Source organism: Hyperoodon ampullatus (genome assembly GCF_949752795.1).
Source record: "Hyperoodon ampullatus genome assembly, chromosome: 15".
Classification (NCBI taxonomy): Eukaryota; Metazoa; Chordata; class Mammalia; order Artiodactyla; family Ziphiidae; genus Hyperoodon; species Hyperoodon ampullatus.
The window spans coordinates 26,513,763-26,585,404 of record NC_136928.1 but is presented as its reverse complement, the minus strand read 5'-3'; the positions used below and the strand labels follow the sequence as shown (position 1 = coordinate 26,585,404).

General features: G+C 46.4%; 2 protein-coding genes across 2 annotated transcripts; both read left to right on the top strand.

Moving 5' to 3' along the window:
- Positions 1 to 24,222: 24,222 nt before the first annotated feature.
- On the top strand, positions 24,223 to 29,759 carry SPR (sepiapterin reductase; the record flags this gene model as incomplete). Its single annotated transcript, XM_079720781.1, has 3 exons — positions 24,223 to 24,544; positions 25,100 to 25,390; positions 28,901 to 29,759. The coding sequence occupies 3 exons, from the start codon at positions 24,223 to 24,225 to the stop codon at positions 29,089 to 29,091; spliced, it is 804 nt and encodes a 267-aa protein (XP_079576907.1). The 3' UTR covers positions 29,092 to 29,759.
- Positions 29,760 to 55,712: 25,953 nt separating this feature from the next.
- Positions 55,713 to 71,304, top strand: EMX1 (empty spiracles homeobox 1; the record flags this gene model as incomplete). The annotated part of the gene is made up of 3 exons (XM_079720507.1): positions 55,713 to 56,226; positions 62,088 to 62,272; positions 71,137 to 71,304. The coding sequence occupies 3 exons, from the start codon at positions 55,713 to 55,715 to the stop codon at positions 71,302 to 71,304; spliced, it is 867 nt and encodes a 288-aa protein (XP_079576633.1).
- Between the last annotated feature and the right edge of the window lie 338 nt (positions 71,305 to 71,642).

The following is a 71,642-nucleotide window of genomic DNA, read 5'->3' as shown; positions in this document are numbered from 1 at the left end:
CTTAGTATCCTTTTGACAATGACAGTTACTCAGACTTTCTTTGTTTTTGATAACCTTGATATTTTTGAGGAGTATCGGCCAAGTATTTTGTAGAATGTCCTTCTATTTAGGTTTGACTGATATATTTCTCATAATTATACTGGGATTATGGGCTTGGGGGAGGAAGGCCTCAGTGGTAAAGTGACATTCGCATCACATCATATCAAGGGTATATGCTAGCAACATGACTCATCACTGTTGATGTTGACCTTGATCTCCAGGCTGAGATAGTTTTTGTCAGGTTTCGCCACTGTAATGTCTTCTCCCCCCACCCTTTTCTGTACTATATAATTTGGAAGGAATTCACTATGCACAGCCACATTTAAGAAGTGGGGAGTTATGATGCACCTCCTTATGGTGATAGTATCTACATGAATTATTTGGAATTCTTCTGTATGAGAAATTTGTCTATTTGCCTCCATTTGTTTATTTACTTAATCATTTATTTATAGCATGTAGATTCATGGAAAATTATTTTATGCTTTGAGTCACAATCCAGTCTACTTGGGTTTGTTGCTCAATTTGTTCTACTTTGGCCACTGTGAGCACTTTCAGTTGCTTCCTGTGTCTCTTTGACCTACCCCTATCATTGTGAGTGCTTTTATTTTTTTAAGCACTTTTTTTACTTTCTGGCACTACAAGATGCTCCAGACCATTTTCTGCACAAGTTCTAAAATCAGCCATTGCTCTAAGGAGCCCTCGTTCTTTTTACTGGAGAATGGCTTTACAAACCAAGATCTGGACACTGGGTGTACTCGCTGCTACTGCGGTATCTTTGCTTCTTGACCCTCTCAAAAGACAGAGTTTGGAAATACGTATATGTATACCCACATATCTATAATTATTTGTCTATTTATTCTTCTGTGTCTATATTAAGCTAAATATGAGTTCAAACTGATATCGCCAATGCCAATGCATTATCACATGATTCATTCTAGCCTTCCCCCCTGCTTGTGTTTATTGGTAAATTCCCACTCCAACAGCAGGTTTCAGACAGTGAAAGGAACATTGCCTTCACAAGACAATTGAGTTGATTACTTCGGAGGGTTCCAGCAAATGAACTGCTTTATCTTCAAGCTACCATGAATTGCTGCTGTGTTGCTACTGTTATCTGCAAAGAAAATGTCAAGGCTTTCTTTCAGTCCAACAGCCTCTTGATGTGTAATAACTGCTATTTCACCTTGTTTGAACATCTTGCTTAAATACATAACAAAGCAATTCCAAGTATTTGCGTATCACATTGTTTGCTTTAGCTGGAGAAGAGTATGGAAAAGGTCTACTCTGTTTATTTCCAATCCATAGTGTTATCTTATATTTTTTAAAGACTTCTGGCTGTTTCTGCATTTTCAAGTGTCTGATGTACAGGATACAGAAATAGCACATTTAATAATATCATTAACTTTTTTATACACAGCAGACTTTAATTCTAAAAAATGTTTTTAGTAACATATTTTATAGAAGGAATTTTCTATCTTCATCAATTGTCAAAAATTCTTCATCTTCTAGCACTAAAAATAGTTGGCAGTCTATAGCAATATTTTTGTCAATCTTTCTGTTTAAAGTTTTGCATAGACTCAAAAGTAGAAGGACCTATGTTCTTGAAATGTTTTTATAAAGTCTGTTGTTTTGAAATTTGATTAGTTAAGAACAGAGTGGGCTTGGGATATCACATTTTTCTCTGAAACTTTCTCCTTTTATTCATAGTCTATATTCTTTGTTATATCTGGGTCAAAGTTGTTTCAGCATGTATGTTGCTTTACAGGATTTTAGGATTTTAGAGTTTTCCTTCTTATAAAGTTTTGTGGTGGCAAAGCTGATGTTCTTCTTGTAAGTCATTCTCACATGATGCGAAGAATTCCCAAATAGACCTTTTTCTTGAAAGACTCATAGCTAAATAAAATTGAATAACTAAGAATTAAATTTAGTTCTTAAAGATTATTTTGTTTAATGCTATGAATGCTAAAGTGCCAATCAAGTCTATAAAAATTCAAATTATGATATAATCTGTCTTTATTCTTTTTTTCTTGTACAGTTTGTTTTCATTCAAGAATCTATTTAATTAATTTAATTCTGAATAGAGAATACATTTACATGGCTTAAAAAATCAAAATAATTCAAAAAAGTGCACTCTGAGTATATTCACTTCCACCCCAAGTCTCCTCTCCCTCTTCTATAGTTAACCAATTTTATAATTTATTGGGGATCTTTCTAGTATTTAATATGTGAGTGTAAGAAAATCTAAGCATATACTTTTATCCTCCCTTTTTATTGCACAAAAGATAGCATAATAAATACTTTTTTTCTGTTCCTCACTTTGCCTTTTTCACTCATTGTATTCTGGAGATCCTCTCATATCAGTACATAGAGAAAGTTTCATTCATTTTTACACCTGCATATTATTCCATTTTGCAGACGCACCATAGTGTATCTAACCAAGTCTCTCTTTATAACATTTAGATCTTTTCCAATCTTTTGTTGTTATAAACAATGCTACCATGCAAAACCTTTAACCTAAGTTATTTAATACATGGGAAGTCTATCTGAGGTAAAATTCCATAAGTGAGATTACTGGTCAAAGAGTAAAAACATTTGTAATTTTTTTTTTTTTTTTTTTTTTGGCTGCGTTGAGTCTTCCCTGCTGTGCGCAGGATCTCTCCAGTTGCAGTGAGCGAGGGCCACTCTTAGATGCAGTGAGCGGGCCTCTCATTGTGGTGGCCCCCTCCGCTGCAGAGCACGGGTTCCAGGCGTGTAGGCTTCCGTAGTTGTGACGCGTGGGCGCAGTAGTTGTGGCGCACGGGCCCAGCCACTCCACAGCATGCGGGATCTTCCCAGACCAGGGATCGAACCTGCGTCCCCTGCACTGGCAGGCAGACTCCCAATCACTGTGCCACCAGGGAAGACCCTAACATTTGTAATTTTGAAAGATATTTCCGAATTGCCTTTCATAGGGTTGTAATATTTTGGGCCCCAATCAGCAATGCATAAGGGTTCCTTGCCAAAAGTATGTGTTATCAAAATTTGGATTTTTTTTGCTAATCTTATACATGAGAAATGGTATGTCAACTTTGTTTTAATTTCCAGTTCTCATATTATAAGTGAAATTGAGTATCTTTCATGTGTTTAAAGTCATTTATAATTCTTTTCTGATAATCATCTGTTCATATGCTTTGCCTATTTTCATATTGCATTTTTTTATGTCTTGATATCAAGGAACTCTTCATATATTGAGGAGATTAGCCCTTTGTCAGTTTTCTGAGTTGCAAATATTTCCTATTTCTCTGCCTTGTAGCTTTGTCTATGCTTTTTGCCATCTGATTTTTTTTGGTAATAAAATATATCAATCCCTTCTTATTTGGCTTCTGGACTTTGAATCATAGAAAGGCCTTTCTCACACCAATGTAGAAATTTGTTCATATTTTTTCTACTGCTTTAATAGCTTTATGTTTTTCCACATAAATCTTTGCTTTATTTGGAGCTTGTCTTGATGTATATAGTGTGAGGTATGGAACCAAATTTATCTTTTCCAGAAAGATATCTGGTTGTCCTAACATAACATATTAACATTGAGGTATCTTCTTTATTATAGACTAAATTCTCCTATGCTTTTTGTCTTTTTCTGGATTGTTCTATTCTACTTCCTCTTCTGTGTCTATTTGGGTGCCCAATGCACACAATTTCAGTAGTGTGTTTGTGGTAGGACCAAGTTCCTTCTATTGATCTTTTTTTCAGAATCTTTCTGTTCATTCTTTTCCTTAAAACAAACAAACAAATAAAACAAAAAAACCCCTCTATTTGGAAATAATTTCAAATTTACAAATAATTACAGAAATAAAAATAGTACAAAGAATGAACATATATCCTTTACCCAGAATCTCCTACTGTTAACATTTGCTTTATTATTTCACCTTTTTTCCCTCACACATCTTTTTTGCTGAGCCATTTGAGGGCAAGTTTCACACACCATGGCTCTTTAGCCCTAGATGTCCTTAACTGTGCATTTCCCAAGAATAGGGATAATCTCTGAAATAGACACAGTACCATTATCAACTTCATAAATGTACATTGATATAACACTTTTACCTGTTCTACCATTCATATTTCAATTTTGCCATTTGACCTAATAATGCCCTTTCCCCCATTTCTCCCACTTCCAGTACAAGATCCAGTCTAGCATCAGGCACACATTTAGTTTCTAACTAGTATTGCTTGTTTCATTCAAAAACATTTTTTCTTTGTATTCTTATCGAGATTCTATTAAAATATGTTATTAGCTTAGGGAGAATTAACATCTTTGTGATGCCGAGTCTTCCTGTTCAAGAACAATTTATACTTTTCTATTCTGGTCTATTTTTGTGTTTGGGGGGAAAGTTTTAGCTTTCTTTATGTATACTTTCCATATTTCTTGTTCAAGTTTATACCTGTGTATTCTCTTTTTTATGCACCAATCATATATGGCCTCCTATTTATGTCTTCTAACTAATTATCATTTAACTATGAAAACCATTGATTTCAGAAAATTTATTTTGTACTACTAACCTTACAAAATTTTCTTATTCTTTTAGCAGTTTTCAATTGTAATCTCTATTGTTTTGCCTGTATATTCTTACATTTTAAATAAACATTTATTGGACCAAAAAGGATACAATTTTATACCTAAATTGTTTATCTTACACACTTTCTTAATGTTGTATCAACTCAATCTATTCCCCCTTTTACTTGAAATCTCGTAACAATTGTTTTGATATTTAAAATTAACAGCTTTTACAGTCACCGTTAAATACCTCAGAACTTTACTCCTGCAATAATACTTTAAAGTGTAACAGAATATTAACATATAAGGCATATAATGAATGATATTTCGACTCTAAGTTAAATTTTGCAATAGTTCTAAATGATGTGCTCCATTTGTATTATTGATGTTGTCAAGCTGATTATGTTGACAGTAACCTACATTTTTCAGGGAGGTTAACACTGGCGTCTTCTAATCTGGGATGTGGAATCCCTGCAGAAATTGTTGTAAGTAAGGACAGAGACTCCATAGATTCATAGAATCAGACAGTGGAATCATCCAATCAAACAGATCCGTAAGGAGAAAGCCTGCTACAAACAGGGAAACCCTGGATGATCCTGGGGGCTAAGGACTTTATGTTGCATTTCAGCTATAAATGGAAGATGAAGATTCAACAGTAGCAGAACTGGATGATGAGTAGGTCTTAGACAATCTACATTCTGTCCTCAGCATTTTTCAATTCCTCTCATTTGTTCTCTCTTGAACCTACTTCAATTAAGCCTGTGTACCCATCATTCCACTGAAACTTCTCATGTGAAGGCCGCCAATGACTTCCATGTTGTTAAATCCAGTCACCAATTCTCTATCTACTTGACCTATCAGGAGCTTGTGACATGTCGATCACACATTCCTCCTTGAAGTACTTTTTAAACCAGGCTACTAAAACATCACACTCTGATTTCCCTCCTACCTTGCATGGTCTAGAAATGTCAGATTTAGCAAACAAAATACAAGATCCCCAGTTAAAGATGAATTTCAGATAAACAACAAATAATTTTTATATAAATATTTGCCAAATATTACATGAGATAATAATATACTAAAATTATATGTTCTTTATCTGAAATTAAAATTTAACTGGGTGTCCTTTATTTCATCTGGCATCCCCATCTCTGTTTCCTTTTGCTGTTCCTCCTTATCTCCCCAACTTCTTCTCTTCTCCATCAATACTCACTCTCTATGCGAACTCATCCTGCCTTGAGGCTTTAAAATTATCTGCTGAATACTCTCAAATTTATATCACCAGTGCAGACCTCTCCACTTTAATCCAAACATTATCCACTATTTAATATCTACCTCTTGGATGTCTAGTAGGCATCTAGACTTAGCATATGCAAAACCAAACTCTTGATCTCCCTGCAAAGAATCCTGTTCGTCTTGCAGCCTTTGCCATCTCCTGAGATTTTATCCTCCCAGTTGCTCAGGCCCCAAACCTTGGGGTCACTGTTGATTATCCCCTTTTTCATATGCCCCAAATCTACTTCCTCAGCAAATACTTTTTGCCTTTATCTTCAAGATATATCCCCAAATAGATCATATCTCACCACCGTCCTGCTAAATCACCCTGGTCCAAAACTCCACAATCACTCATCTGTATTACAGAAATAATCTCCTAAATGGTCTTCCTGCTTCTCCCTGGAATCTATAGTTTATTCTAAAAATTGAAGCAAGAATGATCCTGAGTCCAGTCAGGTGCCTTCTGCTCAGATCCCTCCAGTGCTTTTCCAATGCTCTCTTAATAAAAGGAAAAGTCTACAAAGCCTACAAGTCCTATACAAATCTGGCCTTCCATGATTCCTCTGATCTCCCCTCCAGATTCTATCTGCCTTTCTAACACTAATAAAACTACCCTGACCTTTTTCTGTTCTTCATACAAGCCAGGCACACTCCCATTTCAAAGCCTTTGCACTTACGTGAAGGAATATATATGCCTGAAATACTCCTCCTCTGGATGTCTGCACAGATCACTCTATCACCTCCTACAGTTCTCTTCTCAAGTATTGTGCTTTCCGTGTGGCATTCTGGGGTCACTCTATATTAAATTGCAAGCTCCTTCCAGCCTAGCACTGATGTTTACCATCCTTGTTTTATTTTCCTTTGAAGCTTATCACCATCCAACATACTACAGGTTTTATTTTGCGTGAGTGAGTAAGTGTGTGTGTGTGTGTGTGTGTGTGTGTGTGTGTTTCTCCCTACCAGCCTACAGGAAGCTTTGGGAAGACAGGAATTTTTGCCTTTTTTAAAAAAAATTGAAGTATAGTTGATGTACAGTTGATTTACAATGTCATATTAGTTTCAGCCTTTTTTTTTTTTTTTTTTTTTTGCGGTACACGGGCCTCTCATTGTTGTGGCCTCTCCCGTTGCAGAGCACAGGCTCCGGACGCGCAGGCTCAGCGGCCATGGCTCATGGGCCCAGCTGCTCCGCGGCATGTGGGATCTTCCCGGACCGGGGCACAAACCCGTGTCCCCTGCATCGGCAGGTGGACTCTCAACCACTACGCCACCAGGGAAGCCCTTCAGCCTATTTTTTAAACTGATGTATCCCCAGCACCTAAATGCAGTGTGGATGTGGTGTCTTGGAAGTCTGGTGCTTCATAGGCACTCAATAATAGTTGCTGAATGAATGAAGCCAAAGAATACACATAGAGCAGCTGTCACCAGGTGGCAAACTATTGAGGAATCTCAGGTCAAAGAAAGCAATAAAGAAAAGGGGAGTTTTAAAAATTTTTTTATTTTATATTGGAGTATAGTTGATTTACAACATTGTGTTAGTTTCAGGTGTACAGCAAAGTGATTCGGTTATATGTATACATATATCTATTGTTTTTCAGATTCTTTTCCCATTTAGATTATTACAGAATATTGAGTAGAGTTCCCTGTGCTATACATCAGGTCCTTGTTGATTATATATTTTATATATAGTAATGTATATATGTTAATCCCAAACTCCTAATTTATCCCTCTCCCTCACCTTTCCGGTTTGGTAACCATAAGTTTGTTTTCTATGCCTGTGAGTCTGTTTCTGTTTTGTAAATAAGTTCACTTGTATCATTTTTTTTAGATTCCACATATAAGTAATATCATATGATATTTGTCTAGAAAAGGTGAATTTTGAGGAGTAATGACAAGTATATTTTGGCAGAGAGGAGGGCAGAGAGACTGGCTCTGATTTCTTCACCTTTTTCTCAAGCCACTAAAGAGAGGTAGGACCTGTCTGGCAATGACAGCAATGAAGTTGGAATGTTGCTATAGGGAAAGAAAGTCCACTTCCATAACCCAGCTCAAGAGCATGTGACTTCCATTCTTCCTAGCACATATATCATGTAATCAATTCTGGCTAATGGGATATGAGTGAGAGCTGTTTTCCCTCTTCTTCCTGAAGGCTGGAATGTATACGAAGTGCTGGTGAGCCAGACTGGACCAAGTAGATGAGGACAACATCCTATCTTATTGCCCAAGCAACAGGATAGAAGGATTTGGGCCCCTGGACAATCTTATGGAAGAGAGAGCAACCTACCTTCCCAGGAGAACACACCTACTTCTGACAGAGAGAAATACATTTCCATCTGCCGTCAGGTAATTCAACCATTATCACGGGGGATCCTATTGCCTCTCTCCTGTGTTTTATCTCTTCTTTTCTATATCCTATGCCTTTTTTTGTTGTTGCTGTTTATCTTATTTTAGTGTCATAATCCTCAGGGAACTTCTTGATAAAGAGTATGTAAGAGAAATATTTTGAGACCTGTGTATCTGGAAAGGCATTTTATTCTACCCTCATGCACAATTAATGGTTTGTGTCGGTATAGAATTCATGTTAGAAATCATTTTCCTTCAGAATTTCTGGTGTGGCTGTCTGGAAGTCCAAAGACTTTCGGATTACCATCCTTTATTTCTATATGATATATTCTTTTGCTTTTACCTCTCTCTCTAGAAGCTTGTAGGATCTTTCCTTTACCTTCATTGTTCAAAATTTATAATGATAAGCCTTGCTGTAGCCTATTTTCATCCCTTGTGCTGGTTACTCAGTGAAAATTCATGTCCTTTTTTTTTTTTTTTTTTTGCGGTAGGCGGGCCTCTCACTGTTGTGGCCTCTCCCCTTGCGGAGCACAGGCTCCGGAGCACAGGCTCAGTGGCCATGGCTCACGGGCCCAGCCGCTCCACGGCATGTGGGATCTTCCCAGACCGGGGCACGAACCCGTGTCCCCTGCATCGGCAGGCGGACTCTCAACCACTGCGCCACCAGGGAAGCCCTCATGTCCTTTTTGATCCGGAAATTCATGTGCTTTAATTCTGGACATTTTTCTTGAATTATTTCATTAATGATTTCCTTTTCTCTTTTCCTTTCTTTCTGTCTCTCTTTATAAAATATCATTCAGATTTTGGATCTCCTGGATTGGTCCACTAACATTCTTGCTTTCTTTTTGCCTTATTTTATCTTTTTTTGCTCTACTATCTGGAAAAATATTATCAAATTTATCTTCCTATCAGTCTGTTAATTTTTTTAATAGAACTTTTTTTAAATTTAATTTAATTTTTTATACAGCAGGTTATTAGTTATCCATTTTATACATTTTAGTGTATATATGTCAATCCCAATCTTCCAATTTATCACACAGTCTGTTAAACACAGTCTGTTAATTTTTATAACAATTCTCCTATCATATTTTTAATTTCCAACAACTTCTTTGTTCTCTGAATATTCTTTTTTAGTATCTTCTTCTTGTTTCATTCATAGGATATTTTATATTTGGGGCAAGGAAACTAAAAATTTATTTGAAAGCCCTGAGTAAGTGAATGGGGCTTGTTGACTTTGAACTTCATTATAAGGTGATCTGGCTAGGCCATCTGATGGTGAACTCCTGACATTAGGTCTTTCCTCTTGGGGTGGTCAGATTTTTCTAACCTGCAGTGTGAAGTATCAAGGTCTGGCTGCCATCATTCTCAGGGCTCAGTGGGGAAAGAAGCCTGGGGGTCCCAGCCTTCAGTCTCATTTGTCCACTTAATCCTTCCTCCTCATTCCCTCCTCCCCATTTATTAGGGTGTTCGTGCCCTCAGCTGTACTTGGTATTCTCTAGCCCAGAGATCTTATGTTTTTCCCTTTTCCAGAAAATAAACCTTTAGTCTTTGTCTTTGAGAGTTCAGGCTGCTATATCAAATTATCATAGCCTGGGTGGCTTAAACAACAAATATTCATTTTTCACAGTTCAGGAGGCTGGGAAATCCAAGATCAAGGTGCTGGCAGATCCAGTGTCTGGTGAGGGTTTGCAAACAGCCATCTTCTCATTGTATCTCACATGGCAGAGAGCAAGAACAAGCTCTGGAGTTTCTTCTTATAAGGGCACTAATCCCATTCATAACAGCTCCACCCTCATGACTTAATTAGCTTCCCACGGCACACTGGTGTCTAGGATTTCCACATATGAATTTTAGGGGGAAAAAACATTCAGTCCATAAGTCTTCATCTGGGGCAAGGGAGGATTAATCAGTTATAGGTGTGGAGTGAGGGAGGGGATTTAGGATCTCACTGGGTTTTACATAGCTTTTACCCACTTGTTATTGTAGCCTGCCTCCTTACCTTTAATCTAGAGATAGTTGGTGTTGCCAATTCCTGATCCTTTTTAGAATTCTGCCAGTAGACTAAGTTGGATCTCAGCTCTCCCCACTGCTACCAACAATTTGGTTTCCTTGAGTCTCCTAAGTCGTCCATATTATTTCTAGCCTCCAAAATTTTGTAATTACCTCCTTTCCCATCTCCCAATCCAAGCATGTTTGTATCTTTAAAAAAAACAGCAAAAGATTATTATAGTTTTAGTGATGTTTCAGGAGGAAGCAAGAGTAAATGTGTATGTTTTTCTGTTTGTTTGTTTTTTAACATCTTTATTGGAGTATAATTGCTTTACAAGGGTGTGATAGTTTCTGCTTTATAACAAAGTGAATCAGTTATACATATACATATGTTCCCATATCTCTTCCCTCTTGCGTCTCCCTCCCTCCCACCTTCTGTATCCCACCCCTCTAGGTGGTCACAAAGCACCGAGCTGATCTCCCTGTGCTATTCAGCTGCTTCCCACTAGCTATCTATTTTACATTTGGTAGTGTATGTATGTCCATGCCACTCTCTCACTTTGTCCCAGCTTACCCTTCCCCCTCCCCGTGTCCTCAAGTCCACTAAGAGGTCTACGTCTTTATTCCCATCTTGCCCCGAGGTTCTTCATGACCATTTCTTTTTTTTTTAGATTCCATATATATATGGAATCCGTGTTACCATACGGTATTTGTTTTTCTCTCTCTTTTTTTTTTTTTTTTTTTTGTGGTACGCGGGCCTCTCACTGTTGTGGCCTCTCCCGTTGCGGAGCACAGGCTCCGGATGCGCAGGCTCAGCGGCCATGGCTCACGGGCCCAGCTGCTCCGCGGCATGTGGGATCTTCTCGTACCGGGGCACGAACCTGTGTCCCCTGCATCGGCAGGTGGACTCTCAACGACTGCGCCACCAGGGAAGCCGTTTTTCTCTTTCCGACTTACTTCACTCTGTATGACAGTCTCTAGGTCCATCCACCTCACTACAAATAACTCAATTCGTTTCTTTTTATGGCTAATATTCCATTGTATATATGTGCCACATCTTCTTTATCCATTCATCTGTTGATGGTCACTTAGGTTGCTTCCATGTCCTGGCTCTTCTAAATAGAGCTGAAATGAACATTGTGGTACATTACTCTTTTTGAATTATGGTTTTCTCACGGTATATGCCCAGTTAGTGGGATTGCTGGGTCATATGGTAATTCTATTTTTAGATTTTTAAAGAACCTCCATAGTGTTCTCCATAGTGGCTGTATCAATTTACATTCCCACCAGCAGTGCAAGAGGGTTTCCTTTTCTCCACACCCTCTCCAGCATTTATTGTTTGTAGATCATTTGATGATGGCCATTCTGACCAGTGTGAGGTGCTACCTAATTGTAGTTTTGATTTTCATTTCTCTAATAATTAGTGATGTTGAGCATCCTTTCATGTGCCCCTTGGCCATCTGTATATCCTCCTTGGAGAAATGTCTACTTAGGTCTTCTGCCCATTTTTGGATTGGGTTGTTTGTTTTTTTAATATTGAGCTCCATGAGCTGTTTGTATATTTTGGAGATTAATCCATTGTCTGTTGCTTCATTTGCAAATATTTTCTCCCATTCTGAGGGTTGTCTTTTTGTCTTGTTTATGGTTTCCTTTGCTGTGCAAAAGCCTTTAAGTTGCATTAGATCCCATTTGTTTATTTTTGTTTTTATTTCCATTTCTCTAGGAGGTGGGTCAAAAAGGATCTTGCTGTGATTTATGTCATAGAGTGTTCTGCCTATGTTTTCCTCTAAGAGTTTCATAGTGTCTGGCCTTACATTTAGATCTCTAATCCATTTTGAGTTTATTTTTGTGTGGTGTTAGGAAGTGTTCTAATTTCATCCTTTTACATGAAAGCTGTCCAGTTTTCCCAGCACCACTTATTGAAGAGGCTGTGTTTTCTCCACTGTATATTCATGCCTCTTTTATCAAAGATAAGCTGACCATATGTGCATGGGTTTATCTCTGTGCTTTCTATCCTGTTCCATTGATCTATATTTCTGTTTTTGTGCCAGTACCATACTGTCTTGATTACTGTAGCTTTGTAGTATAGTCCAAAGTCAGGGAGCCTGATTCCTCCAGCTCTGTTTTTCTTTCTCAAGATTGCTTTGGCTATTCGGGGTCTTTTGTGCTTCCATACAAATTGTGAAATTTTTTGTTCTAGTTCTGTGAAAAATGCCAGTGGTTGTTTGATAGGGATTGCATTGAATCTGTACATTGCTTTGAGTAGTAAAGTCTTTTTCACAATGTTCATTCTTCCAATCCAAGAACATGGTATATCGCTCCATCCGTTTGTGTCATATTTAATTTCTTTCATCAGTATCTTATAATTTTCTGCATACAAGTCTTTTGTCTCCGTAGGTAGGTTTATACCTAGATATTTTATTCTTTTTGTTGCAGTGGTAAATGGGAGTGTTTTCTTAATTTCACTTTCAGATTTTTCATCATTAGTGTATAGGAATGCAAGAAATTTCTGTGCATTAATTTTGTATCCTGCTACTTTACCAAATTCATTGATTAGCTCTAGTAGTTTTCTGCTAGCATCTTTAGGATTCTCTATGTATAGTATCATGTCATCTGAAAACAGTGACAGCTTTACTTCTTTTCCAATTTAGATTCCTTTTATTTCTTTTTCTTCTCTAATTGCTGTGGCTTAAACTTCCAAAACTATGTTGAATAAGAGTGGTGAGAGTGGGCAACCTTGTCTTGTTCCTGATCTTAGTGGAAATGGTTTCAGTTTTTCACCATTGAGGACAATGTTGGCTGTGGGTTTGTCATATATGGCCTTTATTATGTTGAGGAAAGTTACCTCTATGCCTACTTTCTGGAAGGTTCTTATCATAAATGGGTGTTGAATTTTGTCGAAAACTTTCTCTGCATCTATTGAGATGATCATATGGTTTTTGTCCTTCAATTTGTTAATATGGTGTATCACATTGATTTATTTGCGTATATTGAAGAATCCTTGCATTCCTGGAATAAACCCCACTTGATCATGGTGTATGATCCTTTTAATGTGCTGTTGGATTCTGTTTGCTAGTATTTTGTTGAGGATTTTTGCATCTATGTTCATCAGTGATATTGGCCTGTAGTTTTCTTTCTTTGTGACATCCTTGCCTGGTTTTGGTATCAGAGTGTTGGTGGCCTCGTAGAATGAGTTTGGGAGTGTTCCTCCCTCTGCTGTAGTTTGGAAAAGTTTGAGAAGGATAGGTTTTAGCTCTTCTCTAAATGTTTGATAGAATTCACCTGTGAAGCCATCTGGTCCTGGGCTTTTGTTTGTTGGAAGATATTTAATCACAGTTTCAATTCCAGTGCTTGTGATTGGTCTGTTCATATTTTCTGTTTCTTCCTGGTTCAGTCTCGGAAGGTTGTGCATTTCTAAGAATTTGTCCATTTTTTCCAGGTTGTCTATTTTATTGGCATATAGTTGCTTGTAGTAATCTCTCATGATCCTTTGTATTTCTGCATTGTCAGTTGTTACTTCTCCTTTTTCATTTCTAATTCTATTGATTTGAGTCTTCTCCCTTTTTTTCTTGATGAGTCTGGCTAATGGTTTATCAATTTTATTTATCTTCTCAAAGAACCAGCTTTTAGTATTATTGATCTTTGCTATTGTTTCCTTCATTTCTTTTCCATTTATTTCTGATCTGATCTTTATGATTTCTTTCCTTCTGCTAACTTTCAGGGGTTTTTGTTCTTCTTTCTCTAATTGCTTTAGCTGTAAGGTTAGGTGGTTTATTTGAGATGTTTCTCATTTCTTTTTAAAATTTATTTATTTATTCATTTATTTAATTTTTGGCTCCATTGGGTCTTTGTTGCTGTGCGCAGGTTTTCTCTAGTTGCTGAGAGTGGGAGCTACTCTCTGCTGCGGTGCGCGGGTTTCTCATTGAGGTGGCTTCTCTTGCTGTGGAGCAAGGGCTCTAGGCGCGTTGGCTTCAGTACTTGTGGTTTGCGGGATCTAGAGCACAGGCTCAGTATTTGTGGTGCACAAGCTTAGTTGCTCTGCGGCATGTAGCATCTTCCTGGACCAGGGCTCGAACCCATGTCCCCTGCATTGCCAGGCAGATTTTTAACCACTGCGCCACCAAGGAAGCCCCCCTCTCATTTCTTAAGGTAGGGTTGTATTGCTATAAACTTCCCTCTTAGAACTGCTTTTGCTGCATCTCATTGGTTTTGGGTCGTCGTGTTTTCATTGTCATTTGTTTCTAGGTATTTTTTGATTTCCTCTTTGATTTCTTCAATGATCTATTGGTTATTAAGTAGTGTGTTGGGGAGAGAAGCTTCAAGATGGTGGAAGAGTAAGATGCGGAGATCACCTTCCTCCCCACAAACACATCAGAAATACATCTACATGTGGAACAACTCCTACAGAACACCTCTGAACGCTGGCAGAAGACCTCAGCCTTCCCCAAAGGCAAGAAACTCCCCCACGTACCTGGATAGGTCAAAAGAAAAAAGAAAAAACAGAGACAAAAGAATAGGGACGGGATCTGCACTAGTGGGAGGGAGCTGTGAAGGAGGAAACGTTTCCACACACTAGGAAGGCTCTTCATGGGGGAGACTGCAGGTGGCGGAGGGGGGAAGCTTCGGAGCCACGGAGGAGAGCACAGCAACAGGGGTGTGGAGGGCAAAGCAGAGAGATTCTTGCACAGAGGATCAGTGCCGACCAGCACTCACCAGACCGAGAGGCTTGTCTGCTCACCCACCGGGACTGGTGGGGGCTGGGAGATGAGGCTAGGGCTTCAGGCAGATCCGATGGAGAGAACTGGGGTTGCCGGCGTGAACACAGCCTGAAAGGGTTAGTGCACCACGGCTAGCCGGGAGGGAGTCCGGGAAAGTCTGCAACAGCCAAAGAGGCAAGAAACTTTTTATTGCCTCTTTGTTTCCTGGTGAGCGAGGAGAGGGTATTAAGAGCACCGCTTAAAGGAGCTCCAGAGACGGGCACGAGCTGCGGCTAACAGGGCGGACCCCAGAGATTAGAATGGGATGCTAAGGCTGCTGCTGCAGCCACCAAGAAGCCTGTGTGCAAGCATAGGTCACTCTCCTCACCTCCCCTCCCAGGAGCCTGTGCAGCCTGCCACTGCCAGGGTCCCGTGATCCAGGGACAACTTCCCCGGGAGAACACACTGCGGGCCTCGGGCTGTTGCAACGTCACGCTGGCCTCTGCCGCAGCAGGCTCTCCCCACGTCACATCCGTAGCCCTCCCTACCCCCGGCCTGAGTGAACCAGAGCTCCCGAATCAGCTGCTCCTTTAACCCCGTCCTATCTGAGCGAAGAACAGATGCCCTCAGGCGACCTACACTCAGAGGCGGGTCCAAATCCAAAGCTGAACCCCGGGAGCTGTGCGAACAAAGAAGAGAAAGGGAAATTTCTCCCAGCAGCCTCAGGAGCAGTGGATTAAATCTCCACAATCAACTAGATGTACCCTGCATCTGTGAAATACCTGAAGAGGCAACCAATCATCCCAAATTGAGGTATTTAATTTTTGATAGTTTGATTAATATGTGTCTTGGTGTGTTTCTCCTTGGATTCATCCGGTATGGGACTCTCTGTGCTTCCTGGACTTGATTAACTATTTCCTTTCCCATATTGGGGAAGTTTTCAAGTATAATCTCTTCAAATATTTTCTCTGTCCCTTTCTTTTGCTCTTCTTCTGGGACCCCTATAATTCGAATGTTGGTGCGTTTAATGTTGTCCCAGAGCTCTCCCATTTGTTTATTTTTCTTTTTATTTTCATTACTCTAGGAGGTGGATCAAAAAAGATCTCGCTGTAGTTTATATCAAAGTGTGTTTTTCCTCTGTTTTTCTCTAAGAGTTTTATAGTGTCTGGTCTTACATTTAGGTCTTTAATCCATTTTGAGTTTATTTTTGTGTATGGTGTTAGATGGTGTTCTAATTTCATTCTTTTACATGTAGCTGTCCAGTTTTCCCACCACAGGAGCTCAGGCCCAACCCCTGGCCCATGAACCATGATCCTGCAAGCCTGGGGTGGGGGGTGGCAAAAAAGAAAAATGAGAAAAGAAAAAATGAGCAGAACAATAACAAAAAGTAAAAATAAAATAAGGTTAGAAAACTAACAGATATGTCAAAAAAAATTAAAATACAGGTGAAACACCAACTGGGAGGTAAAACAGAGCCACAAAAGCAAAAAAGAAGGAAAAATAAAAGGCCAGAAAAGGCCTTGGCTGTGGGTGGGAGGGACTTGGGTGGGTGGGTGGTTTAAGCAGCGGGTGGGGTCTAGGCTTAGGACTCTTGTGGCCACCAAGGGCCCTGGGGGTTGGGGGTGGGGCTTAGTCTTAGTGTGGGCAGAGGGGCCCTGGAGTGCCTCCAGCCTCTGAGTGCAGATGTCAGGCCAGGACCTCAGCATGCTCCCTGGGGGCCGAGTGGGTAGGGGAAATGTTCCCCCCCCCAATCCTCTGGTCCTGGAGGGTCCTTCCCCTGTTTGCCTCTACTCTTCTTCCCCACCCTCCCTCCCACGCCCCTAGGACCCATGCAGCCGGAGGGGGCCTCAGAGGGCGGAGGACCAGGCCTGGGACCCCAGCAGGCTTTCTGGGGCCTCCGTGGGCAGGGAAACACTAGCTGCAGTTCCCCTGATCCTCTGATTCCAGAGGGTCCCCCCGTCCACCTTTCCTCTTCTTCCCACCCCTCCCACAACCCTAGGACCCACACAGCCAGACGGGGCCCCGGAAGGCAGAGGACCAGGCCCGGGAGCCCAGTAGGCTTCCCCGGGCCTGCATGGGTGGGGGAAACAGCTGCGTTCCCTGCCTGATCCTCCAATCCCCAAGGATCCTGCCTGGCGCAGGAACCCCTCCCCTCCCCCAGCCACCCCTCAGGGGCACTGGTCCCATCTGGCCTCCTCTTCTCCTCCCCCGTCGCTTCCCCCCCGATATCCTACCTGGTCATTCGGGGTTCCTCCCATCCCCTTGGGTGTCAAGGTCCCCCGCCAGCATCTCCTAGGTGCCCTAGTTGTGGGGAGATGGGAACTTTGCATCCTCCTACTCCGCCATCTTGACTCAGCCAGAGTTAGTGTTTAAATACTTTTTTTTTCCATGCTGATAAAACAGTAAATATATCAAAAATAATTCCCGAAGAAGACATAATGTATGAAATAAAATATTATTAAGTTGAATCTAAAGGCCATATAAATTGTTTTCAAAAAGCTGGTGCTGGGGCTTCCCTGGTGGCGCAGTGGTTGAGAGTCCGCCTGCCGATGCAGGGGACGCGGGTTTGTGCCCCAGTCCAGGAGGATCCCACGTGCCGTGGAGTGGCTGGGCCCGTGGGCCATGGCCGCTGGGCCTGCGCGTCCGGAGCCTGTGCTCCGCAGCGGGAGAGGCCACAACAGTGAGAGGCCCGCATACCGCAAAAAAAAAAAAAAAAAAAAAAAAGCTGGTGCTGGGTTTCCCTGGTGGCTCAGTGGTTGGGGGTCTGCCTGCCAATGCAGGGGACGCAGGTTCGTGCCCCGGTCCGGGGCACATGCCACGGAGTGGCTGGGCCCGTGGGCCATGGCCGCTGAGCCTGCGCGTCCGGAGCCTGTGCTCCGCGGCGGGAGAGGTCACAACAGTGAGAGGCCCGCATACCGCAAAAAAAAAACAAAAAAAAAACTGGTGCATGGGAAGGTGTGGAGGAATTAAAATGTTAAATCTCTCATAATATGGAGATGTAATAACAATAATATCTACTATGTATTGTATTATAAAGCAATAGACTAAGTGCTTTATATTTTGCTGCCTTATTCTACCCACTATGAACACTGAGATTGTCTGAGTTGCTCATCATTACGTCTCCAGAGCCTAGCCCATTTCCTGGTTCATGTTAGGCACTTAACAAATATTTGTGCAATGTTGAGTAAACAAGCCTATAAAGTAATCGACCTTTAAACATGTCATGTGACCTGGCCAAGTTTGCACAGTAAGAGATAGAGCCAGGATTCCAACCAGATCTGTTTGCCTCCAAAATTCAGTCACATTGTTTTCCCCAAAGTATAATGTTTTGGTTTTAATACTGATAGAAAAATAAAAGTTCACACTTTTATAATTTTATTTCAAAAGTAACTATTGGTAGACTAAAAACAGAATCTGTAACTTCCAAATCAATAGGGGAAAAAATGGAACAAAGAAAACTTGAGTAAAGAAAAATAAATAAATAAAACAAAACCACAAAGAAGCCCAGAAGTAGAAAGCCTAATAGAAAAATGGGCAAAGAGCATGAGTAATCAACTCACAGAGGAAATAAAAATAAATTTCATCATTTTCTTCATTTTCCAAAAAAGTCATCATTTTCTTATGTAACCACATGCCATTATTACACCTAAAAAAATAACAATAAATCATTGACATCATCTAATACCAAGTATATTGAAATGTCCTCAATTATGTAAAATATATATTTTACATTGGTTTGCTTGAATCAGAATCCAAACAAGATCCATATTTTTAATTGCGTTGTCACGCCTTTTTAATAAAAAGCTGTCCCTCCCACCTTTTTTTCATGCCATTGACTCAAAGAAACTGACTGATGTTCTGCAGAAAGTCTCACATTCTGGATTTTCCTGCTTTGTTAATTTATTCTTCAATTTTATTTGTCTTTTTAACATTGAGTTGTAAGTATGGTTAATTTTTTTTTAAGTTTCTATTTAGAAATAATTTCAGACCTTTAAAAATTGCAAAAATAGTATTAAGAACCATATACCTTTAACCCAGGTTTCCCAAATGTTAATGGTTTACTACGTTTGCTTTATTCATTCTATTTTTGTTCTGAAACATTTGAGACTAAGTTACAGATAAAGGGCCTTTACCTCTAAATACTTTAGTATATTTCCAAAAAGAAGGACATTCTCTTACATAACAATAGTTCAATGGTCAAAATCAGGAAATGATACAATATCAGTAACTAACCTACAGATCTTATTCAAATTTCACTAATTTTTCTTCTAAAGGCCTTTATCAGGTTTAGGCTTTTAAATTTATTTTAACATATTTCTTACCTTTCAGGAATTTGTACCCTTAAAAAAAAATGTTACTGCCAATTGCTATTGCAGTAGTTCCGAAACTTGTTTGCACATTAGAATCACGTGGAGAGCTTTTAAAATTTTCTAGAGAAAATTCTTGAGAAGAAACAACAAAGCTGAAGTCATCATGCTCCCTGATTTCAAACTATATCACAAAGCTATCATCATTGAAACAGTATAGTATTGGCATAAAAACAGACCCACAGATCAATGGAACAGAACAGAGACCCCAGGTATAAACCCATAAATTTGGTTAATTAATTTATGACAAAGGGGCCAAAAATACACAACAGGGAAAGGACAGTCTCTTCAATAACTGGTGTTGGGGAAAGTTGGACAGCCATATGCAAAAGAGTGAAACTGAACCATTATCTTACACCATACACAAAAACCGAACTTAAAATGGATTAAAGACTTGAATGTAAGGCCTGAAACCATAAGATCTCTAAAAGAAAACATAAGCTGTATGCTCCTTGCCATTGGTCTTGGCAATGATTGTTTGAATCTGACACCAAAAGCAAAAGCAACAAAAGCAAAAATAAACAAGTGAGATGGTATCAAACAAAAAAGATTCTGCCCAGCAAAGGAAACCATCAACAAAACAAAAACACAAACCCACTGAATGAGAGAAATAATTGCAAGTCATATATCTGATAAGGGGCTAAAACAAACTATCACACAACTCAGAAGCAAAAAACCAAACAATCCAATTTAAAAATGCACAGAAGATCTGAATAGACATTTTTCCAAAGAAGACATACAAGTGGACAACAGACACATGAAAAGATGCTCAACATCACTAATCATCAGGAAAATGCAAATCAAAACCACAATGAGATATCACTTCATACCTGTTAGAATTGTTATTATCATAAAGATAAGAAACACGTGTTGGTGATGATGTGGCGAAAAGGGAACACTTGTGCACTGTTGGTGGGAATACAAAATTGGTGCAACCACTACAGAAAACAGTATAGAGGTTCCTCAAAAAAATTAAAAATAGAACTACCATATGATCCAGCAATTCCACTTCTGGGTATCTATCCAATGAAAACAAAAATACTAATTTGAAAAGATATATGCACCCCTGTGTTCATTGCAGCATTATTTACAATAGTCAAGATATGGAAACAACCTAAGTGTCCAAGGATGGATTCAAAAATTATGGCATATATATACAGTGGAATATCATTCAGCTATTAAAAAAAAGAATGAAATCTTGCCATTTTCAACAACATGGACTGACCTCGAGGGCATTATACTAAGTGAAATTAGTCAGACAAAGACAAATACAATATGATCTCTTTTATATGTGGACTCTAATAACAAAACAAAACAAAACCCAAAAACCAAGCTGAGAGATACAGAGAACAGATTGGTGGTTGCAAGAGGCAGGGGGTGGAGGTGGGAGAAATGGGTGAACTGGGGTTTTTTTTTTTTCTTTGTTTTTTTAGTTTAAATAAATTGAATAAAAAATTCCCAAATCCAGGTCTGTGGGACAGAAGCATCAGTGTTTTGAAGTTCCCCAGTGACTCCAATGTGTAGACAAATCTGGAAACCACTGTGCTACTGTTAAATGAATTCTATGGGCTGTGTTGCCCCTGAAATATTATTCACAAATTACTAAAATATTACTTGAAATAAGACTGACAGTGGGAGGAGGTGTATGGCAGGTAATCATCTTTCTCAGAAAAGAAAAATTTTCCAGGCTCTCTCCCAGTCAAGGCAAACCACACTCTCTTCGGGTGCTATTTCCAAATGGTTCCTCCTAGAAGCAGCTAGGTTTAGAAGAGGCTAGGTTTGACTTTTAGCCATCCCTTCATTGTTCCCTCCTTTCTTCAAAGTCTGGCACAAGGTAGAAATTCAATAAATGCCAAATAAATGAATGGATGGGATTGTGCTTTCACCAATCTATTTTCTGAGGCCTGAGAGCAGGGAAAAGCTATTAAAATTTATTTAAAGAGTAGGCCATTGGGCCAGTACCGGAGAGTTTAGCTTTGGAGCAATCAAATTTAAAATCTGTATCTTCCATCCTTAATAGATAAGTGAAAAGCAGGAAAGCTTCAAATGATATACAGGTATACATAGTCCTACTTGTGTTAAAACATCAAAAGCCTCCTCACCTCTCCTGAGACCCACCTCTCCACATTCCAGCACAATGCCCTGGCTGTTAAATGTTTTGACCATCACCACTGGGTAAGAATTCAGCTATGCATCATTAGTGGGAAACAAAAATGCCTACACCCATGAGTGATGAAAATCTTGGCAAACTGGAGCACAGTCTCCTTTCCAAGAGGCGCTATTGCTTACCTCAATCAGAACCCAGTTTGCCAGACATTCCTATTACTCAAAAGAAGCTGGAAATTCTGATACTATGTAAAATCTTCCACTTTAGAAATGTCACCTCAAATTTTAAAAGAAAAAAGAAAGTCCTAATTGGCCAAACAAAACACAACTGTAGACTTAATCCGGCACCACTTTAATCTCTACCACTGTTGCAGGGAGAACTTTTTTTTTTTTTTTTTTTTGCGGTACGCGGGCCTCTCACTGTTGTGGCCTCTCCCGTTGGCGGAGCACAGGCTCCGGACGCTCAGGCTCAGCGGCCATGGCTCACGGGCCCAGCCGCTCTGCGGCATGTGGGATCCTCCCGGACCGGGGCACGAACCCGCGTCCCCTGCATTGGCAGGCGGACTCGCAACCACTGCGCCACCAGGGAAGCCCAGGAGAACTCTTAAAAAGGATTGTCATAGTGTTACCGAGTCCAAGCACACACTGCTCGCTGCGCCAAAGGCCAATGAATTGAGAGTAGAGGTGTTGGAGCAAGGAATAGTGACTTTATTCAGAAAGCCAGCACAGGGCGCTTTCCTGGTTGCGCAGTGGTTAAGAATCCACCTGCCAATGCAGGGGACATGGGTTCAAGCCTTGGTCCAGGAAGATTCCCCCATGCTGCGGAGCAACTAAGCCCGTGCTCCACAACTACTGAGCCTGCGCTCTAGAGCTGCGAGCCACAACAACTGAACCTGCATGCCACAACTACTGAAGGCTGCATTCTGCAACTACTGAAGCCCATATGCCTAGAGCCCATGCTCCGCAACAAGAGAAGCCACCGCAATGAGAAGCCCACGCACCTCAACAAAGAGTAGCCCCCACTCGCCACAACTAGAGAAAGCCCATGTGCAGCAATGAAGACCCAATACGGCCAAAAATAATAAATAAAAATAAATTTAAAAGAAAAAAGGCAGCAGACTGAGAAGATGGTGGACTAGTGTCCCCAAGAACCATCTTACCAGAGCTAGAATTCAGGTTTCATTTATACTAAAAGGGGTGGGGGGTGTGGCTGGTTGTTGCAAACTTCTTGGTGCTGGAATCCTTTATCCTTGTAGGTGTCCAGTAGGTCTGGTCTAAATGTTTCTATAAACCTCCAAGACAAATGTTATTCTCTGTTCTGCAACTTTTTATTTCTCTGTGAATAAGAGTGATATACCTTTAAAGGTCAGAGTCTTGAGAATGGGCAATCCTGTATATTTCAGGCTATAGGCAACATTCTTTTACAAAAGGTGCAGAGCCAGCATGAAAAAAGCACAGGCAACAAACAGAAGAAAAAAGTTAGAGCTAAAGGAAGATTCAATATGGAGTTAGGTTTGTTTTTCTCTGTTACAGTCGGTATTGGAGAACCAACACATCAGAAGAGAAAATGGTAAAAGTAACTTCAGTAAATTCTACAATTTTCTGGCTTCCAATTCAAACAACTTAGAGATTGTTCCCTTAACTTCCTTGAATTCATTCTTGGTCTCTTTTCTCTAACAATGAAAATCTTGGCTCCTAACATCAGTTAGCATAATTACTTGTTTTCTCTGTCGTATTTTACATAAAATAGTTTCAAAATAATGCTATGCTATTTTAACAAATAATCTACCAAATTTTGCAGTTTCATTTGTTCTTAGAATATGTTCCACAGTGATGTACAGTCTGGGCTGTACATTTTACAAAAAGTTTGTGGTAAAGGCACCTAAGTGGAAAGTGAAAAGCTTCCCCCAAATTGTTCTGGTGTTTATAATGACAGCCCAAAGAACAAGGGCGCAAAATGCATTTTGCTAGGAGCCTTGACAGGCAATTTTGCTGTCTGTCCCCAGGACAGGGAACAGCACTGTGAGGACTTGGGCTGCGCTATGGAGGTTGCTTGCTAATCTCTTAAGAGACTCCTTTTTTAAGGAGATCTGGGGCTGTCTGACAACTTTTCCATCTTCCCTCTCTCCTTGAAAAAAGCTGGAAATGTGCGTTTTCTGAAGCACAGGCCTGGACGTACAGACTTAGATGATCATTTGCGAAAACTTGAACGTGGGAGTAGATGGAATTGCCTACTAGGAAGAGGGTAGCATGAGTGGGTGCAGGATCCCTGGGAACACAGACCTTTAGGGACAGAAGGAGTGAGAAATCTCAGAGGCAGGGGAATCAGTGCGAGCACAGAGCCAAGTAGGGAGAAGAGGTTCTTACATCTGACGGAGGGGAGACTGTGTTCTCCCAAAGGTCGCTCCCGGGGCGGTGAGTTCCCCCAGCTCAGTAGGGACCCCAGTCCCTAAGCTGGCATGTGCCACGTGCAGGGATGCCCAACAAGGAGCAAGATGGCCTGACCTGGAGGAAGTCACTTATGCAAGGAAGTTGGGTCTGGACTTCGGAGGAGAATGCATCCCAGCGTGGTACTGAACGGTCTAGCAGGGTAAAGGATGAGGCCCGCGCTCCGCACTGGGCTAGGATTTCCGGTGAGGCCCGCGTCTCCCGCCCTTCCGGTTTAGTGCCTTCGCGCTCTCTCGGAGATTGCAGACCCCTCCACTTCCACCGCCAACTGCAAAGAAAAGTAGGGGCAGCCGGTCTCTGCCCGAAGCCTTAGGTTCCCGCCCGCACCGGGCGGGGCCTCCTCCTACTCCCACCGCGGCCCCTCCCACCGCGGCCGCCCCGCCCCCTTCCGGGTTTTGGGAAGCGGTTCCAGTTTGCCGAGGTAGGAGGTATGGAGGACCGTGTCGGCAAGGTGGGCGGCCTGGGGCGCGCCTTGTGCGTGCTGACCGGGGCTTCCCGCGGCTTCGGAAGGACGCTGGCCCATCTCCTGGCCCCGCTGCTGTCGCCCGGCTCCGTGCTGGTCCTAAGCGCCCGCAGTGACGAGGCGCTGCGGCAGCTGGAGGCCGAGCTGGGCGCCGAGCGGCCCGGCCTGCGCCTCGTGCGGGTGACCGCCGACCTGAGCGCCGAGGCCGGCTTGCAGCAGCTGCTCGGTGCCCTGCGCGAGCTCCCCAGGCCCGAAGGCCTGCAGCGAGTGCTGCTCATCAACAATGCCGGTAAGACGCCCGCCGGCGTGTGAGCGCTTGGAATACTGCTTAGCGTCCAGTTCTGTTTTCCCTCCCTTTCACCTCCCCCGCCTCTTAGAACTTTAAAGGTGTCTCCTAGACACCTTTAAAGCCCTGGTTTCAGCGGGGTGTGGAGGAAGACCTGGGGCTCTCTGGGGCTCGTTCTCTCCCCCTTCTTCCCCCCTTCCCGTTTCAACGCCAAGAACTTTTCTGATCTTGCTCAGCGCTCTCTGGCGGAGGCGTGAGTTAGGGCATGGGGTCTCCCAGCAGAAGTAAATTCCCCCACTTCTCCAAATGGCCCCCAGAGTTCCCCGAACCCCAGCCCCAGAGAAGGGCACGCGCTTTCTCACTTTGAAGCTTCAGGTGAGTGGGTTCCTCAGGTATGCGTGTCTGCAGAGCTGGGAAGAGGGAGGCGTCTTCAGAAGCACTAGAGAGACTCCTCCTTTAGGTCTGGATGGGAAGGAGGTGTCTGGAAGAGTTTGAAGAGGGCTGGGAGAAGAGAAAACCCCGCCTGCACTGGGTGATTCCTAAGGTCTGTTTTTTCAGGCAGTCTTGGAGATGTGTCCAAACGCTTCGTAGACCTGGCTGACCCAGCTGAAGTGAACAACTACTGGGCTCTGAACTTGACCTCCATGCTCTGCCTGACTTCCAGCATCCTGAAGGCCTTCCCGGACAGTCCTGGCCTCAGTAGGACTGTGGTTAATATCTCGTCCGTCTGTGCCCTGCAGCCCTTCAAGGGCTGGGCACAGTACTGTGCGGGGAAGGCTGCCCGTAACATGATGTTCCAGGTTCTGGCTGCAGAGGAACCTAGTGTGAGGGTGCTGAGCTATGCCCCAGGTAGGTGAAGCATTACTGCCATCGCTGTCCCCAGAACCAGCTGGTTACCCTTTGGAGACTGGGCAAGGAGCCTTCTCTGTCTCCTCCAGGAAAGGACCCATAGAATATTTTGTCCTTGAATCATCACTCCTTAAGGGAAATATAGGCTGCAAGAAAGTTAGTGCTGGCAGGGGCAGGGAGCTGTAGTTATCAGGTATGGATTGAGAGTGGGCAGCTGCCTGGACTTGAGGGTGGGGCCAGAAAGTCTGAGATGTTAGAGTTTGAGAGATGATTAGGGTTTGAATTCCAGGCCTCTACCTCATTTCTTCATTTGAAACAGGGAAGATGCTACCTGTCTCACAGGGCAGTTTGTAGGACTGAATGAGGTAAAACATGTAAAAGTGATCCCAAACTGTGAAGGGCTATCTAATTGTTAGCATTTGTAATTGTTAGATAGGACTTATCACACTGTATTATCTTTATATCTATATATACTTCTCTACTTCTCTCTCTGCATAGGAAAGCCTTGAAAGCAGGCATTATGCACTATTCATCTTTATATCCCCAGCACCTAGTAAAGCACCCCACTGAGCCAGTCTGCAGTGAATGTTAGCTGAATGAAGAGCAGACAGACATTGTTGAATGCTGACCATCCCATGCTGAACTGTGCTGGAACACTGGGGAATGCTGAGATAAATAAGATAGAGCCCTGTCCTCATGAAAGTTAAAGGGTAGGGGGCCTTGTCGTACTTGGTCTGGTTTCTCATCATCCTACCATGATGCCACTGTACACCTTTCTTAAGAGTGAGGCTTCTATTTTCAGCTTGAGGTTGCTGGAATTAGAAGGTGGTGACATAGCTGTTGCATGATGTCTGAGCAACTTAGATAGAGATCCAGTAGTCTATTCCCCTTGGAACCCTAGCAGCAAAGAGGTAGATTAACCTGACCAAAGTCCAGATGCAGCATAGCCAGGATCAAACCTTGCCACCTAGGTCATGATCAGTGCAGTTTCTACTTCCTCATGCTCTCTAGTACCCAATCCTCCTTCTGTCCCTCCCTAATGTAATACAGTTACTCTTGCAGCTAATATTCAACTCAGCACCCACCCTGAGCTCAGCCTAGGACTCACTCAGTCAACAGAGAGCAAATGGAAACCATAGTCAGGAGCAGAGCAAACTCTAGAGTGCCATGTGACTGGGTTACATTTCAGGGGGCTGCCCTGGACATTGTGAGGAAGTTGACAAGCCCACAACTAATATATTCAATGGTGAAAAGCTAAAAGCTTTTCCTCTAAGATCAGGAACAGGACAAGGAAGCCATTCTTCCCACTTCTATTCAACATAGTATTGGAAGTCCCAGTCAGAGCAATTAGACAAGAAAAATAAAAGGCATCCAGATTGGAAAGGAAGAGGTAAAACTCTCTCTGTTTGCAGATGACATATTATATATAGGAAACCCTAGAGACTTCACCAAAAAATTGTTAGAACTAATAAACAAATTCAGTAAAGTTGCAGGATACAAAACAATGTAAAAAATCAGTTGCATTTCTATACACTAATAATGAAGTATCAGAAAGAAAAATTAATAGTCCCGTTTACAGTTGCATCAAACAGAATAAAATACCTAGGAATAAATTTAACCAAGGAGGTAAAAGACCTGTAAACTGAAAACTATAAGACATTGATGAAAGAATTTGAAGAAGGTACAAAATGGAAAGATGCCATGCTCATGGATTGGAAGAATTAATATTGTTAAAATGTCCATACTATCCAACCCAATCTACAGATTTAATGCAACCCCTATAAAATTTCCAATGGCATTTTTCACAGAAATAGAACAAACAATTCTAAAATTTGTATGGAACCTCATGAGCCAAAGCAGTCTTGAGAAAGAAGAACAAAGCTCTCCAGCATCACTCTCCTTGATTTCAAACTATATTACAAAGCTACAGTAATCAAAATATTATGGTACTGGCATAAAAAACAGACACAATTTACCAGTGAAACTATCTAGTCCTGGTGTCTTGGAGAAGATAATTTGCGGTTGAAATATTAGCTTCATAAACTTGGATGTGCAAATCTCTTCTCAGAGATTTGGGAAGTTCTCAACTATTATTTCTTTAAGCTTTCTGTTCCTTTTTTCTCTCTGGGACTCCATAATACATAGATTGTTTCTTTTAATGGTAATCCTTAGTTCATGTAGTCTTTCTTCACTCTTTTACATTCTCTTTCCTTTTTGCTCCTCTGACTAGGTAATTTCAAATGCCCTGTTTTCTAGTTCACTAATTTTTCCTGCTTGGTTGAGTCTGCTGTTGATCTCTATCAAATTCTTCAGTTCAGTCATTGTATTCTTCAACTCTAGATTTTGGTTTGTTTTTTTTCAAATGGTTTCTGTTTCTTTGTTGAACTTCTCTTTTTGTTCATGCATTGTTTTCCTAATTTCATTTAGGTGTCTGTCCGTGTTTTCTTAGAGTTCACAGAATTTCTTTAGGAGGATTATTCTGAATTCTTTGTCAGGCAGTTCATACATCTCATTTCTTTAGGGTCCGTCATCAGAGTTGTATTAGTTTCCTTCAGTGGTGCCATGTTTCCTTGATTATTCATGATCCTTGTGGCCTGGTGTTGGTGTTTGTACATTTGAGGAAGTAGACACCTCTTCCAGTCTTTATAGACTGAGTTCAGTAGGCAGAGCCCTTCACCAGTCAACTCTTTTAGTGATTCTGGGTGAGCCATCTGGTGATGTCCATGGCAGTTTTGCCACTAGAGTCCTAAGGCAGCCTGTTGCTGGGGTGGGTACAAAGCCTGGGTCCACAGTAGTCATCCTGGCACTAGACCAGCTGGGAGTCTGGTTTGAGAGTGCCCACCTAAAGCCTAGGTTCACAGACACTGTGACCTACAGGAGCCATGTAGGGCCACGGGAGTTGGCTAGTGCTGGGGTGTGCCAGAAGCCTGGGTTCATGGGAGCCTGGTGCCATGGGAACCACCTGAGGCCATGGGAGCCAGCTGGTGCTGGAGTGGATCAGGGGCCTGGCTTCTCAGGGGCCCTCTAGGAGCCTGGAGTTCCAGGAGCTGCCTGGGGCTTTGGGAACTGCCTGGGGCTGCTGGGACCACTGGAGCTGGGTGTCAGGATGAGCTGGAGGCCTGGGTTCATGGGAACCCACAGGGAGCCACGTAGGGCCATGGGAGTTGGCCTGGTGCTGGAGCAGGCTGACTCGGGAGCCCCCAAGGAAGTTGGGTGCTCACTTCACTCTTCTTCTCCCACGGGGACGGTGTCTCTCTCTGCATGTGGCTGCTGGGGCTTGGGGAAGGGGTGATAGGGTAGTGTGAATCTGTAGATTTGGTGGTCTAGAGGGACCATGTTCAGTGGACATTGGAATTTGAGTCTGGAGCTCAGTGCTGACAGTGTGGAGCCTTGGTGATCCTGACCATGTGTCAGCCAAGATGAGGTGTTGCCTCTGGCCACACCTGACTCCACCCAACTCCACACATACATCAGGGGCCCCTGCCTCATCTTCTTCTCTTCATCCCCTAGGTCCCCTGGACACAGACATGCAGCAGTTAGCCCGGGAGACTTCTGTGGACCCAGACTTGCGAAAAAGGCTGCAGGAGCTGAAGACAAAAGGGGAACTTGTGGATTGCAGGATATCAGCCCAGAAACTTCTGAATTTGCTGCAAAAGGACAAGTTCAAGTCTGGAGCCCATGTTGATTTCTATGATGAATAAGCCCATGTCCTTGGTTCTTAGGGCTTTCTTTCCCCTCTCAGGCATGCCCAGGAGTCCCGTGCCTCCCCACATCCTGCCACAGTGGTACTGCCAACCCTGCCTTATGCAGATAAGCACTCATGCTTACTGTCCTGCCCTCAGATCCAGCCAGCTATGAGGGCGCCAGGTGGCTGGGGTTCCCAGTTCTCAGGAGTCTGTATTGACCACCTTGAGTTAGGAGTAGGCTTAGGAGAGACAAGTTATGGCTGTTGGTGTTCTCTCTCCCCAGGAATAGAATTTTAGTACAAGAAGCTAAAAAACAGTAAAACAGGAAAAACAGTACAAGAAGCTAAAACACTGAAAAAAGGAGGATGGGTCTCCTGCCCATGGCAGGAGGGAAGAGTCCATGGGGAAGAGGGGATGAGCTAGGGCCAAATAGGAGGGCCTATGTAGATTCACAGATGGCCTGGAGGGAAGGGAGGACAACGCAAGTCTCAGCCCACAGGGAAGCTCCTTGCTCAGGGTAGCAGGACCTTCAGGTGAACTCTGTCCTAATTCTGATGCTTCCTCCCTCCAGAACCTACCGTGTATCCACCAGATGGGGGAAAGGGCCCCGAGAGTTTACGTACATGTTAAAGTCAGATACAAATAAAACATGGATTGTCCTTTATTTATTTTATTTTATTTTATTTTTTTTGGATTGTCCTTTATTAATGCCTGCTTTCTATTCTGATACAGGTCCCATGACTAAGTTCCTGTTTTGCTGGACCCAAGGGGTGTTCCTGAAGCAGTTAATCCAAACTTGGGGTGCTTCCCTTATGTCCTGCAGCGTTGTCTTGGGGCTATCTGCCTGTTCTCACTGAGCCCCACTCAGTAGCAAGCCCAAGTTCAAACAAAGTTGGCCTAGGTGACTTGCCCAGACACCTGTTCCTCCTTTATGCTTTTGCCTATTCTTACCCCAGTCTTTATTACCCTTTCCTTACCCTTGACCTATTCAAAGAGTATCCAGCATTCAGGGCTTGACTCACAACTACCCCAGCCCTTGGGGAAGGGTACTTTCCCTGGCTCGCTTGGATCCCCAATTCTGCCCTTTATCCACATGGCAATGCTCTGAGTGGATTCCAGCTCTTAAGGGGGCCTGTCGTGTGCCCTCCTGGTAACGTCCATCTGGCCCACGGTCCTGGTCCTCAGGGGGGTGGGCTTAGGACCAACATGCCTTTGGGGTAGGTGGACAAGATTCTAAGAGGGAGAAGCCCTGAGAAACCAGGGGTGCGACCAAACCCATCCTTCTGCAGATCAGTAGATGTAGGCCAGGCTGGGAGCTCCGCAGTGGTGGTGGTCTACAGCCAGCCAGCCCATTGTGCCTGTTCCTTATTTGGGGGGAGAGACCATGGTCCTTGCCAGCCATCTCAGGACTCAGCCCTGTATCTGATAGCAGGACAGAGCTCTCTGTTCCTCCTCACGCACGGCAGAGGGCGCACCAAGGCCATGCCTCCTGGAGAACCAGTGGCAGGGCCTATCTCTGGAGGCAGGCCCTGGGCCAGAGCTGGCAGTGCCCTGTTAGGTTCCCTAGGAGTGAGCAACTCATGCTCTTTCTTCATCCAGCAGAGCCTTTGCCCTCAGTGGAGTCAAAATCACTGTTCTCAGGTCCCCGCTTTGCCACCCTGGGCAAGTTGTTCCCCTTGCTTCAGTTTCCTTATCTGAAAAAAGTGGATTATATTGGTGCCTCTCTCAAAGAGGCATTGTGAGTATTAAATGACCTCATGTTTGTAAATGTTTAGCACAGTGCTGGCATTGCAGTAAGTGCCTGTAAATGCTAATTTATTTCTTCTTAGTATCAAGATCCAGATCATCCTGGAGCCCCATTTGTATAGCCTCATCTCCACATGGCCAAGATGCCCTCCCCTTTGCTGACCTGTGGCAAGAACTCTCACTGCGCCCCCTCTAATCCGGGCCTCAGTGGGACTGGGGTTCACTGTGGACAGCTGGTCCTGGATTCACCAGACCCTCAGGAAAACGCTTGAGCCTTGGAGTCGAACCCTTAGCCCCACTTCCCTCTGTGTCGGAGATACTGTGGGTCTTGGGCAGGGCCTTATCTCTGGGCTTCAGTTTCCCTAGAACAGATGAGCTCTAAGATTCTTTCCTACAAACCTTTCTCTAAGGTGCTTCAAGTGTGGTCAGGCTGCATCTGCTGGCATCAGATTTGCCTCTGCAGGTGAGGCTGTGCAGCCTGGGCTACCCCTTCTATCGGGTGGGTGTGGGACAGATTTCCTCGCCTGGCCCTTGCTCCCATGGGAGTGTAAGGGCGGTGTAAGTAAGCGCAACCCTACTTGATGTCCCGTGGGGTTGACTCCCTCTCCAGAGGGCTGGTTGGCCAGGACTTCAGAGGAGGTAAGGCAGGGACTTCATGAGGAGTACCACATGTCCCCACAAGGTGGCGAGGCCCTCCCACACCTGACATATCCTCTCTGAGCTCAGAGATTTAAGAGCCTTGGAAAAGACCCTGGACCTGTCTCTCTTCTGGACTCTCAGGGGCCCCCAGGGAGCTGAGGAGGCAGAAAGAGCTGGGATCACTCCCCGGCAGGCTTCCCAGGCCTCCTAAGTGATCCATGGGCTCTGGCCACATGGGCTCTGGTCCAGGTCTTGCTCCTTAGCCTGGACTCAGCCTCCCCAAGTCCTGCACCACTGGGGCAGGGAGACTTTCTTGCCAGCCTCCAGGGACTAGCCATGAGTGTTCTCAGAGTGCAAAGCCTGGCCTTGGCCACCACACACAGGAGTGCACACGAACACACACACAATACATGCCTGCACGTGCCCAGAGCTCAGCTGCTTGCCGTGCAGGGCCTTGGATTAGCTGAAAGACAAACAAGGTTTCTTTGTCTGTGGCGTGAACGAGCTGGTAGTTTTTCGGTTTTGTGTTTAATATCCCTGAGCTGGAGGCCAGCAGCTGGCCTGTGGGAGCAGGAGAGTGAGGGGAATATTCCAGGCCCACCCCAGGGAGCTCCAGCACCTCTGTCTGTGAGCATGACCAGCTGGGACTGGGCTGGTCAGAAGCTCCCTCCCCACCCCCAATTCCTGTCCTTTGTCCCCTGAATAAAATGCAGGCTGGTGCTTGAGTTCACTTAGCTGAGGCTGGAGGTGCAGGGATGCTCCTACCTCACCACTCAGGAAAACCCCCTGGGGCGGTGCTGACCCTGCTCTCTCTGTGTCTCACCTCAGAGCTGGGCTCTGGGATACTGCCTTCCGGCCTCCCCTCCCCCAGCCTCTCCCCACGGAACGCGGCCCCCCTGTGCTGATGTGTGTGCAGTAATTCCCACTCACAGTGCCCAGCCCTCACCACTGGGGTCCTATGTGGTGACAGGGAGGTGGGCGGAGGGCACTGCCAGTCGCCGGGGTGGGGCCCCCAGAGCAACTCACAGTGATCTGGGGTAGAGGAGCTAAGGGGAGTGGGCCTGAAGCCACTAGGCAGCTTGCAGGGACGTTAGCTGAGGATTCACTCTGAGCCTCTGGGACCAGCATGGGGAGGGTCAGAGCGTGGCTGGAGAGAGGAGGGAATGAGCCGTCCGTGCGCCTCTGCCCCGATCCCAAGGTCTTCTGCCTGCAGTGCTGGGAGACGGGGCTAATGCTGGACGTTCTCTGGGACTTTTGAAGTAAAGCCCACCTCCCCAGCCCCACCCAAATTATTGTTATTCACAGCAAGACTCCCCTAGCACCCCCTTTGTCTCCCATTTCACCCATCCCCTCAGCCCTAACTGTCCTTAGTGTGAGCTGGGAGAGCCCTGACCTTTGATTTTCAGGAAGGGGTCAGGAAAAGAAGGGAGATGGAAGTTTCCTTTTTCCTTTGGGGGGTCCACCTCTCAGGCCCACCCCCAGCTGACTCCATGGGCTCAGATGATTCCTCAGCTGACTGACCTGCAAGCTGTCTAGTGGTCTCTTAGCCCAAGGCCTATGTCCCCCGTCCCCACCCCCAGGGCAAGGGAAGAGAGGGGCCTAGCTCCCACTTTCCAGACCTGGTGCCTCCTCTTGGGGCACAGGAGTCTGTCTGGCCCATACTCTGGTTCAGGTCTTGGTCCAGCTGCTGCAGAGGTCTTTCTGGCCAGGCCCTGGGCTTCCAAGGCCCAGCTTGACCCTGGGGATCCAAGGTCTCAGGCTCAAGGGGCTGTGTGTATCCCATGGACCTTACCCAGACTTAATCCACTGGGACCTTGTTGAGTGTTTGATGAAAAATGAATGAGAGAGTGAGCAAGTCAGTGCTCTAGTGGCCCACTGCCAGGTGTATAATAAAGCATTTGAAAGGGCTTGGGTGTAATGACCGGTGCCTGGGAGTCAGGTCCCTGCAGACAAGCCCCCATCCAGCCCAGGCATCCCATGTGGGGGTTCAAGCCCCCCTTGGATTGCCCCTTGGAATTCCTAAAGGAAAGCCTGCATGTATGTATTGTGGACATAGGTAGGACTGGCCTGTGTCAGAATCACCCAGCGAGTTAAAAAAAAATCGCTCTCCCATTGTTTCTCCTTTACCGCAGACTCCAATTCAGTGGATCTAGGTATGTCCCCACTTGCACTACAGCATTACAAAGTGAGCTGTGAAAAGTCATGAATTAATTTAAAAAGTGAGCCGTGAACCTTGGAAACCCAGGTAGTATTGGCAGAGATCAAAGGAGCCAGCCCCTCAAAGAAGGGGAAGTTCAAGGGACAGAGTCAGGCTTAAGGGTTGGGGTTAGTCTGAGGTCAGAACTAGTGAGCAACGTATGGCCAAGGTCAGGGTCATTGTGAGTCCAGATCTGGGATCAGCACAGGGCCATGGCTAGGCTTAGCTTGTGCTGGGAGTTGGGAATAACAAGGGAGATAGACAACTTTGGGAAGCAAAAGAGGCCTGCACATAAATGATGAATGGCAGGGTAAGCTGGCTCAGTAGGAGAAGAAGGCCAAGCCTGAAGACCGTGACCAAGGCAGGGAGGGAGGAGCTGCTCTCTCAGCCTCGGGATGGCTCCAGATTCCACCACTCCATCCCCCTGGGCAGGAGCCGTGAGCCCAGGGCAGGGACAGCTGCATCGTCCTCTGAAACAAAGTGGGCTTTCTCTAAGGGTCTGTCCTTGAGGCCTGCCGGGTGTGACAGGAAAGGGACCGGGCTAAGTGAGGGAGCGGAGAGGAGGCAGGTCTCCTCTCTGGAGCATCCAGGACACACAGAGAGGGTGAAAGACGGAGGCAGAGTGAACAGGACAGTGAGAGAAAGACGCAGAAACACGGGGAGGAAAACAGACAGAGACAGAGAGATTTGAAACATAGTGAGACAGATTTAGATAGAGGGAGAGAGAGCAAGAGAAGCCACACACACTCACACACACCCGGGCGTGCGCTCACACAGCCGCCCTGAGCCTCGCTGGAAATAATCCCACTCCGACACAGGGCCTCAGCTGCACAGGCGGTGCCGAGCTGTTACCTTGCACATCTGTCAGCTCCAAATGTAGAAGCTGTCATAGGGTTGTGTGTGTGAGTGTGAGAGAGTGTGCATGTGTGTGCGCTTGTTCCTCCCAGAGGATGCTGAGGCCTTCGGAGATCCCGAGGGCCCGGAGGCTCTCCAGGAAGTCCACACCCAGGGAAGCAGGCCCACTCCCTCCCGGCCTGCACGGGCAGAGGCCCAGCACCAGACTTGGCGTCTGTGGCCTGATTTGGCCTCTTACAGCCACGTAGCCCTGGGCAGTCGGAGCAGCTGGGTGTCCTCACTTTTCAGGTGGGGATGTAAAGTAGCCAAGCTCCCTGGATCCCACAGGGGTGGTGATGAGTGCTGGCCTCCCGTGTGTCTGTTACTCCTGGGATCTCAGGGATCCTTGGCAGCCTCTTATTATAGCTGGGGATTCCTTCTGTGGCTGACTCCTGACCTCCGGGGACGCATCCAGCATGCAGCTCCCTCTGCGAGCACCGAGGCCATTGCCCTGCTCTGGCTGGCTCTTCTCGCAGCTGATTTCCCTGCTGGGCCCAGGGATGTGCTTGGACACTGACTCTGGGCTACAGAGGTCTGAGAACCTCAGATCCTGAGCAGGGAGAGTGGGCATAAGGCCCAGGGATGCTTACCCCTGTCTGGTAAGGAGCCCCGGGTGGAGCTCTGTCTCCCTTCTCTTTGCTGAGCCTTTCCAGGTTTTCATCCTCGGCCCGCTATGTCAGGAAGTTCTTTTTTGTGTTTGCACGCCCTCCTGCTTTCATCTAAACTTATCGTAAGGAGATTTTACAGCAATGAGGAAGAGGCCTCAGAAACTATTCAGAAAGGGGAGCAACCTTTTCAGCCTAAGAAAACAGGAACCCTGGTCAAAGGGACCCAGCCCCTGGGTCAAAGCTCTTCCCACAGTTCCAGGCCCACTAGTGGAAGCCTCCCCAGACCCACAGAACTGACCCTGTCAAGATATGGGGAGTCCAAAGGCCCTGCCACCCATCCCACCCGCTGGCAGCCTCACCCGTGACCTGCCTCATCAAAGCCCATCATGACCTCCAGGTCATCTCTCCCTCTTTCCCCAGATCCACCATCCTTTCTGCCCAAAGGTTGGATGGGACATTCTAGGCAGGCCTGTGTTGCTCAGAGCAGGGCGTTCCAAGAGAGGACATGAGGCCTAAGCCCTTGCGTCTGTGGCTCCAGCCCTGTGTTCTCAGGAGGGTTAGTGGTCGTCATGCAGGGTGTGTTCTTTCCTGGGGTCAGGGTCTCTGTATGCACATATGGATACATATGAAGCACACATGGGCCTGCCCTGGCCCCCAGCCAAATGCGTGTGTGTCCCTGTTTGCCACCTTAGTATTAATATTGGTTATATTGATGCTTGAATATTTGGCTCTGCTTATGCAAGGAGGGGGAATTTGTGTAACTGTGTGTATACCTGTGTATAAAAGTTTAGATGTAAAACTTGCCAGATAACAGTGTTTGCATGCAAATGTTGGTCTGGGTGTCTGTCTACACATACCTAGAAGGCAATTGTGTGAATTTGAGTATAAGTGTAAACTACTGTGAGTGCACACCTGCATTTATATTTGCATAACAGTTGGTTTGTATGTTTAAACCACGTATGCATACAGCAGTGTGCAGACGAGATTACGTGTGATTGTGTGTAACCACATGTCCCTGGTTGCTCTCAGCTTATAACTGGGTGTGCATGTGTATACATGAGACAGGGTATGACCTTGCAAGCCTGAACCTGTGCAAAGCTGTGCATGAGATTTAACCAGCATGTGTGTGTGTGATTTTGACAAATGCAGATGTACTTGAATAAAGGGGTGTGTTCGGGCCTGTGACTGAGGGACAACTGTGTGCTGACAAACTCCAGCCACCCCTTAAGCCACGTCCAGCGAGAAGGAAATGTATAAATGTGTTTGTTAAATACAAAACAGAAAGCAACAAAATGCCAGGTCCTGCAGTGGTAAGAATAAATCAAATAAGTTTCTCTCTCTCTCTCTCTCTCTCTCCCTTTCTTTCTCTCCCTCCTCTCTCTCTCTCTCCAGCATCTCAGCCCCTCTCTGGCGTTGTTCCCTCACACCTAAGCCCAATGGTGTTTTGCAGTCTTTCAGCTGTTACCTCAGTCCCTCCTCGCCTCATTCCCGATTCACTCCGTTGCTATAGGTATGTTTGAAACCCCAGCGTGGTAGATTTTAATTAGTCTTCCTACAGATGGCCAATTAACATTCATTACTTTTGCCTTGAGCGATTAATTATGAGTTTGGATAGAAAAGGAGAGAAGAGGAGAGGAAGATGGGCAGGTGAATGAAAGAAGAAAAGAGATGGGGGTTTGATTGGGAGTTTGGAATTTTTACACAGAGCAGGCTGGTGGGGGAGAGGGTGGGAAAGAGCCGTTTGAATCCCCTCACTCCCAGCAGCCTCCCTCTGCCCACAGCTGCTCCGGGCCCCTAATCGGCTCGGCTGGCCCAGCCCTCCAGGAAAATAGAGCTCACACCCTCCTTCGGGCATCCTTAAGCCTTTGGTGTTCCCTGACCCCAGCTTCTTTCATAATACTGGCCCTCTTCTCTTTCGTGCCAGAGCTGGGTGGGAACTATGTCAGGAATCGTCCAAAACGCAGCAGATAACCCAGAAATGAAACTCTGCTGACATTCACTCATTCCTCGAAACGTAGCAGCTCATTGTACAGATGAGGAAACTGAGGCTCAGACAGGAAATGACTTCTCCTGCTCGTGCATCTCTGGAGGAGAGTCCAGCTCTATTGACCCCTGGCCCAGCTCCCTCTCCGCTGCCACCAGGGTGTTTATAAAGACTTTGTGCAGCGTTTAACCTTACGGTCTGTAACATACTCATCTGCATCAGACAGAAGTGTTCTTCAGGGTTTCCAACATAATTCACATCCTCCAGTGTGTGCCCGACTGCCGAATGCTCACGTGGCCTCCCAGCTCATTAAAAGGCTCCCTGGGTGATGTTGCCTGGTTTAGGCTGCAGCTATGTTCCTAATCCTAACTTCATTCCAGGAATGGAGGATAGATCCTAAATGTAAACAGTAGTCTTTCGGGTGGGAGGATCATGAATGATTTTTGTTTTCCTTGTTACAATCATCTGTATTTTTTACTTTCTCCAACACAAATATATGACTTGATCTATATAAAGTATATTAAGTATGACTATATGTCACTTGAAATTTCTTCAAAGTATATTTGTAAAAAGAAACAGAAAAGGAGTCCATATTTGATTATGATCTTTTTTAAAAGACTATAAATATGTACAACAAAAATTTAACACAGCTTATCATTCAAGTTGCTTATCAACTGCCTGGATTCATGTCGCAGTTTTGTCTCCTACTTAGACTATCTCTCAGTTTCCTCATCTATCTGCTAGGTTGAGATACAAAGAGTACTCATTTACTAGTGTCGTGAGGATAATGCATGGAAACTCTTACGATAGGGCCTTGTATCTAGAAAGAGCTCAATAAATATTAGCTATTAATAACAGTAAGATTTTTACAATAATGATATCTGAGTGGTGGAATTTTGAAGAATTTTTATGTAGCACTTTTTGCTTTACAATATATTAAAAATATTCCACAGTGAAAATTCATTTCCTTGGCAATATGAATTAAATGTAATGAGAGAATAAACAGAGAAAGAGAGAGAAAGAAAGAAGGAAGACGGGAAGGAAGGATTTATACTGTTCAAAGCAAATGCAGCTCTGCTGTTTTTTCTATCAAATGTCTACTGTTTTGCTCATGCTGCGGTGAGTGCAGTTGTAAGGCCCCTGGAGGTCTTACACCGTGACAAACACTCTTACCTCCAGGAAACTCCCTCCCTCTCCTCTCCTGGGTGACTAAGTCTTCCTGATTCTTCACATCCCCGGCGGCCTCCCTTGGCCTATCCCACTCCTTGCTTAAGCTTGGCCTAGGGGCCTGTTTTGTTGCGTCTCCGTCATTTTGGGGTTGTATGGCTCACACAGTGCAGACTATGATTGTTTGGACCAAAGTTTCCTCAGATCGGGGTTTGGGTGGAACAAGAAATGGTTGGCATCTTTGATATTGTACTACTGCCATGTTGTTCCCAAAACACCTCCCACCACCCACTCAACACGGCTCACACTGTACCATCAGTGTCTGGTTGCTTGTTCTGTTTCACCCAACATGCTATGAGTTAAGCTCCATAACAGGGCAACTGTGCTTTGTTTCACTCACTGCTTTGTCCTCAGCACCAAGTACAATGCTTGGCACATAGTGGGTGATCAGTAAATATCTGTCGAATATTGGGAAAGTGCATAATCACACCGTTCTATACATTTATAAAGGTCTTACAGAGATGCAAAAGGTGAACACGTGTTACAGAATCATTTGTGAGGTTCAGACTTCTCTGGAGAGAACTGGTAGATCCAGGCTGAGTTAGGTTTAGAGTAGTCAGGGAGGCTTCCTGGAGGATGAGCACATTGCACTGAAAGCAGTGAGATAGGGCTTCCACTGCAGCAAGAGAAAGCTTGGCTTAGCATGTCCTGGCCTTTTTCGTGGTTCATGTCTAAGCAACCAGAAATTCCACCAACCACAGTGTCAGCACTGAGCACATCAGACAGGTCAAGGTCTGGAATCACCCTCCCAGACCACGGGGAATGGGAGCAGCAATGTTGAGACCTGAGCTGCAGGTGGCAGCAGGGTGGGAAGGGCAATGCAGACCCAGTGGTGTAACTGAGATGACAAAGTCTGTGATCCCTTGAGAAAGAGAGGGGGTCTCCAGAAGAGCTGCCAGCCAGCTCATTAGGATAACGAGAGGCTCGCCCCAGCTTACTGAGAGTTGTGGGCTCGCCACACCTGAGCACTAATGTGCTCGTTAAAGTGTGGTTGGCTACCGGGTGCTGGGGGTGGACCCAGGCTGATGCTGCAGCATCAGGGAGAGACGGGGTGTCCCTAGGGCTGGGTGGAGGTGAGTGGATGCGCTGCAGCCTGGGAGAAGCATCCTGTGCCTTTGCAGAGGCAGAAGGAAAGAGAACAGCTGAAACCGCAGGCCCCCTGGACGTGGGAGGTGGAGGACCGGAAACCCAGACGTGGATGTGGGAGAAAAGAACGTCTTCTGGCTCTCCTCTCTCGTTGGGGGACGGGTCATGGGATGAAGCAAAAAGGGGGTGGAGGAGGGCCTAAATGGCTGGTGTGGGAATCAAGGGCAGTGGCTGCCTTGTTCTTTTCATGCTATGGCCCCGGGGAGTCCTGGGTTTGTGCCACATGCCTTTCCTGAGTTAACAAATTCAAGCGTGAGTGGAGGCCTGAAGACGCCAAAGGGCACCATTTAGGGGAAGGAAGGTGGGGAAGGCTGCCTGGGAGGAGTGAGGTTAGAAGAGGCCTTGAAAGTTGAGCAGGGTTCGCATTGATGGGAGGTGGAAGGCAGAAGCACTGAGGGGTATGGTGTGTGAGGACAGGGACACCAGCTAGCTGGGTGGCCCATGGTCTACTAAGAGTGGACGAGGCCACATGGCTGATGTCTTTGAAGCACTGGGGCTGAGGCACTGGGCTCATATGGGGCTGCTCTCCTGGGGATGAGTGTCTATATTAACAAGCCCCTGTCCTCAGCCCCAGGCTCCTGAGACTTCTCAAGTCTGTCTCAAGGTCTTCTTCTAGGCCCCTCCCTGCCACTGATGCCACCAATACTCAAGGCCACCTGCCAGGGGATCCAGTACGAGGTCGAGAGTCCTCTCCTGAAGTATCTATCACGAGATAACAAAACATAATGAGTGCTCTCAAAGACTAAAGGAGACAGACACAGGTGGAGCAGTCCCACAATACGGCTGTGCTCCTGACCTTAAGTACAACAGGCCCTCGGCCTGAAGCCAGGATGGCCTTTCTGCATGGGCTGCTACCCTGGGCTCACTCGGAGGCCCAGCCCTCAGGGGCTCCAGGCACTGTCCCCACCTTCTGGATTGCTGTACTCTCTGCCCCTCTGCCCACTACCAGGTGTCACTTCCCTCTGAGTCACTTAACTCAAATGCCTGAGAGACAATCTCATTGTTTGAGCCCAGCTCCAAATCAAGGTCACGAGCAAGCTTATGGTGACCACCTGAGTCCAACCAGCTGTGGCCAGCAGGAGGGCCTGTGGTTCACCCAGGACAGTAGGGGTGTATGGAAGGGCGGGCATGGCAGGCACACTGAAAATTCTTGCACATTTTTAGCTTCATTTAATATACTGTTCCACAAGATAGTGTTTCTGAAATTTCTTTCATTTTATTAACCAGCTATTACTGGTTTTTAAAAACACAAATTTAGCAATATGACTACTATTTATTAGAAATAAACATTTATTATACTTTTTTATGTAGTAGCAGAAACGTCTTACCTGAATTACCATGAACTTTTTTTTCTTAAAACAATTTTTCCCACTTTGAAATCCTTGGGGATTACTTTTTGGCATAATTTCTCCATTCTATCCCAAATGGTTTTGAAATATTTATCACTTCTCTCAGATGATAAACCATAAAATTTTGCTTCTAACTTTGATGGCAAAGAGAAAAATGTCTATAGCTTCGTTGGAAGCTCTTTAGGAAAAAAAAAAAAAAAGCCTGCAGTGCTTATCCCTTTGTTTAAAATTTGTTAAAATTTGTAAACAAAGGTGAATTCAAATTTGGAAACCAAAGTCAGCCTCACCGCACCAGCCACCTGCACATTTCAAGAATAGCGTGATACAACTTCCCATGTTTGAATAATCTGCAGAAGTCCCTCAATCATAACCAACAATCCAACATGTTTTCAACAACCTTGGAGCTTCCTGTATTTTATGCCTTCACTCCACTTACAAATGTTTTGAAAATTTGCCAGCTTTTCCGAGATGCATGACTACTGTCATGCAAAGAATTGACAGTACTGAGATCACTGTGGACTTCTTTCATATCCCAACAAAGCTCAACACCATTAAATCCCCAAGACGTGCATGACAACGTGTGCATAAAGCTCTTGGCTCATCCTCCGTAAACGTTGTGGCAACAACATTAAATCTTTCACTGGTGTCAGCAGCTCCCATGTAGATAGAGCCACGCATTTTATTAAAATCAGCTTCCATAATAATCCCATATAAGAGATCTCATCCCCGTGATCCCATCCATAGCCATGGCACCCAGGAACATCTGCTTAATTAAGATGGCCTGGGACATTTTCTGCAGGAAGCTTGCACAGGTTGAGAGTTTAGTGTTATTATACCATCAGTTGTCTTATTGTATCTCATGAGTAATTTAAGGAAACAATGTCTATATTATTTTATTAATAATTCTAAATACTTGCTATGTGCTAGACACTATTTTATGTACTTTGCATTTATATACTCAAGGCAGGTTCTATGATTTATTCCCATTTTTCAAAAACAGAAGCTGGCACTGAAAGATTAAGCAACTTGCCTAAGTTTCATATTAAGTGTGCACAGTTTGTAGAAACCAACTTAAATTAGTTGATATTTCTCTTTGATTTCCAATTCAAAACAATTCCTTTTGTTCACAGATTAGATTTCCTCTCCCCTTGATACACACAGTTTTCATTTTCAACTGTAGATACATTCTACTTTCCTCGTTATGCTTCAGTTAATCAAATAAAAGTTTATAAGAGACAGTGTCACCAAAAAGTAGATGTTTACTAAAAAACTATAGCACATTGTTTCTGGTTGTCTGAAATTTCCAGTAATTTTTTCAAGTTTTTTCATTCCTGAATTCTTGTTAGCAGAATAACAAAAATACCCATTCCATAGAATGGGTAAAAATTAGCACATCTTTTACAATGCTCTGTCCCATCTATCAGCAATCTGGATACGAAGGTTTTAAAAGAATATTTTAATTCTCCTTGAAGTTTTTGTACTTTGAAGGTAGTTTCAGATTGAAAAGGCCTATTACTTTCTTTCATAAATTTCAAACCATGTACAGAACCTTAGCTTGAAATGTGTTACTCTCTATACCAATCCTCACGTCAACCCTGATTAACTCTTTTTTTTTTTTTGTGGTACACGGGCCTCTTACTGTTGTGGCCTCTCCCGTTGCAGAGCACAGGCTCCGGATGCGCAGGCTCAGCGGCCATGGCTCACGGGCCCAGCCGCTCCGCGGCATGTGGGATCTTCCCGGACCGGGATGCGAACCCGTGTCCCCTGCATCGGCAGGCAGACTCTCAACCACTGCGCCACCAGGGAAGCCTCTGATTAACTCTTGATGGTGAAATACGTGATTACTCCTCACAGTACTATTGGCATCATAATTTGATGGTAAACTCTTAGAAATTTTTGTGAAATATAGAAACTCAAACTTTTGTTTTGACATCACGTTTTAATTTCCTGTGATTTAAGTATTTATTTAGAATTGCTCAGTGATTGTGTTCCATCTCCAAGAAGAGAATGCCAATGACAGATTCTCTAACACTTCTTGTTATGACACTTTCCATGTTTTCTCAGTTATTTTCTAACCAGATTAATGTCCCAAAGCAGGGCTCTTTCAGCCTAGTGGCATTCTACTGCAATAGCCTAGAAACCATGGATTTCAGATTTTCCCACTGACTACAGTTTTTATTAAGAAGATGTTTTATTGTTCTTTAATTATCTTTCATCCTAGATTTTGAAAATTCTATTTTTTCCTCTCTTACTAATTTGGAAATAATACCCTCTTTCTGTTCTTTTGGTGGTTACCCTAGACAGCTTATCAGGCATATGTAACTTCCAAATATCTAAAGTTAATCACTCTCTTTACCTTTCTTCAGAAAAATAAGTGATCCAAATATGCTTTAATTGGTTACCACTCCACCACAACTAATGTGCTATTGTTCAATATTTAGGGTTTTTTTAGACCTACAAATTATACAGGAACATTAAGGTTTTATAGTCATTTATATTTTAGATTGGTATGTTGCCAGAAAGACATATTTTAGGATATACACACACTACTTGCTATGCCATCATTTGTTTATTTATTATTTATTTATGTATTTATTTTAAAAATTATTTTTATTATGGTAGAATACACATAACATAACATTTACCACCTTAACCATTTTTAAGTGTACAGGTCAGTGGTATTAAGTACATTCATACTGTTGTTCAACCACCACCACCATCCATCTCCAAAACTCTTTTCATCTTGTAAAACTAAAATTTTCTACCCATTAAAAAATAACTCCCCGTTTTCCCTTCTCCCCAGTCCCTGGCAATCACCATTCTATTTTCTGTCTCTATGATTTTGACTATTCTAAGTACCCTATATAAGTGGAATCATGCAGTATTTAATTTTTGTGATTGGTTTATTTCATTTAGCATATTGTCCTCAAGGTTCATACATGTCCTAGCATTTGCAAAATTTCCTTCATTTTTAAGGCTTAATAATATTCCATTGTATGTATATACCACATTTTGCTTATTCATTCATCTGTTGATGGATACTTGAATTGCTTCTACGTATTAGCTATTGTGAATAATGCTGCAATGAATATGGATGTACAAATATCTCTTCACAACTCTGCTTTCAATCCTTTTGGGTATATACCCAGAAGTAGACTTGCTGGATCGTATAATACTTCTATTTTTAAGTTTTTGAGGAACTGCTATGCTGTCTTCCACAGAGGCTACCCCATGTTACATTCTTACCAGCAGTGCACAAGCCTTCCAATTTCTTCACATCTTTGCCAACACTTGTTATTTTCTGTCTTATTGATAGTAGCCATCTTAATGGGTGTGAGGTACTGTCTCATTGTAGTTTTTGTTTGCATTTTCCTAATGATTAGTGAAGTTAAGCATTTTTTCATGTGCTCGTTGGCCATTTGTATATCTTCTTTGGAGAAATGTCTGTTTAAATCTTTGCCCATTTTTGAATCAGTCAATATTTGTTATATTAACTTTACTCACCATTCATCCTTTCATCTCAGACTTTCCTTCTGCAATAATTTTCCTTCTGCCTGAAATTCCTTCAGTGAAAGTTGGTTGGTAGAAATTTTCATTTTTGATTTGCCCCAATATGTCTTTATTTCACTCCTTTTCTTGAAAGACCAATTTTGCTAGCAATACAATTCTGGATTGTAAGTTAATTTCTCTCAGTACTTTGAAGATATATTCCACTCTCTCCTGGCACCCGTTGTTGACAGTCGCTTGTCAGACCTATTGTCATCGCTTTGTAATAATCTGTTTTTTCCCTCTGGCTACTTTTAAGATGTCTTTTCCTTATGTATTCTGCAATTACATTGTCTATGGGTGGATTTCTTTTATTTATCTTGTAGAAATTTGATGGACTTCCCTAATCCAAGTATTGGTGTCACTCAACAATTTTGAAAAGTTCTTAGCCATTAACTCTTCAAATGATGCCTCTGCCCCATGACCTCTATCTTCTACTTCTAGAATCCTGATTAGATATAATATTCATGGACCACCCTGAATATTTCTTAACCTCTCAACAATTTTTACATCTTTGCCTCTCTTTGTAGTGTATTTCTTCAACTCTTTAGGTCTTTCAGTTCATGATTTCTCTCTTCTGCTATGTCTAATCTACTTATTTCCTATAAATTGAGTTTCTAATTTCAGTGATTTTAGTTTATATTTCTCCCTTATACTTTTCCAAATTGACTAGGTCCCTTTTGTTTATACCGAGGTATAATTTACATATTGTAAAATGCATAAATCTTAAGTGTACTTCATGATGAATTTTTACATATGTGTGTATCCATGTAAACACCACCAAATTTATTTACTTATTTATTTATTTTTAAATATTTAGTTTTGGCTGCATTGGGTCTTCGCTGCTGCACGTGGGCTTTACTCTTCGTTGTGGTGCTCAGGCTTCTCATTGCGGTGGCATCTCTTGTTATGGAGCACAGGCTCTAGGCGTGCAGGCTTAAGTAGTTATGGCTCATGGGCTTAGTTGCTCCACAGCATGTGGAATCTTTCTGGAACAGGGCTCGAACCCGTGTCCCCTGCATTGGCAGGTGGCTTCTTAACCACTGCGCCACCAGGGAAGTCCCCAAATTTAAATACAGAACATTTCTAGGACTTCAGAATGTTCCACTCTGCTACTTTCCAGGCACGAATCCCTCAGAGGTAACCATTATTCTGACTTCTATCAACCCAATAATATATCTGAGATCTATCCATGTTGTTACATGATCCATTGTTCATTTTTATTGCATTCAATTGTATGAATCTAATAATTTATTTGTTCACCCTACTGTTGATGGGCATGTAGATTGTTTCAAGGTTTTGATGATTATGAATAATGTCTTTTTGTAGACATATGCACTCCTTTCTCTTGGGTATATACCCAGGAGTAGAATGGCTGAATAGGTACATTTTAATTTAATTTAAAATTGCCAAGGGAATCCCCTGCTGTCCAGTGGTTAGAACTCAGCACTCTCATTGCCGGGGCCTGGGTTCACTCCCTGGTCAGTAAACTAAGATTCTGCAAGCCACATGGCATGACCAAAAAAGCCAAAAAAACCAACAAAGAAAACCTGCCAAATAATTTTCCAAAGCTGTACCATTTTCCACACCCATGCTAGGTATTTTTAGTTTCTTTTTAATACTCTCTTTTATTTAAAAAACATATTAAACATAATTTTTTATATTCTATATCTGATAGTTCTAACATATGCTGTCTCTGCAGGTCCGATTTGTAGTTTGTAGTATCTGCTAACTCTCATGGTAGTTTATTTCCCTGTGTATTTTGTGATTTTTGACTGTGAGTTTAGCTTCCTTGGAACTTTGTCTGGGGAAGTTATTTAAAGTTTGGTTTTCAAACAGAAACAGACTCACAGACTTAGAGAATGAACTTGTGGTTACTGGGGGGAAGGGGAATGGGGAGGGATAGATTGGGAGTTTGGGATTGACGTGTATACACTGCTGTATTTAAAATAGATAACCAACAAGGACCTACTGTATAGCACAGGGAACTCTGCTCAATACTCTGCAATAGCCTAAATGGGAAAAGAATTTGAAAAAGAATGGATACATATAAATGTATAACTGAATCACTTTGCTGTACACCTGAAATTAACACAACATTGTTAACCAACTATATTCCAATGTAAAATAAAAATAAAAAAATAAAGTTTGGCTTTCAAGTATATTCCTCCAAAGAAGCTTGTTTACCTTGCCAGTGGATACTAAATTTCAGCTTGGAATCTTTTAGAGCCTCCTAAAATTTCTGGCCCCAAATCCAAGTATACCAGGGCTGTGGTTAGGACCTCTCCAGAAAACATATTTTCTTTTTTTCCCTTCCACACAGAGCCAAAGCTAAGCCAGATACATATGTCTACCACCTCCTTTTGCAGCAGGTGAAATATTTTCTCATTCACTCAGTAAAGATGTCACCTTTCAAAGGTCTCTGATCTGACTTCCTATCCCATTCTTTGTCCCCCTCTCACTTGTGGCCCTTTAAAGCCCAAGTTCTGGACCATCAGTGAACTGGGATTTGTTTCAACAGAAACTCCAGCTTCAGAACTCACTTCCTTGTCTCAGTTCAGGTTTCTATAATTTCTGGGCAATTGAGGATTTTTCCTTATTTTTGTGCCAACTCAGCCATCATTCAGAAAGATGTTTTTAAGTCTGGCAAAAGATTGATAATTGAAGTTGAGTGATAAACATGTGGAGATTCATCATACCATTCTCTCTACAAAGTATGTTTGAAATTTCACGTAATAAAATGTCTTGGTTTTTCAAAAAGAATTCCCCATAGAGATTCATAGTGAGATATTTAGAGGTGAAACATCATGATACCTGTAATCTACTCAAAAATACTTCAGAGGAAAAAGGATGAAGCAAAATGGAAAAATGTTGGTAATTGTAAAATCGAAGTGACAGGGAATATGGGTGGGCTATACTATTTCATCTACTTTGGGGTATGTTTGCAAGTTTTTATAATAAAAAGTCAAAATATTCCTTCTGGATTGATATTCTGAGTGGGTATTCAGCAGAATCAATAGCTCAGTGTGGGCTTTGGCACTTCTGGTCAAGACCCCTTTATCAGTGGGAGGTGAAGATAGAGGTCTCCCTGCCCTTCATTTTCCACTTCTATGGAACAACTGTTTGAATAAGAACACATCCACACTCCCAAGAAAGAGCTCTAATTTTCAGGGACAGAGCAGCCTAGACCCATATGTTGAAAAGAAACATTTCCCTGAAGTAATAATAATCTGCAAAGATACCATCCTATTAGAGAGAAGACGTTTATATCATTATGCAAAACACTGAGTCATGGGATCTCTAATTGCTCCATTTAAGAATTAAGTCTTGGGGCTTCCCTGGTGGTACAGTGGTTGAGAATCTGCCTGCTAATGCAGGGGACATGGGTTCGAGCCCTGGTCTGGGAAGATCCCACATGCCGTGGAGCAACTGAGCCCGTGAGCCACAGCTACTGAGCCTGCGCCTCTGGAGCCTGTGTTCCGCAACAAGAGAGGCCGCGATAGTGAGAGGCCCGCGCACCGCGATGAAGAGTGGTGCCCGCTTGCCACAACTAGAGAAAGCCCTTGCACAGAAATGAAGACCCAACATAGCAAAAATAAATTAATTAATTAATAAACTCCTACCCCCAACATCTTCTTAAAAAAAAAAAAAAGAATTAAGTCTTTTGTTTGTCTTTGCAAAAGTAAGGCAGCCATCAAAGTGGTCTTCCCAGAAGATAGAGATATTTGCTACAAGTTCACACATTTTACAATATAGAGACACACTGGAAAATTTATAGTCCTCCCCACTCAAGAGTTTAGGCAATTACTGGGCAGGGTTCAAGTTCAAAGTGTCTGGGATTCCTTTCCCATCAGCTGGAAGCTCTGAAGAAGAAATCTTCCAAGAAGAGGCCTAGGTCCAACTCTCCTTTCATCACAGGCCTCACAGAGCATGGATCATTTCTTCATTATGTTCTACGGTGATGAAAATTTACATTTTTCAACTGTCTCAGAACAAACATAATCTTAAATTATGCTTTTCAAATTGATATGTTCAGTCAACAGTTTTGAATGAGCATCTATTATATGCCCGGCAATTATGCTGGGTATTGGGAACACAGCAGTGAACACAATAAATGAAGTTCTCATGAAGTTGGCGTTCTATACAGTTGACTTCATGCACTTTTGACAATTTTCCTCCTCTCGGAAGATGGACTGACATATGCTCTAGAGTAACATTTTTGAGCAAGGCTAGCAGGGGAAATGTGTAGGGAGTGCACAGAGAGCAAGAGGTCTCTGGATAAAGGCCTTGGGTGGCAGCAGTATTGCTACAGTGCGGCTACCCATAGGTGAGCAGAGGACATGATCTAGTAGGGACTTGCTCATGAAGGGCCTTGAAGGCCCAGCTAAGGAGTTTGAACTTTATTGGAGATAGTGACATTAATAGTTGATGCTTGGGCTTCCCTGGTGGCGCAGTGGTTGAGAGTCCGCCTGCCGATGCAGGGGACACGGGTTCGTGCCCCGGTCTGGGAGGATCCCACATGCCGCGGAGCGGCTTGGCCCATGAGCCATGGCCATTGAGCCTGCGTGTCCGGAGCCTGTGCTCCGCAACGGGAGAGGCCACAACAGTGAGAGGCCCACATACCGCAAAAAAAAAAAAAAAAAAAAAAAAAAAAAAAAAAAAAAAAGTTGATGCTTATTGAGTGCTTACTCTATGTGTTAAAAGCTATACATGAATCACCTCATTTTAATTCTGTAAACAACTCTCTAGGTACTATTATTATCTGCAGATTGCAGATGAAAAACTGAGTCACAGAGAGGTAAAGAAACTGGCCTGGGTCCCACAGTTGTGTGCAAACACTTTAACGGGATAGAATTGTGTTGTAGAAATCTGGCAGCCACGTGTAAAATGAATCGTAGAGAGGAGAGACCACAAATGGTTATCATAAGGGGATCACCGGGGACAGGTAACAAGAGCCAGAAGTAGGCCAGTGGCAGGGGGAACAGTGAGGAAGGAATGGATGCAAAGCCTGGATGTACAGGGTGCTGACCGAGAGGAAGATATCACAGATGCCTCCTAGCTGCTGGGTGTCTTGGAGAAAGGTGGGGTCGATTCAGAAGAGGCTAAGCCAGAACCGCAAATTTGGTGGGGAAGATGTTGAGCTCAGTTCGAGGGTATTGTGAGTGTCTAAGGAGCCTGTGGGGAGGCATCTCACAAACATTTGAAAAATTAGTGACTTGATCTGGGGAAAAATAAAGAGTTGGTGTTACAAACACATAAAGGGGTCTGTATCAGGTACTGATTGAAGCTGTGGGAGTAAATAGTGTTAGGGAGATAGATGATAGATAGATAGATAGATAGATAGATGATAGACAGATTGAGAGATAGATGAGAGATAGGTAGGTACATAGATGATAGATAGGTAGATTATACATAGATGATAGAAAAAGATAGATTATAGATAGTAGATAGATAGATGATAGATAGATAAATGATAGATACGTAGGTGATAGATAGATAGATGATAGATAGGTAGATGATAGATAGATACATACATAGTAGATAGATAGATGATAGACAGATAGTAGATAGATGATAGATGAGAGAGAGATGATAGGTAGATAGATAGATGAGAGATAGATGATAGATAGGTAGATGATAGATAGATAGATAGATAAATGAGAGATAGATGAGAGATAGAGAGATGATATATAGATAGGTAGATGATAGATAGATGATAGATAGGTAGATGATAGATAGATAATAGATAGGTAGATGATAGATAGATGACAGATAGATAGATAGATAGATAGATAGGATGGCTGGAATAGACAAGGGAGCCTAATGGACACCCACAGTTAGGAGAAGAAAGGGAAGCCCATGAAGGAGCTAGTCCCAGAGGCTGCAGATCTAGGCAGGTACCTTGTTAAGAAAGTGAAGGGAAGAGAGAGTTTCCAAAAGAAAAGGGAGTTGAAGTTAGTTAAATGTGAAGAGCCCACGGACAATTATAACTAGAAAGACTGGGATTTGGAAAAAGGAGTCCTGATGAGCATTTCAGAGGATGAAGAGAAACCTTTAAGCTCTCTCATAGGAGAATAAATGGGTACAACATTTCCAGAGCCAAACTGGCAATGTGGATCAAAAGAACTAAAATATTGCATATCTGGAAATTACTTTTCTAGAAATTACTTCTAGAAATTTGTATAGAAAAGTAATACTCAGGGACATATAGTGAGATACAGCCATGGAGCTGTTGGTCAAAATTTTGTTTAAAATAGTGAAAATTTGTAAACAGCATAAATGTCAACAATAGAGAATATTTAATGGATACAAAGATGCTTGTGATGGTTATAAAGAAGCAGATTACAAAACTGTGTACAGTATGACTCCCCCCGCCCCGCTTTTAAGGGAGGTACATATAGACAGAACTGGAAGGATATACTATAAGAATTCCATGATGCTGTTTCTGGGTAGGAGGATTTGACAATTATAAGACCTCTGTTTTCCCTTCCTCGACATCCACTTACCATCCCTCTCTCTTTTGGATTACTTGTATTTTCTATAGCAACTCTGTCCAATAGAAATATAATGTGAGACACATAAGTAATTTTAAATGTTCTAGTAGCTGCATTTAAAAAGTAAAAATAAACTGATAAAATATATTTTATTTAACTCCTAAATATTATTATTGTAACATGTAATCAACATAGAAAATATTAATGATAAAAATATTGATAACAATGATAATACTTTTCAACACTCAGCCTTCCAAATCTGGTGTATATTTTACATTTATAGAATATCTCAAAAAAAAAAGAATATCTCAATTTGGGCCATCCACATTTCAAGCACTCAACAGCCACATGGCTTCCATATTGGACAGAACAGCTCTATAAAATAATAGCTAACATTTATCAAGTGCTTACTACACGTTAGGCATTGCTCTAAGGCCACTGGGTGGGGATTATAACTCATTCAGTCTGACAATAATGCCACAGGGTTGTGCTTATTATCGTCTCCATAAGCTCATGTTTCTGTTGTAATAGCACCATAATAAAAGTTTTGGAGATTTTGCAAGCCATTTTCCTAATACGATGGGATGGAAGCCAGGTTGCAAAGGCTTACTGAGTCAAGGGGGAAATAAGGGATCTGGAGAGAGACGAAAGTTATTCAAGAAACTTGGTGGTGAAGAAGAAAAGTTAACAGAGTGAGGGAAACATGAGGACAGGGAGACATGAAGATGAAGTAGGCTGAAGAGGAAAGAGAGAGATGGAAGGTAAAAGGGAGATGGCTGGGGATGTTTTGGACCAATGTCTCCACAAGATGCAGGCACAGACAGCTCCACCCTGCAGGTGAAAGCTATGACAGAGTGGTGAGAGGTGGTGAGGGTTTGGGTGGTGGCTCTGGGAGGAGCTGAACTGAGTTGTGAAGAATGAAGTTAGCCAGCAAAGAAGCAAAAAGGGAGAGGCTACAGATTTGAGAACTGCTTGACCTCAAGACTTGGTGACCTGAAGAATGAGGAGGATGAGAGAGAATGAGGATTTGAGGATGATTCCCAGGTTTCCTACATGGGCAAAGGCAGAGAGTGTAATATTTACTGAGTGCCTCTCTGGAGTCAGGCACTGGTCCTGCACATCACAAACTTAGATCTCATTTAATCCCCAGAGAGGTCCCATACAAGGCTTGCCATTTCACAAATGTGCAAGCTGAGGCAAGACTGTTGGCCCCAGGTCTCACCCCTAGTAAATGGATGAGTCAGGATTTGAGCTCAGGCTATTCCAGAGATGGAGGGAGGAGAAAAGTTGATGTGGGGCTAGAACCAGGACAGATGGTCCAGGTCTTATTCTCTGAGTAAGCATCAGGCTCCTCTGCAGAGGGCCAAAGTGCTGGCTTTGGGGAGATGGGAACCCAGGGAAGGGGCTGGGCTTCAGGCAGATGCAGAGTGAAAGGTAAGCAGCCTGCAGATGTGTGGGACTTCAGGGCGCTCCAGCATGAGGGAGGCACGATCAACCTGGGGGCTCCGGCGGAACTCAGCAGCCTGAAAGGGAGGACAGGGAGGTGGAGAGGAAGGGCTGGGGAACAGAGGTGGGGGAGGGGCCGCAGGTGTTTGGTTAAGATGGGCGGCTGTCCCCTGGTGAGGAGAGGAGGCATGTACACGGTCAGCTGCTTGGGGGAGAGATCGAAATGGGAAACGTCTGAGAGCTTGGCAGGGACTGAGCAGGGGATCTGGCAAAAGAAAAGATTGGGGTGTGGTGGGGGTCATTGAGGCTAGATCCAGAACACAGTGGGAGACTTAGAGACCTCCTGAGGCTGACAGATTCTTCTCTTAACCTACTGCAAGGGGAGGGACAACGGGGAAAGAGGCCCTAAGAGGAGCAGAAATAGAGGAAATCAGGTAAAGGATGAATATCTGCAGAGGAAGGGAAGGGGAGGAGAGACATTATGGAATTACAGGAAAGGAACGTGAGAGAAAGGGGCGTTGGGAGAGGGTAAGGAGAGGAAAAATGGCAGTAGAACTCCCGTCACCCAGGGCACCGGGGTACCCCATCACTAATCCTGTGAGAGTACGCTGCAGTGGTGGGCTTGGGGGTAGAATGGGGGCGGAACCTGAGCCAGGGCAGGACCATTGAGCTGTCCCACCTCAACCCAGACCATGACCAGCTTCAGTCTTTGGTCCTGTGCAGTCTGTTTCTTCATCTGTAAACAGGGTTAACGACAGACAGCTGACGTCAAAGTATTTGGAAAGCACCACAACAAGGAAAGGAGTTGTTATTATAAAGGTCCATGGATTTACATAGGGAGTTGTATACCCAGAGCCAGACGATGAAAGTAGATGTGCAGTGTACATATGTCTAGAAATGGCCCAGGAGATTCCAAGCTCCTCTACCTGCCCAATTTAGTGAGTCAATGTCCAGCCTCGAGGTGGGGTAGGAGGTGGGGGCCAGCAGCTAGAGAGGTGGGGTTCACCTCCTGCTAGGGGCACAAGGCCCTGGGGCCGAGTTTAACTAGATCCGGCTCCTGTCTTCTCGGTCACAGGCCCAAGCACTCGGTCTGTCGCCACCAGAGCACAGGCCCAGGCAATGCTTATCCAACTAAACCCGCGCCCCTGTGGGGACCTTTCTCCAACAAAATCCCTGTTGTCTCCTTCCATATAGAACGAAAATCTCGCTCTATGTCTTTGCCCAGCTCCGCACCCTCGCCACCCCAGCGATATGGCCTGGTTAGGTCCCTGTCCCTACTCTGGGGAGCTTCTCCTTATCTAGGACTGAGGATGGGGCAAAGGGAGAGGAGGGAGAAATAGAGGGAAAGGGTGGTGACGGTTGGGAGGCAGGAAAGGGGTAAAGTGACAGAGAGCCTGAGACAGGAACGGGAGAGAGGGAGAGACCAGCACAGTGAGCCAGAGAGATCCGGAGAGGCCAGCAAAAGAGACACAGGCTCTCGCCACGAATTCCTTAAAGATTCCGTCCTCAGGCGTTTCTGGGGCGCCTCCGAGGTGCTCGGCCCGGGTCTGCTCAGGTCGCGAACGGCTGCAGGGTGCGGCAGTCTCACCCCCACCCCCTCGCTGTCCCCTCCCCACCTAGCCCAAGGGGGCCGGAATGGTTTCGGCGCGGGGGCTTTTCGGAGCAGTCGAGTGGAAAATAGACTTTAACCCGCTTTGTGGCAACAAGGGCGCCCGGAGCGCTCTCCTGGGCCGGGGCTCCGGGCGCTCAGGCGGGCCACTCCCAAGACCCGGCCTGGAGTTCTTGTAGAGTCTCGCGGAACGAGGACCTCCTGGCCTCGGGGCGCCGGGAGGCCCGGCCCGGATCCGCGCACCCAGGCCGCGGCCAGGCCGCTCTGACTGACACGGGCAGCAGCGAGGAAGCGGATCGGCCCGCAGTCCCCTTCTCGTAGTGCGCTGTCAGGGTCCGGGTCCCGGCCTCACTATCACCGCCTAACGCCCTCCTAGGCCTGGATGCGGTGTTTTCCTGCGGCCTGGAAGGCCCGGATGAAAAAGTTTTCTGAGTATTGATTCTCCTTCCCAACTGCCCTCTTATCCCCGGGGAATTAGTGCACGAAATGGAAACTGGCTGGAGTAGTCCGCTGCTCCGCGGGCGCGGGGAGAAGGTGGGGGTCCGTGGAGGCCAGGTGGCCGCTATGTTCCCGGGACGGCCGGTATGTCTTCTTGGGGATGGCTTTAGACTGCTCGGCCACCTCCAATTTAAGACTGTCTTCAAGGCCCCGGCCTGGCCTGGCCCACCTGCACCTGAGCCCCACGACCAGAGAAGAGGAGGAAAGCAGATCGCCCTGCGTCCCCGTGCGAGCCGACCGCGGTGTCTGTGGCTGGGCCAAGGAGCTCCTTCCAAGCCCTGAGAACTGCAGCTTGATGACTGCAGGGGGACCGCTCCGCTAGCTCCTCCAGCGCTGTCCCCGGCCCGGGGGGGGACCCTGTGAAAAGAATTGCGCGACCCCTTTCCGGAGCTGTCACCCATAACACCCAGAAAACGCGAAACCTCACGACCAAGGCCGAGGCTTCAGACTGCGGCCCAGGAGACGGATGGTGGGCGATCCCGAGGGTCCTGGAGGCCAGGGGAGCTGGTTCTCGGGAGAACCTATTTGTTGGACTCCAAACACCCACATTCCACTCGGATCCAAGTTATCTGAGAACTGAAACGACATCCCGGGACGAACTGGAGAGGGTTCAACTGATTTACACACTGGGGACTGGGGTTGGAGTTTCTCCCAAGCCCCAGGCCCCTTATACGCCACCTTCGGCTCCCGCGTGGGTTGAGACGGTTGCGGCGGCAGCCAGACTCTGCTAAAGGGCGGAGATGCGAGAAGACGCGAGATGGGGAGGAGGCCTAGATCGCCCCGCACAAGCTCCAGTCCGGTTTTTGCCTCCGACTGCTTGCTCCGTCCCCACCCGCTGTCCCTCGCCCCGCCCCGCCCCGCCCCCCACCTTGGGGCAGGTGAGCCGCGGCCAATGGGCGGGCTCGGGGCAGGTGCCCGCTAACTCTCGCCTCGCATCGCGGTGGCCGAGCCAGGGCTGGACAGTGCTGGGAGGACCGGGGGCGGGGGTCGGTCCTGGCTGGACTCGGGAGGGAGGGGGCCGGGCTCAGCCCCCAGGCCGTAGAGGCAGCTCGCAGCATCGCACGGAGCCCGCGCCAGTGCCGGCGCCGGGAGCTGCCCGCTCGGCCGCAGAGGCCGGCGAGCCTAGCTGCGCGCCGTGGCCCGACTCTCCGTTCACTGGCTCGCACACCCCTCGCCGCTCCGCGCCTGGCTCGTGGGCAGGGGCTGAGCGCGGGCGGGCGGGCGGGGGAGGTGAGGGGTGCTGGTGTGTGTGCATGTGCCTGGCTGGGTGCACACCCCGCACGGCGGCGGCGCCAGGACGCGGAGCGCTCCCCAGCGCCCGGCTGCCTCGCTCGGCTCTGGCGGCCGCGACCATGTTCCAGCCCACAGCCAAGCGCGGCTTTACCATCGAGTCTTTGGTGGCCAAGGACGGCGGCACCGGCGGGGGCACTGGCGGAGGGGGTGCCGGCTCCCATCCCCTGGCGGCGGCCGCCTCGGAGGAGCCGCTCCGGCCCACGGCGCTCAATTACCCTCACCCCGGCGCGGCCGAAGCGGCCTTCGTGAGCGGCTTCCCCGCCGCCGCGGGCGCCGGCCGCTCGCTCTACGGCGGTCCCGAGCTCGTGTTCCCCGAGGCCATGAACCACCCTGCGCTGACCGTGCACCCGGCGCACCAGCTGGGCGCCTCCCCGCTGCAGCCCCCGCACTCCTTCTTCGGCGCCCAGCACCGGGACCCTCTGCACTTCTATCCCTGGGTGCTGCGAAACCGCTTCTTCGGCCACCGCTTTCAGGGTGAGTGCCCACGTTGTGCCCGCCTCGGCGGCCGGCCGGCGCCCGTGCTGAGGTGGCGCGGGGAGGCTCGGGGGCGTGCGGGGCCGTTCAGAAGTTGTTGCCGATGAGGCTGCGGGTCTGCAAAGGCCGATTCTTAAGCAGGGACGAGCCACGCCAGATCCATCCGCGCTTCTGCCGCGTTGGGTTCCCTCCCAGAGAACCAGGTTGGGACCTCTAGGCTCTCCCAGGAACGATGCCGGTCCGGACGTCAAGCCCGGGCTCATCCTTGGAGCCTCTCCTGGTCCTCTCTGCGGCCTGCCTTAATCTCTCCTGGCTGAGCCAGTCCCATCCCAGAGAGCGCAGCGCCCGCCGCCCTGCCTGCGACCCAGCTGGACCTGGGACCATACTTCGCTCGCATTTCCACCACCAACTCCCAGGGATCAGCCTTCGCCGGCGCTTGGAGGCAGGGGAAAGTCCACCTGCGTGCCCCGGGTCTGTGGGAAGAAGGGGCAGAGGGGAGGGCAAACTGGAGAGTTAATGTTCAGTGGTGAGTGCTCTGCTGTCTTGGGATGTTTGTCAGCAACCTCGACCCGACTTCTCCAAGTCACACGTGCTTTTCGGACCTAGGGTGGGAAGGTTTGAAATGGCAAACTGGCTTCCTCCGCCGCTCGCCGACTCCGGGAACCCACCGGCTGCTGGGGGACCAACAGCAGTCCTCCCAGGCAGGGGGCGGGGGCAGAGGGCTTTTAAGGTCTTAGACAGTCCGAGCCCCCTAGTCTGCACTGGGCAGTGGGTTTGCTAAAGAAGATCCCCCACTGGTCTCGGTCTCTCTCTCTCTCTCTCTCTCTCTCTCTCTCTCTCTCTCTCTCACACACACACACACACACACAGGTTTCAATGATCTGACTTTCCCAAAAGAAAGAGTTCCATTAGTTGGAGTTCGTTTTCTTCTTTGAATTTGTTGGAGTTTTTCTTTTCTTTCTTCTTCTTCTTCTTATTTTTTTTGGAGTGTCCTTAATTTGTGCAGTAATTGGTTTAGTTTCCGGTTTTATTTTGTTAGTGTAGACCGGACCTCAGTCTTATGAGGTTCCATGACTCAGAGCTAGGTAACCCTGATTTTAGCAAAACAAATGAAAAGGATGTGGCTAGAGCTTTGGCTCCTGGAGCTAATCCGAGGGTAAACTGGGTGTACACAGTCAAAATAAACTGGATATTGGGTACAATTATCTAGATAACAGAAGAAAAATGATCTCTTGAAGCTTTCGCTATAGCTGCTTAACTGTTTTCACGGAAAGCCGCTTTCCCCGGCCCCGATTTGTCAGACAATTTTCTCAGTCCCATCTGGTCAAAGGATACTGACCTAACAGATCCCACAAAATAAGATAATGTAATTATTTGAGCAAGAATCTTTGTGGGCAGTTTTGTCTGCCCTGGGGATTTCAAAGATTTGCCCAAATCATTTGGTGGGGGGAAGGCTATGGTGTCAGCCGCTATGGGAAAGAAACCTGTCAATTAAAATATATGTTTACTGGTAAAATGAAGTGTTATTTAAAATTGAGCAAACCACCTCGGTCCTCCATGGACTGGGTCCCCGGCCTGGGTCTCTAAACCTCGCGACCGCGGGGCAATTTGAGAGTCGCGGCTGTTTGTGAATCTTCGGGCCCGGGTGGCGGAGGGACCAGCGGTTAAGAGGCTAGAAGAGAGACAGGGGCTCGGAGAAGAGGGCAGAGCGGGTCCTGACACCTGTGGTCTTTGCTCACTCGGAGATGGCCTCCCGGCGACGCCCTCGGCTTTGGACCCGGCGCTCCACGCCCTCCGCGCTACCTTTCCCGCCTCTGGCCTCGCCCGCGCGGGCTTAGGGTGCGAGGGCCGGGGGCGCCTTGCGAGAGATCCAGCTCCAGCTCTGAGCATCCTCAGTTAGGCGAGGCCGAATAAATCCTCCGCAAAACCCTCTCGGAATTTGCCGCCTCTCCCTGAGCCGTCAGTCCCGGCGGGCACGTTGTCGAGTTGCAAAAACGGTTGCATTTTTCTCCCAAGAACTGTGTCTGGACGCGGAGATGGAGCCAAATGTGGTCGCATTGTTGAACACGGAATCCGTTGGGCACTGAAGGACTTTTCGAATCCTAAGAAGTTTTGGCTTCAGGGCCGGTCATCGTCGGGGCAGACCCCTGCGGCCCGGGCGCCCTTGAGTCTTGCGATCCCGCGGGCCCTCGGGGCTACGAGCCGAGCCATTTCAGGCCCTCCGGCGCCGCGTTTTCTAGAGAACCGGGTCTCTGCGATGCTCATTTCAGCCCCGTTTTAATGCAAGAAGCGAAACCCTACACGAACGAAAAGGAACACGTCTGCGCTCTGTGCGCAGCGCTCTCCAGCAGCGCGGTCCCGGAGCGCAGGGAACCGGCTTCTTCGCTGAGCGAGGCGGTGGGAGAGAAAAAGCCAGCGCGGGATGGTCGGGACCAGGCGGCGGGACGCCGAAGACGGGGGCGGCTTTCGAGGCCTGAAGGGGAGGAGCTGGCGGAGACGACGAGTTAGCCGCACTTCGGTGCTATTTCCCCCGGACAGCAGGAACTTTCCAGGCCGAGGAGCAGCGTCGGGAGGGGGCCGTGGGAGACCAGGCCCTCTGGGACTGGTGGTGGTAATGGGCCGGTGCTTCAAAGGGCGCCTTTGTTCCGGCCGGAGGAGGGGGAAAGAGGTTATCTCCGTTGCCGGGCGGGCCTCTCCGTCTCGTAGCCCCAGGCCCCTCCGCCCCGCCATCCGGCCCAGAGCCCCCAGTCTGCCTCGGCCTCTCCAGGAGGGACTGCAGCTCGCGCCCCGGACCTTCGAATCCCTAGCTCCCACCTCCTGCCGCCTCACTCCTGGGAACCTCCGTTGCTAGGTCCCAGCCAGTGCCTTAAAGGGGCCCGCAGAGAAGGCTGGAGGAAAACGGGGCGGGTGGGGTACAGTTACTAGCTCCAGGGAAGACTAAGCCAGCCCCTTTACACTTTTCCACCTGTCCTTGTCTGAAACTGACAGCCCACTCTCAAGAGCCCAGAATTACTGCATCTAAACAGGCCACACCGCAACCCAGTCCCAAGCTTGTTCTGCCCTTGTGATCCAATTAAGGGAAACTGAAGCCTTGGTAGGGACGTTTGAGGCCCCCTCTCCATAGGTCAGAGTGAGAGTGGCCCAGGCTCATAGGCACCACCCTAGTTCTTACACAAACATGCAGCTATTGGTGAGTTTCTCAGTTTTGTACTAAACATACTCTTCCTTACAGGAAAGAGCCCTGATTCTTTTGAAATCAAATCTGTCATCACTAATCAACATCTTGAATACTTTTTTCTGGCCTCTGCTTCTTCTTGGTTGGGTCAGAAGGACCCCTGTGTTTCTGCACATGCAACACAGACTACAGGATACATGCTATCTGTCCCTTCAGGGCATTACAATGAATTGGGCCTGTTCTCTCTCCAGTTGAGGGAGACCTCAAGCAACCCACCTTTCCCCTAAAATAGCCTGACTTGAAGCAAAGAGACGTGTATGTCAGGAGGCGCTTGTTGCTTCCATCCTCCACTTTGGGTTTATAAAGACAAACATAGAGAACTCTACCACACAAGTGACCAACACACACCACGAAATTACAAAATAGCCATCAAATCACACACACTGAGGCAGGCTGCAGTCCTGCTTTCTCAGCCCCACACTACTCTTCACACTTCTGCATCCCATTCACTCACAACTCCCCGGTCTCTCCACGCTGCCACTTCACTTCTGACCAATCTGGGCCAGTCAAGCTGCTGAGGCCAAACCCTGCGATCACAGGGGTGGGCTTTCTCTCCCTCTTCAGCTCATTTGTCCAGAGGAAACCACTGTTGGTATTTGACTTGAGCTCAGAATGCTGTTGTTTTTTTGAGGCAATTTATTTTAACATCAGGAAGAAGTGTTTGCTTCCCACCCACCTCTCTCACCTATCTCCGGCCTATCACACTGGCCCTCACTTGAGGCCTTAATCCTTCTTATTCCCAACTGGATCATTCTTCTCCTTTCTCTCCCTCTTACCCCTCTCTGCCAGACCACCTCCCCTGATCATCTGTCCCCTCCACCACCACAAGCTAAACTTCTCTTCCTTCTGTCAGGCCTGAGAGCCCTGGATCTGCCCCCACCTTGAAGGGCCCAATGGGCAGGGTTCCCTCCCTCCATCTTCCTATGATGTGATCCCACTCACTTTTACAGCAGCACAGATCCAGCCACTTGAAATGGATAAGATGATTGGAAGTTAGTGGCTTCTCCCTCTCAGGCAACTCTGTCTCCCCCCAGGCACTAGCCCCTCATTCCTAGGCAATGCTGTTCCACAGCAAATCCCAACAATAAAGTTTGCCTGTATAGGTGTCCAAAGCCCATGGACGTGGAGAAAGTCATGTCAGGCAGTTTCTACCAGCAGAGGGATATGAACAGTTACCTGGAGAGTTTTAGCCATAGTATCTCAATTATGTGCCCTTGCTTCACTTACAGAGATATTTCCAGAGATGGGAGATCTCAACCGAATTATCCAAACAATTGTCTTAAAAAATGAAACAACAAATCAAATTGAGTCAAACCAGTGGCCGTTTCTGAAGAAATTAATTGGATCAGTCAATCTCAACAACTAACTGTCAAAACATTTCATCTAGTACTCTGCATTGTTGGTGGGTCAGGGTACTGTTATGTGCCATTGCATGAGGCTCCGTGGATGATGTCAGGGCCTGTTTCCAGTCTTGTTGGCATGTGCAACCAAGCCAGAGGTGGTGTGAAGGCCTAGTGGGGGGTTCACTGAGACTGGGGCTGTGGGTGGAAGCTAGTTTCACTTTTGTAGTTCCTGACCCCACCACCTCAGCCCCATCCAGCCCAATGTCAGCCCCTCCTCCTGCATGTACGAGCTGAGTCCCCATGATGGCCAACATTATCCAAGGGACAGTTGCACTCTTTGAAAATCCTGTATGGTAGAAAGGAGAAGAAGACAGTAGGGAGGCTGGAGCATGTATTTACACACGCCCATGCAGAAACCAATATATCTATAGCTATATATATTAGAGAGAAAAATGACGTCTAGATATTTATACACATGTTTCTTCAGCAGGGGATTATTCAGGGATGAAGCAAGGCCTTTTTCCACCAGAGAGCAGTAAGTCTCCTGTGGGAAGAGGATTTTACCTGAAGGCCTGAGGGGAGAGAGATGGGAAAGCCGGGAAGAAGAAACCTAACTTTAGACCTCCAGGTGCTGCCTGGATGTTGACTTAGCCCCTAGCCTATTTTTACCACTTGCAAGGCAGAGCCTTGGCTTGTTGGAAGGAATTTTCTATGGGCTAGTAGCCTGAGCATTTAGTTGCAAGGCTGGTTTAAGCAGGTGTGAAGGGAGAGTTCCTGGGATACCCTCTAGTTCTTGAATCTGTATTTGGTAGGGGAATGCCTAACAACCTGGCTGTTCCCCTTACCACTCTCCTGACACACAGCCCCGTCTCTGCTCTTGGTCCACTTTGAGGGAGACATGACGGGGCAAGCCAACAAAAAGGGCTTCCCACTCCTTGGCCTCTTAGGTTGCTCCAGGCACTGTGGATTTGGGCCTCACCAGGCCTGGGCCCACTTCCTGGCCTAACAGTGATCTGCAGCGCTGCGATTCCGCGAGGCCCCCTCAGCCGGGAGGTGTTGGGAAAGGGAGTGGACTTACGGAAGGGGCGGCAAAAGAGAAAGAGGAGAAGTGCGTGTGTCAAGGGTTGGAGAGGGCATCGGAGCACTCCGGGGCGTGTGCGAGAGCGCGGTGCGATGGGTAGCTTGGCCGGCTCCCGCGGGCGGCCCGTTGACCGGGCTGCGGCTCACGGCGCCCTTCTCTCTGTCTGTATCTGCGTGTGTTGCCGTCGGCGACGCGGCCGCAGCGAGCGACGTGCCCCAGGACGGGCTGCTTCTGCACGGCCCCTTCGCGCGCAAGCCCAAGCGGATCCGCACGGCCTTCTCGCCCTCGCAGCTTCTGCGACTGGAGCGTGCCTTCGAGAAGAACCACTACGTGGTGGGCGCCGAGCGGAAGCAGCTGGCCGGCAGCCTCAGCCTCTCCGAGACGCAGGTAATGATCCTCGCTGCGCCCGGGGGCCGGTTGGAGGGGGGGCCGGAGCGGCCGGCCTTGCCCCCAGCCTTCCCCAGCTTCTCCCGCTACCCCTGCGGCGCCCCCGTCACGCCTGTCTTCCCTCCGACTATATGCAGCCTCGAAGAGGCCACAGGACTTTTATTAAACACTAAGGACCCACCGGGAGGTTGGGATCAAACCTTATCCCGACCCCACTCCCATAGCCCATAGGAGGTGCCAGTTGCCAGAAGGCCGCTGGCGCCCTCCGGAGCCGGCCGAGCGCTGAGCGCCCAAGCCGCGGCCACTCCGCGCCCACCCGGGCCCTCTGGCGCCGTCTCAGCCCTGCGGTTACTGCAGCCCTTCTCCCGCCACTGTTCCGGGGGCGCTCAGGGGTGTGTGGGGTGCCCAGGCCTGTCTCGCACTGGCTTCGCTGCTGTTCAGGGGCAAAGCGGGCAGAGGCCTCGCTGTCCCCCAGCGGGTGTGCTGTGGGGAGAAAGCCCACGTGTCCTCAGGCTATAAACATCAGAAGCAGAGGGATTAGGCGGGAGCGCGCAGCCCTGCTGGGGGTCCAAGAGGGGCACTGATCTCTGCCCAGCCCGGCTGGCAGGGCTCTGAAACTGTGGCGTGTGTGCGCGGGCGTTGGCGGGGCCTGGGGACGGTGGGAAAGCAGATTCTGGTCCTCGGGACCTGTTTCCAATCACTTGAAGGGCTGTTGCGTTGGGGAGGGAATAAACTGCAACGGAGTTGAAGGGGTTTGAACTGGGTGAAATTACAATCACCACGTAGTATTTTTGTAATTGATAATTAGAAAAAAAAATTTAAAGAACTAGAAGGGAATTATAGGAAGGCAGATTTGGGTTTATTGTAAGTAAAGACTTTGCCATAAATAAATGCTGTCTGGAAGCACCGCTAAGCTCTTAGTCCGCCCGGAGTCCAACGTGCGGGGGTGGCTGGCTGCTGCCCTGGAGGCGGATTTCAGTATCTGAATGGGCTTCGGGAGACCTTAACTCCCTTCTGTCCCTGACAGCGCCCGGATTTGCAAAGAGAGAGGTCGGCTGGCGCGGCCCAGCAGCTCTCGCCCGCCGGCATTTCATCTTCCGCTCCCCTTTCTGCTCGCCTCGCCCCTCTTACACCACCGTCCTCCACCCTAGTCCTGGACAGTGAGAAAGCGTCCGGCTGGAGGTGGGGGTGGGGTGTGTGTGCAGCCTGGGGTCTCCCGGGTAGCAGTGAGGATAGATGGAAGGCGTCGTGGGGGAGTCCAAACCCAAACTTCGTCCCCAGCATCCTGCAGCCCCGACCTCACTCTTTGCCGCTCACGTCGCATTTTGCTATCTATTGTCCTATCTATCTGATGCCCTATTTCATCAATGCATTGCTCCCATCTCCGCGGCAGGACCCGGGCTTTTTCAGATTTGCTAGCTGGGCTGTTCTAACTGCAGAGATAAAGCTTACAAAACAACGGACTTAATTTTAAAAACGTTTTAAAGAAAGATATGTTTTTTAAAAAAGAAGTTAATAAAATAATACCCCCTTTTCCCTCTTGGCAAACAGTGTTTTAAAATTGTTGTTTAAAACAAGGTGTCAACTTAAGAATGGTATTTATACTTAACTTCATTTTAAAAGTATTAGTTATTAAATTTTAATTGCAGAAGTGTAAGAAAACAAAACCGTTTATAAGCCCACCATCCACAGATTAACACTTGTTGAAATAATGTCATTCTTTTTAAACTTTCAATTTTTTAGCTCAGTCAGAGCATTTTTAATTGACTTTCTTTCAACTGAACCTATCTGCCTGTCAATATTTGCTCCTAACAATGCCAGTTAGTAAACCCAATGATTTTCTCTTTCATTTTTATTATAAGGTGCTTAAGCATATATTTAAAACAAAACCAGATAGAAAATAAAATGTATCCAGCTTCACTAACGATCAAAACGCATGGCTAATCTTGTTCCATCTATAAATGAGCTGGTTAAGCATATGAAACAAACAAACAAAATAATAGAACTGTGGGAGATTTAAGCCTGAGAAACCTCCTTGTAGAGTCCTGTCTTTCCAGGTGAGGCCTTTGAGACGGAGAGATGAATTAGGCAGACCACCCCGTGCAGGCAGATGGGATTTCAGTATCTGCCTCCCTGCTAACTGACTGTGTGACCTTGGGCCAGTTACTCAACCTCTCTGAGTTCTGTTTTCATCATCCATAAAATAGGTTGTTTAAGGATTAAAGGCACCTAATATGAACTCAAATAAGATTAATTCTCATCCCCAGTGCTTCCCTTCCTTTTGTTGAAAGTAATATGTCAAATTAGTGTTATAATAAGATCCAAACCTGGAATTCCTGACTCAGTCTTTTTCATCACCAGAGCTGTCTTTCTGTCCCTCTCGTAACTATCATTAAGACCTAGGCTATATAACTAACTAATTATCTATTTATCTCTCTGTATTTGCCAGGCAGGCTGACCTGTCATTTCTAGCTATCAACTATTTGTCAAGCATCAGTCACTCCCATCAGCCCCCTGCCATCTACTCCTACTGTCAATATCTATATTCATCTCTCACAGAGAGCTATTTTATATCTAGCCATGTACTTCTGTCTGCTTTCATTAAACCGCCTCTGCAAAGCTGGTTAATTTATATTTCCTATTTTTTATTAATTCTATCTTCTTCTTAACAATAATTCCTATTTACCCAACTGTTGATTATCTCTTTATCATCTACTCTGTTTTACCTTCTGTATATCTACCATCCTTCTCAAACTTCCATCTCTATAGATCTTTAGCAGCTGACAGTGTATGCATATGTCTGTAATGGTTATCATCTCATCAGCTCTCACTTTGTCTTTGTTTTTCTGGGCCTCAGTTGCTGATCTGAAAGACTGAATGAAATGAACTCCAGGGTTCTTTTCAGCCTTGAGCTTCTGGCTCATCTATATTCTACTTCTCTGTATTTCTGTATAATCCCTCCTCCAGGTTCTCAGAACTCACAGCATATCTCCCACATATCATAATATTTATAGGACTTTGCTATTGTTTAATAATCTTCCATGTCCAAGTGTCAGTCTGTACACTGGTTGCATTCATCTCTCAAAGAAATCTTAAAATGCAGATTCCTGGACCCTGCTCAGGAGATTCTCTTAGGAGTTCCAGGATGGGACCCAGGAAAGATTTTAAAACAGCTCTCTGGGTGATCCTGATAAACAATAGGCCTGAGCATCTCAGCTCTGGGAGGCAGAGGCCAAGCCTTCCTATTTCTTGCTGTGCTCCAGGGCCCAGCTCAGTGACCAGCAAAAAGTAGATGCTCCATAAATATGTACTGAATGAACGGGCAAGTTTCTCTTGATTGTATACTTATCCATATGTTAACTTTACCAGTCATTTCCCTCACTCTCTGCTGTCACTGCTCCCTTTCTGTCCCTCTCCTTCTATCATTCCCTTACACTTTCATAGCTGATTGTTGATCTAGATGATCGAATTTTATTTACCAGTTCATGGATAAAACTTCTAGGAGGGTTAAGCAGATTGGTGTGGGGGTCTTAGTTCAGAGTTCAGGGGTGTCTGTATGCCCAAAGCTCTAGCATGGGATATTGGGGGTGGGCAACCTGAGATGCTTTTTGGGGGTAGGGCTATAGTTTGGTTGCGTGTGGGGTATTTGTACTGGGATGGCCGTGGGTTAATCCAGGAGGTGGAGGGAGGGGCCCTGGGCAAGGGCTAGGTCTTCCTTCTGGCTCTAATTATTTGTTCCTCACTGTTATGCAGCCCAGGAGTCTGACTGGAGTGAAGCCCATCTAAGCTTCAGTCCTGGTGGCTGGTGGGGCAGACTTGGGCCTGGGTCAGGTCAGAGCCTTGAGTGTGTGTGTGTGTATGTGTGTGTAATGGGTATATGTAACATATGTATGCCCATAATGTGGAGCACATGTGGGCTTAGTGTGATCAATGCCCAAGGGTCAGGTGCTATCCTATGTACACATGGCATGGAGTGCCTCTGTGAGCTTCTGTGCATGTGTGGGGGGCACATTAGTTTTGGGGGGAGTGAGAGAAAGCATTTGGTTGCTTCAGCTGATTGATTGGTTAGTGTTTCCAGCCGCTCCTCCAGCTCTGAACCGTTCAGGAAGTGTTTCTTGACCTTCCCTGGCTCAGTTTAGCTGAGCTAAACTGTGAGGGAAAAGCATGCAGAAATGTGGTGTCTTGGCCTTGGAGATTCCTCATGCAGTGCCAGGGCATGTGAGGGGTGAGTGACCGGAGTCCCATTGAAGCCACAGCTGTGGACTGAGGGAGTCAGGGGAGAGCTGCATCGGTGGAAGTCTCCTGGGAGGCCACAGACATGCAAGGCTTGGAGGGATGTGTGGGTTGGTGGGAAGAAAGGGGAGGCTTTGAGATTAAGACGGAGCGGGAGTTGTCAAGTCTGGCTACCTTCTTGGGTCCCGAGAGCATGGGTGGTGGGGTCTTAGGAGGCAGGAGTGTATAGTCACCTACCTATGGGTTTTTCCCCGCAGGGGCATGGTAAGAAGACTTCCTGCCTGGAATATCTGCCTTTTGGGAGATGGCTGAGAGGGAGATATCCTAGGGACTTGAATTTTAGGGAAAGGTTACTAGCTCACTGTGTGTTCTGAGATGGACTCACCCCTTCTCTAAGTCTTGGCTTTTCTCCAAGAACTTCTGCACCTCTCAAGCTCCGGGAGTCCAGTGGGAGGCAGGAGAGGGCACGGGAGATAAGGGAGACTGGAATGGTTCTCTGAGGGTGTGGTCCTGAGCAAGCAGGCAAATCTTGTGATGTCTCCCTGAGAGTGAGGGCAAGCATCCAGGGTGGATTGAGAGAGGAGGAACCAAGAAAGCTCAGGAAGAGTTAGGACTCTAGTTCATGGTGAGTCAGAGGTGACCTCAGTTTGGTGGGGTGAGGGTTGAGCTTCGCATGGCATTGGGCTTGACACTGAGAGCGGGACCAGTTCACATGATCAGATGTTAGGAAGTGGATCCCAGTGGAGAGGGCAGGGGGGTGAGCAGGCTGAGGAGTGGCTTGATTGATGTCGCTAAGCTTCTTTCTAGTATGAGGACTTTCTCTGTGTTTGAGGATGACAGAATAGGAGGACACAGGCTTAAATTAAAACAGAAGAGACAACAGAAGGCCATAAGGAGGAACTTCTTGTATCAGAGTTACAAGACTCAAATGTCCCTTGATAGAGGTTTTTGAACTCCTTGTTGAGAGGACAGGTATTCACCTGAAAGTATGCAGGGGCCAGGAGCCATGGACTCTCCCATTTGGGATGGGCTAAGATGGGGAGTGGTGGAAAAGAAGGGATCCAGACCTGGTTCATTCAAAGGTAAAGTCTGAAACATTGGCTGGAGTTGTAGTTTGCTTGTTTGTAAGTTCATTTGTCCATTCACTCACGCACGTCTTCATTCATTAATGCGTACAGTGATCAATCTGCTAATGCCTTAATGCCTTCATTCATTTATTCATTCATCCGCAGCAGTTTTACCTTCTTTATCCTACCTGACTCAAGCTGACCCTTGTCCCCTCAACGGTGGATCTTCCTCTCCTCCTGTCCCCCCCAGAAGTGGTTAATCCAATCCACAGTATGAAGAATTAAGAACTGACCCTCTTGTAGAAGTGTCCACTGAACTAAGCCAAAACAGGATCCCATCTCTGCAGCAGTTAGCTCTTTCAAAACCCCCTTTCCATTTAGACCTCAATCCCTCTACCATTGATTTTCTCCTGTTTTCCAGGTTGGCCCAAGCGCCTCTTTCCTACATCATAGGGCTAGGTCACTTCACCTCTGCCCCACTGGCTGAACGTACCTGGAACATGCCCACTGGGCCTCCAAAGCCAGCTAACACACCACTTTCGTTCTCCCGGTTCCCATACCATCTGATGAGGAGACAGAGGTTTGAGCAAATAAATTAACATGTTGCTGGGGTCATTGTTACTGAGACAGAAAAAAGCACTAAGGAGTTACAGACAGGTGATGGGGCACATCCAGTCTAGGAACAAGGGAGCAGGGTTTCGAAGCCTAAGTAAGAATATTCCAGGTGGTGTAACTCAGACAAAAGTGGAGACTCTTGGAAGGATCTCGCTTATCAGAAAACTGAGAGACGTTGAGTGAGGTGGGGACTTGGGCGGCCCCAAGGAACCTCTCTTTCCCCAAACCCAGAGGGCTCAGAGATGGGTGAGGGGTTCCTCCAGCCAGCACCCCAAGTGCGCCCTGGACTTGAAAGGTGAGTAGCGTGCCGGTGTTGAGGGGAGGCAGTGCAGAATAAGCAGGCCTCCTAAGGCCGCTCCCGCTGCGCTGGTACCCACAGTATGTGACCTGGTTCCTTTCTAGGTCCTCTCTCCTTTAGGGAAGGGGTCCTGGGGTGACCCCAGCGTTGCCTGGCTGGGGTGTCACTCTTATCTCTTACTACATTCGGAGACCAGTTCCTTTTCTTTTTCCAAATAAAAAAATTACTGGTAATTGTTATCAGTAATGCATTAAAGAAAAGTCAGAAAAGTGGAAAGAAGAAAGACAAGTCACCCATACTTTGGGTACATTTCCTTCTAGTCTTTTTTCCCCATGCATAGGCTTTGTTTTTCCATGGCTGTGATCACACTGTGCCCAAACTGTGCATCCTGCCATTTTCACTGATATTACTAAGTCATAAGCATCCCCTTGTTATTACAGTCTTTGTAAACAGCATCTGGACACTCAGCCCAAGGCTGTTCTCCGGAAGATAGCCAGGCTGCCTGGGGAGAGAGTTTTCGTCCCTGTTTCTAGAGAGCTGCCTCCTTGACCCTAGTAGTTTTCATGGAGAAAGTATTCAGAATTGCTTTTCATTTGTATGTACCAGGAAGCCAGCCCTGGTGTGAAAACACACCCTGTGCCCTGTGCCCAAGAAGTTTTCCTTCTTTGGGCCAGTGATGCTGGGCAAGAGTAGCAGCCTAGGTCCATCCCACTAGAGGCGAGTCTCCTTCTGGAAGGAGACTGGGGAGTGTGTGTGGGAGGGAGAAGGTGCAGAAAGGGGCCCTGTGTCCCTGGTGCTGCCCCAGATCACGCATCAGCAGGCTGGCCATGCTTAGCCCTCAGCCAGCCCCTCGGGCTCTCAGGAACACCGCCCCAGGCCTGAGTCACACACAAGGCTTGCACAGGAGTCTGGGCGAGCTCACCCGCCTACGGGCTGGCACAGTCACAGTGGGCTACAGGGCGGGGGGCAGGGGCCAGGCTGGCTGCCAAATGGTTGTGCCGAGAACCACCCAGGGCCCAGCTAGCCCTGTGCCCAAGGAAAGGTGGGCATGGAATCTAGAAGCCCTGCGCCTGGAGCATCTGCCATCCTCCCCATCTATCTGAGCTGGGACATGCAGGCAATGGGTTTGAAGCCAGCTCTGGAAATGAGGGAAGAAGCCCTTTCCTCACTGTCCACCAAGGCCAGGTACCTCACCTCTTCCTGTCCCTGGCTGGCTGCTCTGTGTGTCATTGACCACTGGCTGCCCTCACACCTATCCTCGTGCTCGAAAATCAACGGGCAAGGCAGATGGTACCATGGAAACCCTGGGGAGGGGTGGGCTGTTGGAGGAGCCCTGGGTTGGGTCGGCTCCATGGAGGGGACAGAGAGGAGTGTCTGGGAAATGTGAGAGTGGGGCATCCTGGGCACGAAGCTACTCCCTGGGCCTGGATGCCAGGCCTGCTTTGGCTGTCACTGCCTGGCTTTATGCCTACGGCCTGTACTTTTCACCCATTCTCAGGGAGCAGGGGCAGAAGCCGGTAGTGTTTCTGAGGTTTGCCTTTAAGCCTGCCCAGGATTCAAGGATCTCCCCTCAGCAGTCACTGCTGCTGCCAGACCGAGGTGCTCATCATCATTCCACACACGTGACTTACCGCTCACCACCTGCTTGGGCACCGTGGATCACTCCAACTGCAGTTGGCTAAACCTACCTGCTTTTTAAATGTGCTGTCATTTCAGGAAACCATCCATGCCTCATAACCCTGCCCTTCGGCACCACCTTCCCCAGAGACCCTCTGGAATTCCACCTGAGGTTGCTAAGACGGGGTCCTCTGGTGAAACAGACCAGCCTAGACAGCATGAGAAGTTAGAGCCTCGAGCAGCAGGGTCCGTGACCCTAGGAGCGCTCTGGCTGTCCTGGGCGCTGCTCTGGGTGTGGACATCACCTCCTGGTTATGTAGCTGTGTCCACTCTGCCTCTTTGTGCCACAAAGAGCACAGGGTTGCCCCGGGGGGTGGCACTCACTCCAGGCCATCAGAACCCGTGTGATGGCTTCTTGTATATTCCCTCATTTACTGTTCACATCAACCCTGAGAAGGAGTAATTATTAATCTCTTCTCTAAAAACTGGTAGAAGGTTTCCCTGGTGGCGCAGTGGTTGAGAGTCCGCCTGCCGTTGCAGGGGACGCGGGTTTGTGCCCCGGTCCGGGAGGATCCCGCATGCCACGGAGCGGCTGGGCCCGTGAGCCAGGGCTGCTGAGCCTGCACTTCCGGAGCCTGTGCTCAGCGGCGGGAGAGGCCACAGCAGTGAGAGTTCCGCGTACCATAAAATAAATAAATAAATAAATAATAAAAACTGGTAGAGACTCAGGTCTCTCTGTTCCTGTGGTTCCAGGAACCAGGATGCTTGGCAGTTCCATGACCCCCTCCTTTCCCTCTGTTGAGGGGACAGGAAAACGGCCGCTCTCTGGCCCACTGTGCCCTCTCCCTGGCCCCCCTCATTTGCATCTGGAAGGGCAGACCTCCAGATGCATGAGGTGGCACCGGCCAAAGGAGACAACCCTGGCCTTGGTTTCCCTCTCCGGCTCCCAGCTCAGCCTGAGTGCTGAGGCCCTGGTGGCTGCTCTGGGGGCCTCCTGGGTGTTTCTCACCTGTGCCCCTCCCTCCCTGGCCCAGGTGAAGGTGTGGTTCCAGAACCGGAGGACAAAGTACAAGCGGCAGAAGCTGGAGGAAGAGGGGCCCGAGTCGGAGCAGAAGAAGAAGGGCTCCCACCACATCAACCGGTGGCGCATCGCCACGAAGCAGGCCAACGGGGAGGACATCGACGTCACCTCCAATGACTAGGGTGTGGGCGGTCACAAACCCACGAGGGCGGAGTGCTGCTCGCTGCTGGCCAGGCCCCTCGGTGGGCCCGGCAGGACTCTGGCCACTCCTTGGCCAGGCTGCGTGGAGGCCTCAAGTCACGGCCCCAGAGGGCTTGGACCCTGGGGCCACCACCGACAGAGGGACAAGAAATGGGCTGGCTGAGGCCCGGGACTGCTCGACCTTCTCCTCAGAGAGCCTGCCTGCCTGAGCAGGCTGCAGGCCACTGCAGCCTCCCAGCCACTCTCCATTTCTCTTATCTCCTTTTTGTTTTGATGCATTTCTGTTTTAATTTATTTTCCAGGCACCCGCTGTAGTTC